The sequence below is a fragment of the Salvia miltiorrhiza genome, chromosome 3, assembly GCF_028751815.1.
Source record: "Salvia miltiorrhiza cultivar Shanhuang (shh) chromosome 3, IMPLAD_Smil_shh, whole genome shotgun sequence".
NCBI classification, from domain to species: domain Eukaryota; kingdom Viridiplantae; phylum Streptophyta; class Magnoliopsida; order Lamiales; family Lamiaceae; genus Salvia; species Salvia miltiorrhiza.
This window is the reverse complement of record NC_080389.1, coordinates 8,682,702-8,754,790: the sequence shown is the minus strand read 5'-3', so window position 1 is coordinate 8,754,790 and position 72,089 is coordinate 8,682,702. Positions and strand designations below refer to the sequence as shown.

General features: G+C 34.5%; 1 protein-coding gene and 5 long non-coding RNA genes across 8 annotated transcripts; 2 read left to right on the top strand and 4 right to left on the bottom strand.

Annotated features, from left to right (window-relative positions):
- Positions 1 to 2,693: 2,693 nt before the first annotated feature.
- LOC131017384 (uncharacterized) lies at positions 2,694 to 5,985 on the bottom strand. 2 transcript variants are annotated; one of them, XR_009099583.1, is made up of 3 exons: positions 5,656 to 5,985; positions 3,464 to 3,526; positions 2,694 to 2,955 (listed from the first exon to the last, which is right to left on the bottom strand). It is a non-coding gene; the product is annotated as an uncharacterized LOC131017384 (long non-coding RNA). The 2 variants fall into 2 exon arrangements; XR_009099582.1 differs by having other exon boundaries at positions 3,464 to 5,985.
- A 7,535-nt stretch (positions 5,986 to 13,520) lies between these two features.
- Positions 13,521 to 16,767, bottom strand: LOC131017383 (uncharacterized). Its single transcript, XR_009099581.1, has 3 exons — positions 16,479 to 16,767; positions 14,291 to 14,353; positions 13,521 to 13,782 (listed from the first exon to the last, which is right to left on the bottom strand). It is a non-coding gene; the product is annotated as an uncharacterized LOC131017383 (long non-coding RNA).
- Positions 16,768 to 31,175: 14,408 nt separating this feature from the next.
- Positions 31,176 to 32,429, top strand: LOC131017382 (uncharacterized). Its single transcript, XR_009099580.1, has 2 exons — positions 31,176 to 32,038; positions 32,145 to 32,429. It is a non-coding gene; the product is annotated as an uncharacterized LOC131017382 (long non-coding RNA).
- Positions 32,430 to 38,737: 6,308 nt separating this feature from the next.
- On the top strand, positions 38,738 to 40,090 carry LOC131017381 (uncharacterized). Its single transcript, XR_009099579.1, has 2 exons — positions 38,738 to 39,658; positions 39,765 to 40,090. It is a non-coding gene; the product is annotated as an uncharacterized LOC131017381 (long non-coding RNA).
- Positions 40,091 to 41,740: 1,650 nt separating this feature from the next.
- LOC131017374 (protein ROOT HAIR DEFECTIVE 3 homolog 2-like) lies at positions 41,741 to 65,983 on the bottom strand. Its single transcript, XM_057946104.1, has 23 exons — positions 65,869 to 65,983; positions 65,677 to 65,743; positions 65,494 to 65,596; positions 63,407 to 63,477; positions 62,980 to 63,043; positions 62,610 to 62,690; positions 62,396 to 62,443; positions 62,246 to 62,308; positions 61,512 to 61,568; positions 61,202 to 61,304; positions 56,966 to 57,009; positions 55,547 to 55,615; positions 55,327 to 55,418; positions 54,982 to 55,060; positions 54,625 to 54,784; positions 51,316 to 51,416; positions 49,671 to 49,927; positions 49,267 to 49,333; positions 46,911 to 47,048; positions 45,945 to 46,052; positions 44,212 to 44,345; positions 43,587 to 43,707; positions 41,741 to 42,110 (listed from the first exon to the last, which is right to left on the bottom strand). Exons 1-23 carry the CDS (start codon positions 65,972 to 65,974, stop codon positions 42,027 to 42,029), a joined length of 2,217 nt encoding a protein of 738 aa, XP_057802087.1. The 5' UTR covers positions 65,975 to 65,983; the 3' UTR covers positions 41,741 to 42,026.
- On the bottom strand, positions 57,178 to 61,061 carry LOC131017379 (uncharacterized). Of its 2 annotated transcripts, none has more exons than XR_009099576.1 (3): positions 60,271 to 61,061; positions 58,105 to 58,169; positions 57,178 to 57,409 (listed from the first exon to the last, which is right to left on the bottom strand). It is a non-coding gene; the product is annotated as an uncharacterized LOC131017379 (long non-coding RNA). The 2 variants fall into 2 exon arrangements; XR_009099577.1 differs by lacking the exon at positions 60,271 to 61,061 and adding an exon at positions 59,980 to 60,239.
- Positions 65,984 to 72,089: the final 6,106 nt, after the last annotated feature.

The following is a 72,089-nucleotide window of genomic DNA, read 5'->3' as shown; positions in this document are numbered from 1 at the left end:
TTAAGGCCCCCGAGGAGGAGAAAAAGCCCGACCCGAAAATCGAGTCGGTTTGCTCCACCCCCGAGAGCAAGTACACGTCTCGGGCTGCGTCAGAGCCCGAGATGAGAACCGACGCCTCCGGCGGCTCGGTTTTCTCTACCATGCGGCCGTTGCCGTCTGAGGTGGCGGCCGGCCTGAAGAGGGGGATTTACGACCCGGAGGTGGCCGAATACGGCAGCTCGATTTTCGAGAACTGGACGGAGGGAGGGGATAGGAGCGACGTCGGTGTTCCGGTAAACAGGGATGAATGGGTGCCGGAGGCGGAGGAGAAGGAATTGATTCCGTTGACGAGTGAAATTGAGATTGATTCTTGGAAAAATAAGAGTAATGGGCTTTTTAAGTGTTTTTCAAATATTCATGCATTTGAATTCACTTTCGTTTGCGGAGCTAATGAATTCAGATTGAAGAAGAAGATGAAAAGTCTCAACAAACTTCATCACCGATCGCATTCAGATGGGAATCTAGGAAGGTTTTATAGATCATGAATTTTAATGGTGTCTGAAGCCAGATTTTGGGATTCAATGCAGATTTTTTGAATTTTTGTTTTATTTTTATCATTTCAATATAAAAATCTTGTTCTGGGATTGCATTGTTTTAGCATTCAAGTTTTTGCTGTCAATTATTATTATTATTATTATTATTATTATTATTATTATTATTATTATTATTATTCCTCCGTCCGCGATATCGTTTCCACATTTGTTATTTCGGTTCGTCCGCGATATCGTTTTCATATTTGACATTTCAGTCCGTCCGCGATATCGTTTTTATTTCTATTTATAGAAGTATGGTCCACAAACTTCCACTTACAACAATAGTGAGACTCAAACTCCACTCACTACAATATTCACTACTAGTATTATTCGCCACTTTTCTTAAAACTTGCGTCGTCCACAATGTGGAAACGATATAGCGGCCAGAGGGAGTATTATTTAGACCTTTAAATATAGAAATTCGTTATATTGAGAGGCATTTTTTAAATAACTTTCAGAAATAAAATTATAAACCTTTTGTGTTATATTATAAACTACATTTACATCTTATAACTCGTTTGCTTTGATGTATGAAAAAATTTGGACAAGTTGTATAATTTTTCAGGCAGCTTCTTATCCCTTGGGAAATGGATAATTTTATACCTAAAAAGAGGTGGTATAATTTTATGGATAAATCCTTTCGCATCAAATTGATCCGGATCAATGAGGATAAAATAGTCATAATATTTTAGTTGAAATTGTATTTTACCTTAAATGCCCCTAATAAAAATTTAGAACTATAAAAATACTAAATTTCATATTGTTGGATTCCGAAAGGTGTATGGAGGTATGTTGCTGAATTGATGAGTGTGGATAAGGAACCACCTGATGGATATGTAGTGCAACCACTTGTCATTAGAAAGCTTCCTGGGACGCCCAAGAAACTGTATTTTACTCGAATAGGTGTATGGAGGTATGTTGCTGAATTGATGAGTGTGGATAAGGAACCACCTGATGGATATGTAGTGCAACCACTTGTCATTAGAAAGCTTCCTGGGACGCCCAAGAAACTGAGGAGAAGGGATCCTGAAGAAGATCCCAAAAACAAACACAAATTGAAGAGGTTTGGATTGGTAATATATGTGTAACAACCCGCTCTTTTATTATTATTTAATTCCAGTATTGCGTGTTTATTATCTATCTTAGTAAATAAAGCACTTTATGAATTCAACTATGTTTCTGAATTACGTATTTCGGTGACAGAGTCACTACACTAGCAGTATGCATTTTTATCTTCGCGTGTTTAAGACCGCAACGTGAATCATTGAGTCGATGAATAATTATTATTCAAAGTTATAACCAACTTAGCGAAGTTGTGTTATTTAGTAATCAAGATGGAGTTTATTTATTTTTCATATTGATACTTTAGTCGTGGATTACTTCCGACTTTGAAGCTAGTTAAATCTACGGAATTAATTTAAATATTAGCGATGAAGGAATTAAATCTATGGATTTAATTTAGCAATTTATCGATTAGCAAAACACGAAACCAGTATTTCTAATACAGAGCAACCAACACTGAAGGATTTTATTTAGATCATATTTATTTAGATCACATCACAACTTTACAACTCTACAGCCACTCTTCCATCACCTCAAGGCCATGCCTTGGCATACAAGGGGTCCAATCCAGCCGCCACTCTCTACAGCCACCGTCCCATCCCTCCTTCTTCCCACGCCATGTAGCAGCCATACCAAGTACAGCTAGGCTGTCTTTCAGCCACCCTACCATTACACCTTTCCATAGTACTCAAGTAGCAACTACTTCTTCCTCCACTACTGTTAACTTCAAACCCAAATCTCACTCTCACATTTTCTCCTAGAACTACCGAGGAATAACACTTGAAATTCTTCCAATACTCTGCCCATTTTTCAAGCTTCATCTCTCTCGACGCACCATAAACGAAGGGGAGTAGAGCGAGAATCTTGCTGCCGACTTGAACAAGGTAAGACTCGGCTTACATTTCCACCCTTCGCCATGTTTCCTTCCACCTGTTTCGACTAAAGAACAGCAGCCATATCCTTCTCCAGTTTTCTGTCACGACCGGTCCTAATTAAGGATAATTAAGCCGGGAAATCGTGGCTAATGGAGGGAGATTAGAAGCGGGGTAGAAAGGGGAATAATCAAACAAGAAAGGATCGTATTTCATCATTGTTAACAACATAGATATCTATAATATAACAGAGTTTTTGTCGTATAGACTCAAATAACTAACAAGTTCGGATAACTCCGACTTATCCAAAATAACATAAAACTTCTGAGTACGCAGCGGAATAAGGTTCTGATTACATGTATGAAGACATGTAACCCTAGAGTTCATTAATACATAATAAGACAAAAGAGTCCCGCTCGTCACTTCATCACCATCGGCAGCTGCTCAACCTGCACATTTAGAAATATATGCAGGGCTGAGTACAAAAGTACTCAGTGGGCATATATGCCTACTATGAAATATAACATGCTTCGTAAAGTTGTAAATTGTCATGCCATCATAAACAGTACAGCAAGGGAGTTTTTCGCTAAAAAGGCCCAAGCTTACTAAATTCATTTGTGATTCTTAAAGTTCGTCTGCAGACTAAGTTCTCTTGTAATCTATCATATCTGGAACTGTGTGCCGGAGAGGTGGCCACCTCTCACGGACACTTGACCGGCCAACCCGCTAGATGACTCACGGTCACTGGTGTACACTAGCCCTGGCAGGATAGCTATCAACTGCTCAAGACCCGAATTCGATTACATGATTAAAGTCACATCAGATAGATATCATACTGAAATTTAAACATTTTATGGCAAGACAATATTTGAAATAACTTCAATTAATTTAGTCATGAAATAACTTGCTTGAACGTAACATTTAAACTCATTTGATATATATGAAAGTAATGCCCACCTGATAGCAAAGCTTTGCTACAGATTAGTGACTCCTTGACGAGCTCTTATTCTTGCGCTCGACCTTTAATCCGAGAAAATAACGTAAGACTTTAAATCGAGGGAAAATTCTCAATTAAATGAGAATGCGTAATTAAACTATGCATGAATCTCGTATGCATGAACTATTATTCTGAGATAATAATCAGGGAATTTCTATTGTTAATCCAGGCTATCGGATTTAAACAAAAGCTAAGTCTCGTCTCATGAAGCCGGATAATTAACAAAAATTAATCCGTTCTCTTCGGGGTGTTCTAATCCGTTAATTAAATAAACCCCGCTCCTCGTAGTCAATAGAAAATAAATACTTCAACTTATTCGCTTTATAATCTCATAATTAATCGGGCTTAATAAATAAGAACAAGTAATGTTATAAAATTAAAAAAAAAAAAAAATAAAATAAAAAAGGCTCAACATAAGGCACATAAGAATCACAATCAAACATCATCAAAACATGCTCTGCTTTTACACTGACTCAACTTCAAAATTTAATCTGTTCTGACTCCGACATCTCCTGGACTCGAGACTCATACCGAAAGAAAGATCTTCGAGTCTAGTTTCATATAAAAAAAATAGAGTCGAAAACTCCAAGTGGTTTGAGAGATATGACGTTTTTACCACGATCTACCATGTTCGGCAGTTTTGAACAATCGAAAACTTGTATTTTTGAAAAATAGTAAACGTTGTCAAACTGGGCTCAACTTTAGTGGATATCTAAATAACACAATAAGGTTAATAACATAAAAATTTGGAAAGCTAGATCACCCAGGAAGCTACTGAAATAAATGACTCTTTTCTCTGTTCTCTGAAATTCTCAGTAGTAATGTGCAGTTTAGGTTTTACATTTTAAAGAAGTATCATACGAAGTTGGAATGGCTTGAAATTTTACCAGAGTACTCAAGACTCATGTAGGGACTTGATATAAAATTTTCAAAGCTGTTAGACATCGACAAACCGTCGATCACAGTAGGTCAGTAGGCCTACGAAATTCATATTTATAAGTCCTTAAAAATAATTTATATAAATCAAGAAATAATAGTTTAATCCCAAAAATATTCATTAAAAGTCCATCCTAATTTAAATAAAGAACGGACCTCATTTAAAATAAATAGTCCCAAACTTGTTACGCACATATACTAAATCTTTCACGAAATATCCTTTAAAATAAACTTTGATACATAGAAAATAATTCAACAACTTGAGCTCTTAAGGGGTTGTTTTACAACAGACACCAAATCTACCTCGGATCTCCAAATGAGGCTCCAAAAGACATTCTGGAAACTAGACATTTCAAGGATCATTCTCCAATTTGAATCGAATGAAAAACAATTCAAACGAGCAAGATATGCCCTCTCAAAGATGGGTATTTAACAAGCAAAAATCTGTAAATTTCATATTTCCAGATTACAACCAAGTCAGTGGGCTTTCTTTAAAAATTCATATCTCCCTTTACAAAACTCCACTGGGAACCCCAAAGGTCAATCTGGAAACTAGGGAGAGATCATAACACTCTCCAGTTGGATTTACTCTAAGAACCTTCATGGTTTAGAAGATATGACTATCTAAAGTTCAGTGCACAAAAAGAGTTCAAGTTTGGCAGATTCAGAACATAAATCGGAAAAACCACTTTAAGCTTCACCAAAAATTCTAAAACTGAACAAGTAAGTTCCCAACATGTCAGTGAATATTCAGTAGAAAGATAGGCTTGAGAATCAAATATTTAAGTCGGCCTTTTCCACCTCAAAGTCGTAGGTTTGTAAAATCTACTGGATGGTACATGGAATAAGAACTAGATTTCAAGAATTTATACCGGTTGTTTCCCTTACTCAAAAATGGTGAGGCCGATGTCAAAAGAAAGATACGGGAGTCTAGAGTGACATATTCAAGTTTCAAAGGTTTTCACCGAGTGAAACTTTACTTATGATCTCCCAAAGATTGTTTACCAAAAATGTATTCCAGATGGGCAGTGATGTTTACAAATTCATAAATAAATCATGCGAGCTCTAAATATTCTAAAATTTTACCAAAATATAGAAAATGTATGAAAGATGATACACAATTAATTTGGGAATTTTTGGGAACCGTTTGGATGGCTGGAATCGCCTTGCAAAACACTGCCGGAGCAGTGTGCTTATGGCAGATTCGCTGCCTTACCTCATGCACGGTTTTTCACCCAATAAACTCTTGCTTCGAGTGTTGGGGTACTACTGGACTGGAGCAGCTTGAAATCTTGGCAAAGTAGTTAAGCCAAGTCTTCCTTCTCTTTGTGATTGCTGGTGCGAAATGGAAGGAATGGGTGAAGTGTTGGAGTTGATGGGGAGCAAAGGTAGTGGAGATGGTGGGGAGCATAGGGTAGTGGAGTTGATGGAGTGGGGAACAAAATTAATGGAAAGAAAAAGAGAAGAAAAAGAAAGGAAAAAAAAATGTAGAGGAGAATTATTGATGTATTTTCTCTGTCTCGGTGATTCTGTAACTGTAAGATGGATCGTGTGCTCGTATGTGCTTGATACTGTTTATTTAAATAAATCTCGTATTTCGACATGTGATTTCTCACTAAAACCGATAAATTATAAAATGAATCTAAATTAAATCCGTAGATTTAATTCGTTCGTTGTTTTGATATCTAAATTAAATCCGCAGATTTAATTAACTTCCTGAGTCGGAAATTATTCACGATCTGAGTAAAAATAAAATCAAATTTCATCTCGCTTAAATAAATAACGTGACTTTGCTAAGTCAGTTATAACTCTGAAATAATATCATTAACTGCTTTAACAATATAAATTCAGGATCATAAGCTGAATTCATATTAGGATAAAAACCGTTTTCATTCACTGATGAACAAAAATAAACACTCATTACTGGATTTAAAATATATAAAAGAGCGGGTCACTACATACTACCCCTCTTAACAAAAATTTCGTCCCGAAATTTGCATATTTCTTCTAAAACAGTTCGGGGTATTTCTCCTTCATTTTGTCTTCAAGCTCCCACGTGGCTTCCTCTTGTCCGTGGTGTCTCCATAAGACTTTCACTGATGTGATTGCCTTATTCCTGAGTTGTTGTACTTTTTGATCTAGAATGACCTCTGGTCTCTCTTCATAGCTCAAGTCTGGGCAAATGATGATCTCTTCTTGGTGGATTATGTGCTTTGGATCGAAAACGTATTTTCTGAGTTGTGATACGTGGAAAACATTGTGAACGTTTCCAAAGCTTGGCGGTAACGCCAACCTATAGGCTACTGGGCCTATTCTCTCCAAAATCTCATAAGGTCCTACGAATCGGGGCCTAAGTTTTCCCTTGACACCAACCTAGTTATCCCCTTGGTAGGAGATACCTTTAGGAAGACCTTGTCTCCTATTTCAAAACATAACTCAGTTCGACGTGCATCAGCGTAAGATTTCTGTCTATCTTGTGCCTCTTTTATTCGCCCTCTGATCTGGCGGACTATCTCAACCATCTCATTGACCATGTCTGGTCCTAAAACTTTTCTCTCACCCACTTCATCCCAATAAAGCGGTGATCTACATTTTCTTCCATATAATGCCTCATATGGTGCCATATCGATAGTTGCCTGGTAACTGTTATTATAGGCAAATTCAATCAACGGCAGCACTGCTTCCCAACTTCCACCTCTGTCTAACACCACTGTTCTCAACATATCTTCAAGGGTCTGAATTGTCCTTTCAGACTGCCCATCTGTCTGCGGGTGGAAGGCGGTGCTGAAATTTAGCCTCGTGCCTAACTCCTTCTGTAAGCTCATCCAAAATCTAGATGTGAACTTCGAGTCTCGATCTGATGTGATTGACACGGGTACACCGTGTAAGCGTACAATCTCTCGAACATACAACTGAGCTAGCTTGTCTGACCCGTGTGTGATCGGTATTGGTATAAAATGAGCACATTTTGTGAGTCGATCCACTATTACCCAAATGGCAGTGTTTCCTCTCTTTGTTTTGGGCAAACTGGTCACAAAATCCATTGCGATGTGCTCCCACTTCCATTCTGGAATTTCCAACGATTGTAGTTTTCCATATGGCCTTTGGTGTAAGGCCTTCACCTGTTGGCATGCCAGGCATTTCTCCACAAATGACGCTATGTCTCTCTTCATGCCTTCCCACTAAAAGTGTTTCTTTAGGTCCTGATACATCTTAGTACTCCCTGGGTGGGCAGTATAAGGGTATCGTGAGCCTCACTCATGATTTTATCCTTAAGCTCATCATCGTGGGGGATGCATATCCTTCCCTCAAAGAGGATAGCATTATCTGATGCTTCTTGATAATTCTTGACGCCTCCTTTCCTTACTGTTTCCCGTAGTTTTTCCATCTTCCCGTCTTTTCTTTGTGCTTCTACGATCGTCTTCCTCAAGTTAGGTACCGTTGCCACAACGCTTGCTATCGTCCCTGGTGGTTTAACCACTTCTATGCTCATTTTGCTAAATTTCCTTATGAGCACCGTCTCTCGAGTGATGAGAGCTCCCAATTTAGATTGAGTCTTACGACTCAATGCATCAGCCACTACGTTGGCCTTGCCTGGGTGGTAGTTAATACCACAGTCATAATCTTTCACTAGTTCGAGCCATCTCCTTTGTCTCATATTAAGGTCCTTTTACTCGAAAAAATATTTCAGACTTTTGTGGTCTGTGAATATTTCACACCTAACTCCATATAGGTGGTGTCTCCAAATCTTCAGCGCATGCACCACTGCAGCTAACTCCAGATCATGAGTCGGGTAATTCAGTTCATGTGGCCTAAGCTATCGTGACGCATATGCTATCACTCTTCCTTCTTGCATCAGCACGCAACCAAGTCCATTTTTGGACTCGTCTGTGTAGATCACGTATTCCTTATCAGTTGTTGGGACGGCTAACACTGGTGCCGTAGTCAACTTTTCCTTGAGTTCTTGGAAGCTCTTCTCGCACTCCTCTGTCCAAGAAAATTTTATTCCCTTCCTGAGTAGTTGCGTCATTGGCCTTGCAATTTTGGAAAATCCTTCCATAAACCTCCGATAGTAACCTGCCAATCCTAAGAAACTTCTTATCTCAATAGGGTTAGTAGGCGATCTCCATTCACGCACCGCTTGCACTTTTTCAGGGTCCACTTTAATCCCTTCTGATGATACAATATGTCCTAAAAACGTGACTTCGCTGAGCCAAAACTCACACTTGCTGAATTTGGCATAAAGGCGCTCCGTCCTCAACGTTTCTAGGACAATTCTCAGATGTTCCTCATGGTCTTTCTCGTTCTTCGAGTAGATCAGGATGTCATCTATAAACACCAAGATAAATTTGTCTAAGTACGGATGAAACACTCGATTCATGAGGTCCATGAACACAGCTGGCGCCTTGGTTAGTCCGAATGGCACAACTACAAATTCGTAGTGGCCATACCTAGTTCGAAATGCCGTCTTAGGTACGTCTTCTGGTCAAATCTTCAGCTGGTGATAACCAGATCGCAAATCAATCTTCGAGAACACGCTTGCTCCCTTGAGCTGGTCGAAGAGGTCATCTATCCTTGGTAAAGGATATTTGTTCTTCAGTGTCACTTTGTTCAGTTCTCTATAGTCTATACACATTCGCAATGTGCCATCCTTTTTCTTCACAAAAAGTACGGGTGCACCCCAAGGTGATACACTTGGCCTAATGAATCCAAGTTCTAAAAGTTCTTGCAGTTGTATCTTGAGTTCTTCCAACTCTTTAGGAGCCATTCGGTATGGTGCCTTCGAAATGGGAGCTGCCCCGGGCTCCAAATCAATGGTAAACTCAATTGGTCTGTCCGGTGGTGGCCCTGGCAGAATCTCTGGAAATACATCTGAAAAGTCCCGTACAATTGCTACATCTTCTATACTCTTTTCAGTACCCAGTTCTCCGTGCAAGTATACGAGGTAAGCTGAGTATCCCTTCTTCATCATTTTCGTTGCTTGCAGGGCGGAGATGATCATCTTTCTTCTTCCCATACTAATTCCGTGGAAATGTGACAGCTCCCTTCCTGGGGGTCGAAACGATATCCGTCTTTCGTTACAAAGGACGGTGGCATAGTTCTCGGCTAGCCAGTCCATTCCTAGGATTATGTCCACATCTCCCATCGGTATAACATAGGAGTTGTTCACTACAATCTTGTGTGACCCTATGTTCAGTTCTAGGTTCAAGCACACATGATCTACTGTCGTCATCCCTCCTATAGGTGATGATATACTCAACTCCTGGTCAGCTCTTTCCATTTTAAGTTTTAATGTATCAACACATGTACTTGAAATGAAAGTATGCGATGCGCCCGTATCAAATAGAAGTACAACAGGAGTATTGAGTAGCATGCCCATACCTGCCAGGTTTCCCTGGTTGTTCTCGGGCTGCTTCTGCCTCATAGCATAGGCTCTAGCATGACGAGGTTTTTCATGTTGTTTCTGTTGTCGCTGCTGTTGTTGGCGGGCCTGTTGCTGATACGGTTGTTGAGGTTGTGGTTGGTACAGTAGCTGTTGGTGCTGTTGTGGCTGCTGATACTGTGGTTGTTGCCTTGGGTATGGTTGGGGCAAAGCTTGGATTGCTCGCAGATGCGGAGCCTGGATAGGTGGGTTCGGCCTTGAACTCGTTCCGTTTTGCTTATTCGGGCACCGGTTTGCATAGTGCCCCTTCTGGTTACAGATATAGCAACTATCATTGCCGGCCTTACAGATTCCCACATGATTTTTGTTACATTTGGGGCAATGTGGGGCCCTCTGTTGGTTATTTCCCATCTGTTTCGGTGCACTCTGGCCTCCATAGCCCTGTGACTGGAAGACCCGTCCCTGCCATGGCCTATTCTCGCCTTGGTTCGGGTTACTGTTGTCCCATCTCCTTTTTCCTTTGAAATTCGGATTATAACTTTGATCATGTGGAGGTGCTGGCGCAGGTACAGTTGCAGGTCTTTCTCCAGGCATGGCTGCCTCAATGTCTAACGCTCGGCTGAGCGACTCAGTGTAAGACAATCCTCCGTGGCTTGCCAAAGCCATCCTAATCTCGTGCCTCAGACCGGCACAAAACTTTTCAGCCATCTTCTCATCTGTGTCAACTTGTTCCGGCGCATATCTAGACATATCGCAGAACATCCTGTCGTATTGAGTTACCGACATCTTCCCTTGTTTCAGATTGTAAAATTCAGCCTCCTTTTTCTTGCGGTAGCTCTTGGGTATATACTTGTTATATATACCGGCTTTGAATTGTTCCCAAGTCAGGTTTTCTAACTGCTCTGCTGTCATCGTTTTCATCCGTGCTTCCCACCAGAAATCAGCTGACCCAGTCAGCTGAAAGGACATACAAGTCAGGCGCTCTTGGTTGGTGCAACGCAGGAAGTTGAAAATGCGCTCAATAGCGCGAACCCAAGTTTCAGCTTCTGCCGGGTTTCCTGTCCCGTTGAAGGTAGGTGGGTTCTGTCGCAAGAATAATTCTTCAATCCGTCGTTCTGGCTGAACAGGTGATTGAACTATTTCTGGTTCTGGCCCTGTTTCTGGGCCTCTTCCTTCATTTCGGGGAATCCCGCCCCCTCCTCTTGGTCGTCCTCGTTTTGACGGCATTCTATTAGGTCCAAACACAAGTTGTTGATGCAACATCACAAGGCATACTATTGTTCTATCCAACTTCTCTCGGACGCCTTTGCTTTGTTGGCATTCCGATGAGTCGACATATAGTCACCAATGTAATACACAGATGCATATCATCGATTCTGTAAATTATTTTCTTGATTCTCAAATCTCGCTCATACTCTTCCTCATGAAAGTATATAAATAACATAGCGGAAGTAACTTGCCGCAAAAGACTGATAGGGTCGCTACATAGACATGGGAAATTAGTATCAATGAGGACTATTTCATCAACAATTGAATATAGATCTGGTGATCTATCCAAGCATTATACGATGAACTAGCTATCTAGCAAGGTCATCATGAAAGAGCTCAGTTCCGAAATGCTCTATGAACCAGCATTTTCGTACTAATACTAGTCAAAATAACTAAGCCAACATAGGGGCATACAAAAGCATCGAAATGATCATCGTTTTTGAAATACACAAATAAGGTCCTACTAAATGCACAAGAGATTGTCTGTATGCATTACGTGCTTGACCCTTGGGTTGAAGCATATGTGTTTGACTGATTTAATCAGATAAGTATCTGTTTGTCCTTGGGTCACAGAAAATCTACCAACAACTAGTAGATCGCAGTGATTCAAATAACAAATGGCAATTAGGCAAAGTGTTTCAATAATTTGCCAAACAATTGAAAATGAGTAACCATAGGGTAGAAATGAATTGACTGAAAGGTCGAAACGAAATGACCTAATAGTCTGAACCCGTTTGGCTTTTCAGATGAAGGTTTAAAATATATAGGTTTAAAGACCCATATATGACGACTACTGAGATTTTGGCCATGTGGACTGGCCAGGTCCGACACAACTACTTCTCAGTCATTCAGAAATACTTTTCCGAACTTGGCAATTCTTGTTCCTTGGCTGCAAAAGGTATATTTGGTCTAAAATCACCACTTTCTTCTTAATATCTTGAACATGTCCTTGAGAATATTCTAGAGCTTCTCAAACTTGGAGTCTGCCTCCTAGTTTAATGCAATCCTTAAACATTTTCTATAGGCGAAATAAGGTAGGCTCGACCTTACTCAATAATGTTCCTCTATATGATCTTAATGTAGTACTTCTAGTACTTAGTGTTCCTTCACATAGCGCTTGAAATGCAACCATATAATTTGAAGCACTCTTCCGTGTTATTGCAAAAGACCTTCTGAATCATCACGCATTCAATAAGGAAATAGCTTTTGCTCATCTGAGCACCTTTATAGGGTATGTGTCCCCATGTGTAATTCTAAGTCATGGAATGACCTTAGTCAATGCTTGCATTCTGGCTACTAAAGTGAATGTTTGGTCTAAAATGTTCTAACTGGGGAATGTCTCTGATCGACTAAGGTATGCATACTTAACCTGCTTAGTCTCTCATCATAATCTCAATCTCTTAACTTTAACATCGAACCATTGTCGATATTTCTAGCTCTTGTTAAACTCCAAACCATCTTCAGGAACTCCTCCCGTCTTACGCACTTGTATAGATTTTTCTAGTCAATCATAATGGTTGGTAACTTCTAGTTACCCATGGCACCTATCCTCCTTTCGATTTGTAGCAGGTGATCGTAATCAATAGGGATTCTAAATCATGCTCACGTGTAATATAATAGGTAATTGTAATCATAAAGGTTCTGAATATCTGAAACTGTAAGCTGGCAGTTCTAATCGCGATGCTATAACATCATACACAAAGTGTTATAACTGCATATGAGTCCGACTCTGAAGTTCAAACATAAATCATGAAGGTTCTCTTCATGCCATAACTGGTGATAATCGAGAGTTAGTAATGAGTCTTAGCTCATTATGCGATAGCTAGCTGATTACATAAGTCACACTCGTCGCTACGAGCAATGACTCACGTGATCTATCATCAAATAAGGCAATAGTCGATTCGGTGTTCTGTCACTCGTGAACAACCTGAATGAAGAACTATGCCTGCTTCAGTGATTCGTGCGTGGCTCTCCGCTTGCACTGCTTTCATGGGATTCTCTTTTTCTTTCTTAGCTCTTCACCATGGCTATAGTGAAATATAACTGAGTTTCTAGCTTCTATCGTTCTTCTCGTAACAGTGATCATGCATTCTTAACGCATCTAAGTTCATTGAGATATCTAATCAATCAATAAAGCATAAAACTTGAATGTAAGCATCAGTACATTCATATAAAACGTGAACTTCTCAATGTTTTAAAATCATTACCACCTTCTTTCTTGCTGAGCATGACGATGTGATGAAGTGATGAGCTTTGGCTGACTGACTCCTATATACTAGTGATCATACTAGAAAAATGGGCTAACTCTAGGGTTCAGAGCAAATCATTTGCTCTGATACCACTCTGTCACGACCGGTCCTAATTAAGGATAATTAAGCCGGGAAATCGTGGCTAATGGAGGGAGATTAGAAGCGGGGTAGAAAGGGGAATAATCAAACAAGAAAGGATCGTATTTCATCATTGTTAACAACATAGATATCTATAATATAACAGAGTTTTTGTCGTATAGACTCAAATAACTAACAAGTTCGGATAACTCCGACTTATCCAAAATAACATAAAACTTCTGAGTACGCAGCGGAATAAGGTTCTGATTACATGTATGAAGACATGTAACCCTAGAGTTCATTAATACATAATAAGACAAAAGAGTCCCGCTCGTCACTTCATCACCATCGGCAGCTGCTCAACCTGCACATTTAGAAATATATGCAGGGCTGAGTACAAAAGTACTCAGTGGGCACATATGCCTACTATGAAATATAACATGCTTCGTAAAGTTGTAAATTGTCATGCCATCATAAACAGTACAGCAAGGGAGTTTTTCGCTAAAAAGGCCCAAGCTTACTAAATTCATTTGTGATTCTTAAAGTTCGTCTGCAGACTAAGTTCTCTTGTAATCTATCATATCTGGAACTGTGTGCCGGAGAGGTGGCCACCTCTCACGGACACTTGACCGGCCAACCCGCTAGATGACTCACGGTCACTGGTGTACACTAGCCCTGGCAGGATAGCTATCAACTGCTCAAGACCCGAATTCGATTACATGATTAAAGTCACATCAGATAGATATCATACTGAAATTTAAACATTTTATGGCAAGACAATATTTGAAATAACTTCAATTAATTTAGTCATGAAATAACTTGCTTGAACGTAACATTTAAACTCATTTGATATATATGAAAGTAATGCCCACCTGATAGCAAAGCTTTGCTACAGATTAGTGACTCCTTGACGAGCTCTTATTCTTGCGCTCGACCTTTAATCCGAGAAAATAACGTAAGACTTTAAATCGAGGGAAAATTCTCAATTAAATGAGAATGCGTAATTAAACTATGCATGAATCTCGTATGCATGAACTATTATTCTGAGATAATAATCAGGGAATTTCTATTGTTAATCCAGGCTATCGGATTTAAACAAAAGCTAAGTCTCGTCTCATGAAGCCGGATAATTAACAAAAATTAATCCGTTCTCTTCGGGGTGTTCTAATCCGTTAATTAAATAAACCCCGCTCCTCGTAGTCAATAGAAAATAAATACTTCAACTTATTCGCTTTATAATCTCATAATTAATCGGGCTTAATAAATAAGAACAAGTAATGTTATAAAATTAAAAAAAAAAATAAAATAAAATAAAAAAGGCTCAACATAAGGCACATAAGAATCACAATCAAACATCATCAAAACATGCTCTGCTTTTACACTGACTCAACTTCAAAATTTAATATGTTCTGACTCCGACATCTCCTGGACTCGAGACTCATACCGAAAGAAAGATCTTCGAGTCTAGTTTCATATAAAAAAAATAGAGTCGAAAACTCCAAGTGGTTTGAGAGATATGACGTTTTTACCACGATCTACCATGTTCGGCAGTTTTGAACAATCGAAAACTTGTATTTTTGAAAAATAGTAAACGTTGTCAAACTGGGCTCAACTTTGGTGGATATCTAAATACCACAATAAGGTTAATAACATAAAAATTTGGAAAGCTAGATCACCCAGGAAGCTACTGAAATAAATGACTCTTTTCTCTGTTCTCTGAAATTCTCAGTAGTAATGTGCAGTTTAGGTTTTACATTTTAAAGAAGTATCATACGAAGTTGGAATGGCTTGAAATTTTACCAGAGTACTCAAGACTCATGTAGGGACTTGCTATAAAATTTTCAAAGCTGTTAGACATCGACAAACCGTCGATCACAGTAGGTCAGTAGGCCTACGAAATTCATATTTATAAGTCCTTAAAAATAATTTATATAAATCAAGAAATAATAGTTTAATCCCAAAAATATTCATTAAAAGTCCATCCTAATTTAAATAAAGAACGGACCTCATTTAAAATAAATAGTCCCAAACTTGTTACGCACATATACTAAATCTTTCACGAAATATCCTTTAAAATAAACTTTGATACATAGAAAATAATTCAACAACTTGAGCTCTTAAGGGGTTGTTTTACAACAGACACCAAATCTACCTCGGATCTCCAAATGAGGCTCCAAAAGACATTCTGGAAACTAGACATTTCAAGGATCATTCTCCAATTTGAATCGAATGAAAAACAATTCAAACGAGCAAGATATGCCCTCTCAAAGATGGGTATTTAACAAGCAAAAATCTGTAAATTTCATATTTCCAGATTACAACCAAGTCAGTGGGCTTTCTTTACAAATTCATATCTCCCTTTACAAAACTCCACTGGGAACCCCAAAGGTCAATCTGGAAACTAGGGAGAGATCATAACACTCTCCAGTTGGATTTACTCTAAGAACCTTCATGGTTTAGAAGATATGACTATCTAAAGTTCAGTGCACAAAAAGAGTTCAAGTTTGGCAGATTCAGAACATAAATCGGAAAAACCACTTTAAGCTTCACCAAAAATTCTAAAACTGAACAAGTAAGTTCCCAACATGTCAGTGAATATTCAGTAGAAAGATAGGCTTGAGAATCAAATATTTAAGTCGGCCTTTTCCACCTCAAAGTCGTAGGTTTGTAAAATCTACTGGATGGTACATGGAATAAGAACTAGATTTCAAGAATTTATACCGGTTGTTTCCCTTACTCAAAAATGGTGAGGCCGATGTCAAAAGAAAGATACGGGAGTCTAGAGTGACATATTCAAGTTTCAAAGGTTTTCACCGAGTGAAACTTTACTTATGATCTCCCAAAGATTGTTTACCAAAAATGTATTCCAGATGGGCAGTGATGTTTACAAATTCATAAATAAATCATGCCTAAATATTCTGAAATTTTACCAAAATATAGAAAATGTATGAAAGATGATACACAATTAATTTGGGAATTTTTGGGAACCGTTTGGATGGCTGGAATCGCCTTGCAAAACACTGCCGGAGCAGTGTGCTTATGGCAGATTCGCTGCCTTACCTCATGCACGGTTTTTCACCCAATAAACTCTAGCTTCGAGTGTTGGGGTACTACTGGACTGGAGCAGCTTGAAATCTTGGCAAAGTAGTTAAGCCAAGTCTTCCTTCTCTTTGTGATTGCTGGTGCGAAATGGAAGGAATGGGTGAAGTGTTGGAGTTGATGGGGAGCAAAGGTAGTGGAGATGGTGGGGAGCATAGGGTAGTGGAGTTGATGGAGTGGGGAACAAAATTAATGGAAAGAAAAAGAGAAGAAAAAGAAAGGAAAAAAAATGTAGAGGAGAATTATTGATGTATTTTCTCTGTCTCGGTGATTCTGTAACTGTAAGATGGATCGTGTGCTCGTATGTGCTTGATACTGTTTATTTAAATAAATCTCGTATTTCGACATGTGATTTCTCACTAAAACCGATAAATTATAAAATGAATCTAAATTAAATCCGTAGATTTAATTCGTTCGTTGTTCTGATATCTAAATTAAATCCGCAGATTTAATTAACTTCCTGAGTCGGAAATTATTCACGATCTGAGTAAAAATAAAATCAAATTTCATCTCGCTTAAATAAATAACGTGACTTTGCTAAGTCAGTTATAACTCTGAAATAATATCATTAACTGCTTTAACAATATAAATTCAGGATCATAAGCTGAATTCATATTAGGATAAAAACCGTTTTCATTCACTGATGAACAAAAATAAACACTCATTACTGGATTTAAAATATATAAAAGAGCGGGTCACTACATTTTCACCTCGACGCTCGAAGAAGCGAGAGAGAGACCATCGTTCTTTACCCGACCAAAGCACGCTATATACTAAGGTAACTTTCGACCTCAGTTGCTACTCTTGTCGACATGAATCACGCTCGCAGAAATCATGTTTTATGTGCTGTACACGAGTGAACAAAAGCATGGTTAGTCACGTTCTTGTAGAACCAACAGCATGTAACCTTCGTAAACTACGAGAACCTTAAACTCATAACATAGACGAACGTGAATAACCACAGCATGCTCACATAGGTAGAGTAGTAAGGTCTGTGTTTTACACGAAGAGGAGATAAGGACGGAGAGTTTTGGTTTTGGAAACTGGAATTCTCGTCATCTTCCCAGACCAGTCCAGAGCAGAGATGAAAATGCCAGAGCAGAGCCGAAAATGCCAGAGCAGAGTGAACAGCCAGAGCTAACTCGCCAGAGCTGACTTTTGGAAGCCAGAGCTGACTTTCCAGAGCTAACTCGCCAGAGCTGACTTTTGGAAGCCAGAGCTGACTTTCCAGAGCTAACTCGCCAGAGCTGACTTTTGGAAGCCAGAGCTGACTTTCCAGAGCTAACTCGCCAGATCTGACTTTTGGAAGCCAGAGCTGACTTTCCAGAGCTAACTCGCCAGAGCTGACTTTGGAAGCCAGAGCTAACTCGCCAGAGCTGACTTTCCAGAGCTAACTCGCCAGAGCTGACTTTGGCAGCCAGAGTTGACTTTCCAGAGCTAACTCACCTGAGCTGATTTTCCAGAGCAGAGAGCGAAGATGCAGAGCAGATCGCGAGAGAGAGAAAAGAACATAGGGTGAATGAATCGTTTAATTATTTCTTTTCCCTTTGCCTACATGAAGAGGGATTTATATTTTAAATTGGCAGTTTAGAACACTCTAATCAGAGCGAATCATTATAGTTAATTACTTAACCTTTTGGAACGAAACCTATGGTTTAAATCTGATAGCCGGACTAATAATAGAAGTTTCCCTAGTTATTTTCTAAGCATGATTTATTAGAGGGAATATGAGTCATGCATGATTTCTTCAGACATCCCTTTTCTTGGAGACTTTCCTCGAATTAAAACCTTACGTTATTCTTTTTCGAATCAAGGTTGAACGCAAGAGTTAAAGCTTAGCCACGAGCCTTACTACCAGGTGGGCTTTCTTACGTATAAACTAAAACCATATATTAGAATTGCTAAGACTTTATGCTTATGAATTTAAATGATATTGTCAATGCCTAAATGCTTTATGTTTTATTATTAATTGCCTATCTGATGTTAATCAAATTCGGATTCTGGATGGGACCGCAAATCCCTTCGGAATTAGTGTACACCTTGTGATCGTGAGTCATCTAGCGGGTTGGCCGATCATAGTGTCCGTAGAGGGAGGCCTCCCTCTCGGTACGAGTTACTGATATGGTGATTAATGATATAAAATACCTGCGCGGGTTATTGATGAAAGAAATGATATTATTTTGGTAAATACGAGTTTTTAAAGGAAAACCCTCGTATCTTACTACTGTTGAAAGGCTTGACAATAAAATATTATGCATGTATGTAAATTTCGGCAAGTGTCCACTAAGTACTCTCGTACTTAGCCCTGTATGTATTTATAAATGTGCAGGTTGAGCCGTGATTGGGGATGTGGTGTGCAAGCGGAGCTTTTATCAATCTAGGATGAGAACCTCAGAGTGGAGTATATGTCTTCATACATATACTCAAATTATTGTTTTTCCGCTGCGAACACTGATTATGCTCAAAGATATTATGTCTTTTTGTCAAGCCATTATGTATTATTAACAATGTACTCAAACTTGTCGAGTACCTCTTTTGGATATTATTATGTACGGTCCCCTTGTGGCCTTCTTTGATATCTAGTTAAGTTCAATTGTTTCCCTTATACAAAGTCGAGTCATCAAGAAACTAAGCATGCCCCTTTTCTAATCCCGCTCCTAAATCCCCTCCCCTAGTCGCGGTTTCCCCGAATTTGCTATCCTTCGCAAATGCGGTCGTGATATAATGACTTGTCAAAATTGCAACCAAAAGGGACATGACATCAAGACACGTAAGAATGAGAAGGCACCTCCTAAACCAAAGGTATTTGCTTATCCTAATGCTTTGTTTACTGATTTCCGATGGCAATAGATGCACAAATGTGACACTATTTCTTTGTATTGCTGCAGGGCAAAAGGGGCAGGCCGAGGATTCATCATGTCCAACCTCCAAGACCAAAGAAAAGTGGGGTTGAGTAGGGATCAACATCCACTCAAGAAGTTCAAATAAGACAGAGTAGGAGGATAAGAGTGCAACAACAAACCCAAGATGCTTCACAAAGTAATGTCACAGGTGGCCATGAAGGGCCCTCAACACAAGAAAGCAGAAATCTAGTTGGGAATTAGACAATATGTGGATATTTTGATGTAATAGATTAGGCGTTTTTGTGTCTACAAAAATTTGTTTTTTGGTTAGCTTTGAATTGTAAAACAGATTGCACTCTTTGTTGGCCCTTTCTATATTAAGTTATGTCACCAAGATTGCTCATTCTATATTAAGTTTGCTTATCTTTCCAAGCTTATAACAGAGGTGCAACAACCAAATTAATTTGTCATCAACAACCATACCAACTACATTCATTTGCCACAAAATGTTCAACAACAACACCAAGTACAATATTTTGCCACAAAATGTTCGACAGGTACACCAATCCTAAACCCAACGAAAAAAATACCATTAGAGCAACTCCTAAAATCCCCATACACAGTAACTTCATCCTTTTCATTACCGGGAAAAACATGCCACCTAAGCTTTACAGAGGTCCACCTCAGCACGGATTACGCCGGAAATTCACCCCAGACGGAGATTGCAAAAAATTGAATTGTGGCTTAATTTATTGTAACAAATAAAAGGTTTGTCAAAAAACCAAATTTTGTAAAAAGGTCAGGTATTTTGATGCAATTAACCCAACATTTTAAATAGCTAATAATGATCGTTGATAGAAATATGTTGTTAATTAAGAAATTGGTCATTGATTTGACTCACATACAACTATAAAAATTCACATATATTTCAAAAATGATAGTATTAGAGAAATCTATCTTATATAAGTAAAAAAAATTATATATGTGATCTTATATATAACTAATTTTATTATAGTTCTATAATATAAAAAAATGTGCAACTTTAAAAAGTATAAATTACATATGCTTTTAAATAATTTAGTTAAATAACTATTATCGTGCATCGCACGGGAGCAAAACTAGATGAGAGACTCATTTGCCAGCTAGTTACGCACAAGATGAGACACTTGGCGCTTTAACTCAACATCATCATCATCCATGGCCTTCACAATAACCAATCCATCGAATTGATATTGTTGTATGATAATTTCGAGTGCAGCAAAGTTGGAATGGAACCAGGGGGCTTAGCCCACTGGCCACCAGGTCCTCACTTAAGTGAAGTGACCCGGGTTCGATCCCTCTTGGGAGCGAATTGGAGATTGGAGATATAAGGTAGATTTGGTGAATGGAGAGATAAGGTGGTTCTTGGAGTGGAAGGGGAACTAACTACTAACATCTAACATGACTTTGCCCGATCAAAAAAAAAAAAAAAAAAAAAAAAGTTGGAATGGTCCGTGACAACAAGACAGTAACCAAAGTGCTTGAACGTATCTAGCCTCTCACCGAACGACCTCCCCACAATTTGCTTATACCTTTCGAAGTCTGCACGTTTTTTTGCAATAAAGTCGGCCATTTTTTAATATAAAAATCAAAGACTGAATCTTATATAGTAGTATTGGAATTTAGCGCTGAAAAACTTCGATCCGTGTGAATTAGGATATCGGCCGTTGATATACATGGGAATCAACGGTATAAAGAGAGGATCCGCGTGAAATAATGTGGAATTGGCGCAGTAATACTATGATAGTGATTTAGGATATTTGTCGTTGATATACATGAGAATCCACTGTATAAAGGCAGTAATACTTTGATCTGCGTGAATTAGGATATTTGCCGTTGATATACATGCAGAGACGGACGCACCCTCTCCGGTATGGGGGCACGTGCCCCCACAACTTCTATTTCTATTTTTATTAATTATATAGTATTACATTCCAATCCCAAAAATATATTATATATATCCCCTATTTTCCAATTCAGCATAAGGCTAAATTCCCAATCCAACGACTAACGTAGAGCCTGAGCCAAATTCTCATTTTCAGTTAATAAAGATAAAAAGATTCCTAATTAAATAATCAATATGTATGTAAGTGATTGTTAGGAGATTTTTATTTATTTATAAATTAATAGTATTAAATATAGATTTTTAAAAGCAGCGTCACATGGGACTCGAACCCAAGATCTTTGGCCTTTTAGACACACGCACACATTGTTATGAGGGTTTTATTTGTTAGCGAGGTAAATAAAGGTGTAGTCCGATAAAATCGAAACTCTCCTCCTTTTAATATTGAAAGGTATTTTTGCAATGAATATCATAAAGACTCGTCTACGCGGTCGAATGGAAGATTAATACATGAATGATATATATTTTCATTGTATATATTGATAAAGAGGTTTTTGATAGTGTTGATAACGAGTCAATTATATAAATATTTTAGTCAATGAAAACTCGTTGGTTTCAATTATAATAGACTTGGATTATTATTTAGTAATTTTTTTAATGTATTTTATATTTATAGTTATTTTGTGCCCCCATACAAAAGATTTCTAGATCCGTCCCTGTATACATGGGAATCAACGGTATAAAGAGAGGATTTGCGTGAATTAATGTGGAATTGGCGCAACCGTTGATATACAAGAATCAACGATATTTCGAATTCAAAAATTATACCTCAAGGTTATCAATTATTAATTATATCATGTATAATTAAGTAACTAATTATAATCTCACGTATATACCTCAAAAATGGTTCTCAGAAGAGGCCTATTCGGAGCATGCTCCAGCCCAATATCTTTGCTCCACCTATATATATATCTATATAGGGTCAAGTTAAACAGAGAATTATTATATATTTCATTTTGAACAAGTCTATACATTTTACGAACAGATCAACATAACTAACGAACAGACGTATTTAGTAAAAAAAGAGAAAAACTCGCCACTAGCAGGATTCGAACCCGGGGCAAATTGTTGTTCATGCGGTACATTGATCTGTTCGTAAAAATTGTACATCTGTTCGTTTTTATTTCACGAATTCTCTATTCTCTAAATATTTAGCATTCTCTGTTTAACTTTTCTCTCTCTCTCTCTCTATATATATATATATATATATATATATATATATATGGGTGGGCTACCATGAGAGCACATCTTAAAATAAGAAATAAGAGCAATTTTTAATGTATGAATTTTATGTAGAACACGTATGAATTTGCTGTATAAATGTGTGAATTGTGAAAAATAAATTTTTGCTACCTTTGGGATTCGAACTTAGGACCATAAATCCATCCAACGGGATTACGAATCAACCGTAGATCTTGATGATCTAAAGGCTTAAAATCATTCTTATTTTATATCTTAAGAAATGCTCTTATTTTAGCCCTGCCCTATATATATATATATATATAGGGGGAGGATCCATAGAGAATTATATTTTCCGAGAGAATGAAGAATAATGAATAAATCCATAAATTTTACGAACAAATCAGCAAAATTAATGAACAGATGTATTCAGTAAATATAGTGAAAATCTCGCCCCTCTCAGGATTCGAACCCAGGCCAAAATCTTATTCACACGCTACATTGATTTATTCATCGAAAATATAGACTTATTCGTTATTTTTTCACACATTCTCTATTTCTCAAAATATTTAGCATTCTCTATGGATCTTCTCCCTATATATATATATATATATATATATAGGCAAAGGTTCAATTGAGAAGCTTAAATGTAGTGAGAATTGAGAAGTAATCTCAACCACCCAATCAACTTAATCTAACGGTAATTGATCATTCTTAAAATCAGCGTCCAATTTTCATTAAAGGTTACTTTAGTCATTTTCATATTAATTGTATCGTTTATATGCCCTACAATATCTCAATCATATCTGTTTATTTTAGGAAGATATTAGGCTTTGGTCTCTAATATGATAAATCAACGCATTTTATTTTTTTTTATTTTTTTTTATCTCTAATTGAGTTCGTTATTTATTAAAACATTGTTAATTATACTAAATTGACTTTTATAAAGTAAATGGGAAATCATTGTTTGTCTCATAATATATGTTTTTCACATTGGAGTTTTTAATATATCGATATCAGTTTTGTCGAGCATGAATTCATATTTTGTTGAATTTTGACACTACTATAATGAACCTGGATTGTTTAAATGCAGAAGTCCATCATATTATATTATAAATTCGACTTATTGTTAAAGAAAAACGATGAGAATACCTCCCTTCCTTTTTCTGAAAATCAAACAAGAGCTTAAGTGTGCTCCCTTCGCCGACTCGTTTCTGCACCGACCGGCCACTAGGCCGTGAGCTGTCAACATGTAGCCGTTCCTTCATCTTCAGACTACCACTATCACGAATCAAAAGGCCGAAATACTCTCTCCATCTCCCCAACCAACGGCCGCAACATCCTTCGGCAACCGGTCGATTTACGGCCTCTGTTTCTCTCTCTCCCTACTGTAACGGAGAGCCGAGAAACCACCATCGTGTAGTCCATTCTTCCACGCACACAGACGGCTAAGCCGAGAGTCTCCATGGCCGAACACCATTGCAAAACGACGACCGGAAAATCACTCGGCGAGCAACATAACAATCTGCAACAAATTTATTGATTCAGTTTATTGAACGTTGTATTATAAAACAATAATCTTAATAGACTAATAAGAATTATGGTTCTACCCGACTTGTTCCAAGGTACAAAATTCTTTTTGATCTACAATTCCAGAATTATCATTTTGTATGGCATGTTCATGCTTAATGCTTTGAACCATCAATATAATTTAATGAACTTTCATTGAAAATTCATACCCACATCTGCAGATTTCTCAGTTTCCAACCCTGTATCCTTCAAGCCACCGTGTTTATTGAACATTGTATTTAATATTCTTTATAGATTGTTGTTACTTAAATTCACACCAAACAACTAATAGCATTATTATAATATTTTCATTAGCATTATTTTTCATGGTCCGGTCAAAGTAATTGAAGTGTTTGCTTTCTTTCTTATTTTAATTTTCATTAGCATTTTTTAAATACGTTTCTTAGAATTATGTAATGAATGTCATTTGATTTTTATTGAATACGATTGTATATTGTTTCGAACATAATAGATAAGTCTATGAACATAACATTTCCACGCATTGGAATATCACAATTTGGATGAACATATTATATATTTTCATGAACTTACAGTCAAATTGTTATGCACAAACAATATAAATTCAATAACCGATTTGCCCTATTTAGTGATTATAAGATTCAATTTATTTAAGAAATATATTATTCACTTCCTAAATTAACGTGAATAATTTATTTAGAAGATTTTTACGTCTACATGTACATATTATTGGGAGTGAATATTATTGTTTAACTTCATATTGAAATCTATCATTTAAGTTCGAAAGTTATTATACGTCTATCTTGTAATTTAATCTGGTTTATCAGCAAATATTTGATATTTGGGTTCATATAGTACAATATATATTGTACGTTCGACAAATCCAATAAATTAGTTCAACATAAATATTAGATATTTGGGTTCATATAGTTCAGTATATATCTTCTTTTATGTTTTCTTCACATCATTCTTATTCTACAACAATAATTACACACCATAGCAACACATGTAAACTTCAAACATCAGGGTTAATTCATCGAACAATTAATTTGTATCGATCGAATTTATATTGAATCGATTTTGAAAAAATTATATCCATCTTTATGTTTCATCTTAAATCCATTGAACTTATATTGAATCGATTTAGAATAAATAGTTATATCCTTTGAACTTTTTATATTATTCAATGAACGAACGTGTTTTATATTATGAACTTTTTAAGCAAATCGAACAGGAGCTTAAGTGGGCTCCCTTCGCCGGCTCGTTTCTTCGTCGACCGGCCTCTAGGCCGTGAGCCGTCAACATGTAGTTTTTCCTTCATCTTCAGGCTGCCACTATCACGAATCGAAAAACCGAAATACTCTCTCCATCTCCCCAACCAACGGCCGCAACATCCTTCGGCAACCATGGAAAATGACATAATCGTTAGTAATTCTCAAATTTTTGCAATAAACCATTAAACAAATCAACAAAATCCTTCCGAACCAAAGCATGGTCCTATATAGAGCTATTACCAGGGAATTTCTATATTCATTCATCCAACAAAGAACTGCGAAAAAGGCACAAAATGTAAAATGTTTACATGGTTATAATCTAAACAAAATAATTAGTGATTAGTTGTGAGATTAATATCATTTCTTGGTATATCAAGAACATATGAATTGTAGTATCCCAAATACCCAAGAAAAAAATTAAGCCAAAAAATTTATCTTCATCGTTCCACCGATCCATGTGTGTATTCGCCGAACAGCAGATGGTGTTGAAACAAGAATGATTCTGCAAAAAACTCTGACGAATGGAATTATACAAATTCGTCGAAATCTTGAAATGATCTCCATAGACAAATTAGTTACGAGAACTTTGGGATTTTACAAATCTTTCCTTATTCTTATCAAGCTAAAATGACCTATTTATCCTTTTTCAGCATAATACTATTGAAACGCACAATAGCAAAAAATGAAATTGCTTTCGTCCATTTATTTTGGACCGTAGGATTTGATTAAATCAATGGTACAAATTTCTTCTTAATTCTTAATCTAAGGGGTTATTTTCTATTGAAGCTAACCCTATATATATATATATATATGGTGCGGTTATAGTGAGAACCACAATTATCGTGAGAACATAAGAATCAATAAAATTACTGCATCTGCTATACAAATTAATGCATCCGCTATTAAATTTAATGCATCCGAAAAAAATAAATTTTTTTGCTCCCTTCAGGATTCGAACCCAGCACCTGCATCCATCCACCAAGATGATGCATCCACCGTAGATCTTGATGATCGAATGGCTTAAAATGGTTCTCCGTTCTTATTTTATTAGTGGTTCTTATTTGAACCTCTCCCTATATATATAGGGGCGCGCTCCAGTGAGACCACCTATTTTTCGTGTAACGTGAGTACAATGAATAAGACATATAATACTAATGAACAAAATATATATCTAATGAACAAGATGTATATACTGATGAAAAATAAAATTTAAAAAATTCGTAATGATTAAGACATATATACTGATGAACAGGGCCATATATACTGATGAACAATGCAGTATATACTAATGAATAACAAAATTTAAAATATTCTGCTCCATCCAGGATTCGAACCCTGCGAAAAAAAATCACCCTCTAGATACAATATCAGCCATAGGATTGATAAAATAAATGCATCAGATCGTACTTTAGATCTCACTAAAATTAGGGGGTCTCATTGGAGCGGCCCCCTATATCTATATATATATAGGGGAGGGCTACGGTAAAAACACTTTTTAAAATATAAATATAAACGTTTTTTAATGTACGAATTTTATCCAACAAGGTTACGAATTCATCAAACATAGTTACGAATTATGAAAAATAATTTTTTGCTACCTTTGGGATTCGAACCCTGGACCACGAATTCATCCAATAGGGTTATGAATCAACCGTAGATCTTGATGATCTAAGGGCTGAAAATCATTTATATTTTATACACTTAAGAGTGTTTTTATTCTAGCCCTCCCATATATATATATATATATATATATATATATATATATATATATATATATATATATATATATAGGGTTAGGTTCAATGAAAAATGCCTAAATATAAGAAAGAAGAGAGAAGTAATCTCATCAGTTGATCTTATCTAATCTAACGGATTGATTTATTCACGCCATGTTCAACGGATTTTTTCGTTGAACATTCGTGAACATATACAATATTTTTGGGGGTTCTGGGTTTCGACCCCCCATATGTTCAACGAAAAAATCCGTTGAACATGACGTGAATAAATCATGTCCGTTAGATTAGATAAGATCAACGGATGAGATTACTTCTCTCTTCTTTCTTACATTTAGGCCTTCTTCATTGAACTTTAGCCTATATATATATATATATATATAACCATCTCAAGCTAATTAGTCACCAATTAGCATAGATACCTTTGATGATTTCCCAACGAGTTTGAAGCATGTTGAAAGCTCGTTCAATGTCCTTACGAGTCACTTCCAGCATCAACTTGAATCTCCTATTCTTCTCGTCCGATGGAAATGAAGGACTCTTCAATTCAGAAACAACAATTCATGGAAAAATATTATTTCCAAACATCGCAAAATTTAGGGGGTGTACACACTTTACATTCTATAAGGAATTTGAAAAAATGACATCAACTTACATTTCCCATAGGTTGTTTTTTTTATTTCCTTTTCTTTAATAAAATTCCATTTTAGCACTAGATTTTAAAAATCTATTAGTATTTGATTCAGATAAATCATCAAAACTTCGAGTAGCTATTTACTAATCAACCCCATTTACAAATAGAATCATCTTGAAAAATAAAACATAATATTTGGTCAATAATTAAAAAAATATAAACTTTGACGGACGTCCGATATAATAATTGTACTCCATTTTTGGCGGATAGAGGGAGTATAATGTATAAGGAAAATATAAAAAATTAAAATAAAAAGTTGCTTCATTCAATTAATATGCCAAAGATTTTAACCATTATAAAATTCAATTTGTATATATCATATATCAATTTAAACGTCGTTTGATAAATTTTAATCTAATAAACATATTGCATGGTTTATTTAAAACTCATTTACATGCGAAGAATAAAATTATATATGCAAATAAAAAAGAGAAGAAAACGATAAGTTAAAGTTATTTCGTTTTTAGTTGGATCAGTGAATTATTTTCCTTTTTTTAGAAAAAATAAATTTGAATTTAGTTTGAGGATAGTTTCTATTATGGATTCACCTTATTGGAACATGTCCGTAGACGTAGCAGGATAAACTTCGAACTCCGTTAAAGTCTGTGTACTTTACTTTGAATATTTATTTAATCATTGTATTATTGAACTGACATCATCAACATACAAACACATCAGTTAAGCACATTACTCTTCAACAAATGATTCATTCGGCTAACTGTAGTAGCCCGCTCTTTTATTTATGATTTAGACCGGTAAATGCGATATTTATTTATTGCATCTTTCAATTTTATTAATCTGGTGATTAATATTAGGTTAATTCAGCTCAGATTCTGAGTTAGATGTTCTCGAGTGAGACGGACGCGATTCAATTATTGGACAATTGATGATTTATTTTTCAGATTTATAACTGACTTAGCAAAGTTATATTATTTATTTATTTTGATAGAAATAATATTTCTATCTATTATTGTTGTTACTTAAGCCGTTGATTATTCCAACTTGTTAAGCAAATTAAATCTAAGAATTTAATTTATATAGTAGACAACATGTAAAGCAAAGTAAATCTACAGAGTTAATTTAAATTTTTACATAGTTATTAGAGTAATGAGTATTTGTAGATTCATTATATGACACAAGATTATATCTGCAGATGTAGAAAGGGTTTTATTCATCACTATCCCACTTTTACAACCTATCTATTACAATCATCACATATTACTACTTCTACTATCTAGCTGGTACAAGCAGCTACAAGGCAAAAAAAAAGAAAAGGGAAGGGACGTGTGAGTGTAAGCAGCTGTAGCAACAGCTCCCAACCTTCCCTCTGCAGCTGCACTCCCCCATCTTTTCAGCCAGGCCAAGGTACACCTAGGGCTCTTTCAGCCACATCCCCTACGGCTGCCCCACCTAGCCAACCAACCACACCTCCAATCCTTTAACCTTCAGCCAACAAAAACAATGCCTTCTCTCCATTATACTCTTAGGGTGCGTTAAATTTATCATGGGAAAAAAAAGGATAAACAAAATTTCACCCTTTAAATCTGTAATACCCGTTTCCCCGAGCAAAATTTAGAATTTATTTTAAACTTAGATTTAAGATGATTCACGCCGGATTGAGAAAAAGAGTTTATTTTAATTCCAACAAAAGTGTTTAAAAAAAAACATTTATAAATTTAGTTATTAAATTTGTGTGTGTCGCATATTTATTTAATTTAGCATTCAAAGCATTTTTACGAGCTTTTATTTAAGCAAACACTGAACGATTATTACAATTTTCATAGTACAATCTGAAAGACTTTTTATTTTATTTTATCCTATTTTATTTTATTTTTTATTCCTACACCTACTCCCACCACTAACTCCTCTACTGCAGCACACCACCAACTCCACTACTGCAATACATCCACTACACCTACTCCTACACAGCAATCCATTCGTCCACTCTTCTCTGTCTGCCATATCTCAATCTCTGCCATATCTCTATTATATTAAACCAAGGAGACTTTACTCATTCTAAAAAACATGTTACATTCAAGAACTCTCATCTGCATTCAAGAAGGCAAGAACGCTCAAAAGAAGCCACCAAGCACCAACCACCATTAACCCTCAAGGTTTTCATCTACGAACTAACTCCCTAGTGCACATAGCCAAATGCCCCACATAATAATTCAGATTTCACATATCACGAATGATCAAAGTGACATATACAAAAAAGAAAAATACATATGCATACACTCTGTTTATATATATATAATTATTTACAGAAGAAGCATGTCTGTTTTTTTTAAAAGAAAATGAAGAAAGGAGGAGTCTTGAGTGTTGTTTATGTTTGTCAAGTCTAGATTTTTGGTGTGTCGAGTCGGGTAGACGAGTGTGGTGGCTGTGTGAACTGAGTCGGGAGGTGGACGGAGGCATGGCACGGCAGCGGCGCTGCTGTCGCCCGGCCACGGTGAGAGAGAGGGGTGGACCGGCTGGGTTTCCATAGACGGAGGCCACGGCGGCGGCAGTTTGCTCCATCTACTGCTGTAGGCCGGAGGGAGAGAAGGGAGGAGGCTACGGGCGGCTCCGGCTGCTGCTCGTCGGCGGGAGTCACAGAGGGAGGCCAGGGCGCGGCAGCCCTGCCGCTGTCGCTCGGCCACGGCCGGAGGCGGAGAAGAGGGATGGCTGGGGTTCAGGCGCTGCGGCAGCTCGACGCTGTTGTCGTCGCCGGTGATGGGAACTCCAGCGGCCGTGAGAGCAGAATAAAGAGAGATCGAGAGACGGGGGCGAGAGAAGGGAGAACTGAAGAGTTAGTGGTTGTGGCCGCTTGCTCGGATGAGTTCCGGCAGCGGCGGATTTCTAGTGTCTGTAACACAGAGAGAGCGAGCGGATTTCATGGGTGTGTGTGTGTGAGAGCCGAGGATGGCGTGGCTTCTCGCCGCTGCTCCTCCGGCGAGCTTACTTCTGGAAGAGGGAGAGAGAGACCGAGTTCTTGGCGTGCGTGTGTGTGTGTTCTTCCATCTGAGTGTGTGCGTGTTAGTGTGCGTGTGTTTGTGTTAGAGTGTGTGCGGCTGAAGGGGGGAAGGGGGGAAGAAGGGAAGGGTTTGGGCTTGGGAGTGTTGGGCTAGGTAGGGCTTGAGGTTGGGCCTGATGGGCCGATTTTTAAATTAAATTGACTTGGGCCGTTTTTAATGCTGTGGTTGGGCCGGTTTTTATTTTATTAAACAGTTGGGCCTTTATTTTATTTATCAGTTGGGCTGATTAGTTTAATTCAACTGGGCCTTATTTTAAATCCTAATTGGGTCAGTTTTATTTTAAAACTTTGGGCTGTTTTGATTAATTAATTAATTGGACTGCTCTATTTTAATTAATTGAACTATTAATTAGTTTAATTAATTATTTTCAAAGAGAAAATTTTCATAATAATATCATATTATTATTATGTGCATATTTTAAGTAAATTACTTATTATATGCTAAGCATGACATGAAATTGCATTATATTTTGTAAAAAAAATATTTATGATTTAATTGGTTTTATTTATAATTCCAATTATTAAAGAAAGATGAGTAAGAATATTGTTGGTGTTCTTAACTCAAGAGAAATGTTTTCAATTATTTATTTATTAAATTTTGAAAACCCGGCTAAGTGAATCATAGAATATTAAGCACTACACCATGACTTAAGATTAGATTCATGAGACCTATTAAGAATAGAATTTCTTGTAGGCTTTGTGACCAGGGGGATTAGCGCTGCTTTCCCAAGACAGGTTTATATGTGATTATGATCTTCAGGCTTTGCCTAACCAGGTGGGCTTACTTTCCAAATGTACAAAGTATGATTGAGTTATTAAGCTCTAAATGTTTCAATGAAATGCAAATTGTTTATTTAATGTAATGAAAACTGTTTATCCAATAAAATGTTTATGTGCACTCTGCTCTGTTTAAGGCTCGCACAGTTAATCAATTGAGGTTCTCTTATGACCTAATACGTTGTTTGAGGATTGTGTACACTTGTTAGTTGACTCGGTGGGTTGATCTCCATCGGGCTCTAACCAGAGGCGTTATAAGGGTGCTCGGCTGGATGTGTTCCGGAGCATGAGAAATATCAGGCCTGCCTGGGTAGCGTCCCGAGGTCAAAGTAAACTTGTCTGGGTTACGCCCTCAGTTCAAGTAAGCAGGAGACAGAGATCCGTCGGTGGCTAAAAGGTCCGGGATCACAGCGAGTAACAGAAAGGGAGTGTGACATGTGCGCACAAATGAAAGAAAATGTTTTAACATGCTTAGAAGTACTTCTTTCATTTTAAAACCTTCTAAGTTATGTCAGGTATAATTGGATAAACTGTCTTTATTAAAATATGAGATGTTTCAGAAAATGCATGCCCACTAAGTACATTAGTACTTAGCCCAAAAATACTTTCAAATGTTTTCAGGTTGGCTGGCCGGTGCTGACGGGACGGAGCTGAGGCTAGCGATAAATTCCTATGTTAGACTTCCGTTGTAGCAATTACTCATATCAGTCTTTTTGTTTTCCCAACTTAAGATCTTCATGTTAAATTTCAAATAATATATTTGACCGAGCTTAGACTTTTCACTACTAAATTTATGCCAATGAATGTCGGTTGTCAGGAGCATGAAACAAAACTTGTGATCCAAAGGGGCATAGCCCGACTTTCTATCCTATTTCGGGTTTTTACAAGGTTGTTCCTTGTTTATTTCTATGAATTAGTTGCACCTCCATTATATTTATTCATTCAAGAATTGGGGTGTGACAGAATGGTATCAGAGCATGAGTTTTCTTTCATGTTTCTGATAACCATAAGCTTTTGATGTCGAGTCTAGAATAGTACCTCTAGACTTCTGAGAATGTCAGTAAACCTCAGCTCGCCGTCACACTGCCGCAACTAAGGTACGATAATAGTTTCAAAAAAAAAAATATACGTATATGTATTTCAGATGTTATGAATGTTTCCAAGAAAAAGTGTGCGCTTCAATGAATGATGCTATGTGAATTGCTTATCACTTTCCATATGTTATAAGTTATGAATTGCTAATCGCTTTCATATTGTTATCTTGGGTCTCCGACTCATATAACCAAGCTCAGTATCGTGTTTGGGACAACCCGAGCCCTTAACGATAAGATAAGTAAGTATCGTGTTTGGGACTACCCGAGCCCTTAACGATAAGATGAGTTAAAGTCGTGTTCAGGACTATTGAGCCTTTCACGAATACCAAATGTATGGTCGAGTTAGATTCTTTGAATCTTCCCGGCAATAGAAAAGTTTCATGTGGCATTTAATGTCAACATGTTTCAAGTTTCAAAGAGAATGAACGAATGAGAAAGCTTTATGTTGTCGTTTTAGGCTAGCTGCCTATACGATTAGAATGGTGGATCCTCTTACAAACTGTTTGAGTACCACCCAAGAATGATTTGAGAATATTAGTCGTGATAGCACCGCTTGATCGATTTAAGTAAAGACTGGTAAGATAGAAATGTTTAACATAGATATGTTACAACATAGAGGCAATGCCTTAAGACTAAGGATTCATTTGAGCTATTTCAATAGCAGTGAGATTAAGTTTTTCACATAAGAACTTATGTTGCTTATGATTATGATGTTAGTCGTGATAGCTTTGCTAGAACGGCATAGAATGGACTTTCATGGTATCAATGACTTATGATGAAGTACTTGTTAGTAAGTGTTTTAAGTTAGAAGTTTGACTAGAGCCTTACATGAATAAGACGTTGACATGATTAGGGGCGAAGCTCCCATTTGACTGAGTGATTCGTTTTGTTGGGTCTGGCCAGCCCACATGACTAAGATCTCGGTGATTGTCAATTAAGATTTTTGATCTCGAGGTAGAGCATCATCACAATATATAGAGACTCGCACTATATAGTTGTCACAATAGAATATCATTTTATCACGATAAGTATATTAGCGATTAGAATTACTCAGTTTATCATTAGTTTTCAACCAGCTGTCAATATGTGGTCCACATGGTGGACAATAATAAGAAATGCGTAAAGGAGTTCGTAAATGAATCGCGTCATGAGATATTCAATTTTCCTAGTGAACCAGGGAGACATTACGAAGGAACAAGCAATGAACGAGACTCTCACCACGAGTCACTACAACAAATGGAGAAGTAAAAAGTTCACGCACAAACAAGATATGTACACCACCTCAAGATGGAGGTAAAGAAAAAGGAAATGGAATGAAAGAAATAAAGGAAACCCTTAAATAGAAGGAAAGCACTATAACTACACTTAAGGTATAACCCAACCCCAAGGCTAGTAGGCTCAAGCTAAGAGAGTGAATGCTTTGGCTAAAGTGCCAGAAGCTACAGCAAGAATAAAGTTGGAACGCCACCACAATGGAAACTTAGAAAACCCCATTAAATAACCATTTGGAAATGGGAAAATGAGTTTACATGGCAGAAGGAGTGTCATTAATCCTCGAAGTGAAAGTTACGAAGACGATGAGAAAAGTTTGATGTTAGAATTCCCTAGTCAATTTGAGAAGGTGACTTAGGACGAAGGAAATAATTAAGGAAGTTCAACAGATTTGAGAGTACAAAGATATTTTTTCCCAATGAATTACCAAATTTTCACCAGACCTAGTTTCATGCAACATAGTATGTCACTATGGGGAGCACTAATTGAAGATGTCAAAGAAAAGATGATACACTAAGGATGTGTATTGATTATAAGAAGTTGAAGCAAGCTCATAAGAATAGATATCCTCTTCCGAGGATAGACGACCTGTTAAATCAGTTGAGATGAGCCAGTGTGTTTTCCAAGATTGACCTAAGATCTGATTACCACCAACTCAGGATTAAAAGAGAAGACATTCCAAAGACAGCATTTCGAACGCGTTATGGACTTTATGAGTTCACAGTGATGCCCTTAGATTTAACGAATGCCCAGCAGTTTTCATAGACCTAATGAACAGAGTTTTCCATCAGTATCTCGATAGTTTTGTCTTAGTATTTATCGACGATATCCTCGTATACTTTAAGACCGAAGAACAACATGAAGAGCACTTACGCATCGTACTCAAAACCCTGCGCAATGAGAAATGGTTTACCAAATTCAACAAGTGTGAATTTTGGTTAAAGGAAGTTATGTTTCTCGGTCACATAGTGTCGACTGAAGGAATCAAAGTAGACCCCGCCAAGGTCGAAACAGTCAAGGAATAGAAGGCACCATCAAATGTCAATGAGATTATAAGTTTTATCGGTGTAGCAGGTTACTACAGAAGATTTATCGAAGAATTCTCGAAATTGGCTAGGCCAATGACTCAACTTTTGAGAAAAGGGACTAAATACGTTTGGTCTGAAGCGTGCGAACAAAGTTTTAAGTAGCTCAAGACTAGGCTGACTACTGCACCAGTGTTAGCAATACCAGGAGAGAATGAAGAATTTGAGGTGTACACTGATGCCTCGAAACTAGGAATGGGTTGCGTGTTGATGCAAAATCAGAAAGTGATAGCATATACGTCTCGTCAATTGAAGCCCCATGAGCTGAACTACCCGACTTATGATTAGAATTAGCAGCCGTTGTGCACGCGCTGAAGATTTGGAGACACTACCTCTATGGAGTTAAGTGTAAGATCTTTACAGATCATAAGAGTTTAAAGCACTTCTTCGAGCAAAAGGATTTGAACATGAGACAATAAAGATGGCTCGAATTAGTAAAGAATTACAATTGCACCATCAGTTACTATCCAGGAAAAGCGAATGTAGTAGCTGACGCACTGAGTCGAAAGACGAAGGCTAAGCTAGGGTATTTCATTACCCAACAGAAGGAGCTGATTCGTGAGTTCGCCTCACTCAGTTTAGAGATTATTTATTCCCCAGATTCAGTATCGGGTTGTGTAGCTGCGCTGACAGCTAAACCTAATTTGAGAGAAAGAATTGTGCAAGCACAAAAAGAAGATTGGTTCTTGGAGAAGATGCGTCTCGCTGCAAGAACGAATAAAACGAAAGGATTCACTGAAGCAAATGATAATGCACTTATGGTTGGTGAAAGATTGTGTGTCCCACAATAAGAAGAATTAATGAACGAGATTATGAGCGAGGCTCATGATACTCCTTACACTGCACATCCAGGCAGCACAAAGATGCACCAGAATTTAAAGAAAATTTTCTGGTGAACAGGAATGAAAAGAGATATAGCGTCATAGTAGACCGATTATCAAAGTCAGCGCACTTTCTGCCAATTCAAATGACTTTTTGGATTGGAGAAACTTGCAAGGTTATATGTCAAAGAGATAGTACGCCTTCACAGTGTACCTGTATCTATCACGTCAGATCATGACACTAGATTCACCTCACGTTTCTGGAAAAGTTTACAAGAAGCAATAGGCACTCAGCTGAACTTCAGCACAACGTACCATCCTCAGACTGACGGACAGTCAGAAAGAACGATTCAAATTCTAAAATTTTCGTTGCGAACAATTATCGCAGACAAAGGTAGAAGTTAAGAAGATTTGTTACCTCTCGTAGAATTTGCTTATAACAACAGTTATCAAGCAACATTTGGAATAATCCAGATGAGGTCTTGTATGGCCGAAAATGTAGTTCACCACTTTACTAAGATGAAGTGGGTGAAAGAAAGTTGTTAGGTCCTGAACTGGTCCAACAGATGGTTGAGAAGGTCGACCACATCAAACAAAGAATCAAAGAAGCTCAAGATAGACAAAAGTCTTACGCCGATAAACGCCGATCGGAGTTAGAATTCAATGTTGGGGATCGAGTTTTCCTCAAAGTTTCTCCCTCAAAGGGAGTTATACGTTTCAGAAAGTTATATAGGACCTTTTGAGATCCTAGATAAGATAGGCCCTGTAGCCTATAGGTTGGCATTGCCACCCAGTATTGGAGACATACACAATGTGTTTCATGTCTCTCAATTAAGAAAGTATGTGTTTAATCCAAAGCATTTGATTAAGCAAGATAAAGAAGTCCTAGCCAGGACCTAAGTTATGAAGAGAAATCAGTCCAGATACTTGATCGCAAGGTTCAAGTTTTACGAGGCAATAATATTGTTCTCGTCATGTAGTGGAACCATCAAAGGATGGAAAAGGCCACGAAAGAGATGAATGAAATAAAAGACTAATATCCCCAGCTAGATTATCAGATATGCAATTCCGAGGACGGAATTTTTTTTAAGGAGGGAGGGATGTAATACCCGTTTCCCCGAGCAAAATTTAGAATTTATTTTAAACTTAGATTTAAGATGATTCACGCCGGATTGAGAAAAAGAGTTTATTTTAATTCCAACAAAAGTGTTTAAAAAAAACATTTATAAATTTAGTTATTAAATTTGTGTGTGTCGCATATTTATTTAATTTAGCATTCAAAGCATTTTTACGAGCTTTTATTTAAGCAAACACTGAACGATTATTACAATTTTCATAGTACAATCTGAAAGACTTTTTATTTTATTTTATCCTATTTTATTTTATTTTTTATTCCTACACCTACTCCCACCACTAACTCCTCTACTGCAGCACACCACCAACTCCACTACTGCAATACATCCACTACACCTACTCCTACACAGCAATCCATTCGTCCACTCTTCTCTGTCTGCCATATCTCAATCTCTGCCATATCTCTATTATATTAAACCAAGGAGACTTTACTCATTCTAAAAAACATGTTACATTCAAGAACTCTCATCTGCATTCAAGAAGGCAAGAACGCTCAAAAGAAGCCACCAAGCACCAACCACCATTAACCCTCAAGGTTTTCATCTACGAACTAACTCCCTAGTGCACATAGCCAAATGCCCCACATAATAATTCAGATTTCACATATCACGAATGATCAAAGTGACATATACAAAAAAGAAAAATACATATGCATACACTCTGTTTATATATATATAATTATTTACAGAAGAAGCATGTCTGTTTTTTTTAAAAGAAAATGAAGAAAGGAGGAGTCTTGAGTGTTGTTTATGTTTGTCAAGTCTAGATTTTTGGTGTGTCGAGTCGGGTAGACGAGTGTGGTGGCTGTGTGAACTGAGTCGGGAGGTGGACGGAGGCATGGCACGGCAGCGGCGCTGCTGTCGCCCGGCCACGGTGAGAGAGAGGGGTGGACCGGCTGGGTTTCCATAGACGGAGGCCACGGCGGCGGCAGTTTGCTCCATCTACTGCTGTAGGCCGGAGGGAGAGAAGGGAGGAGGCTACGGGCGGCTCCGGCTGCTGCTCGTCGGCGGGAGTCACAGAGGGAGGCCAGGGCGCGGCAGCCCTGCCGCTGTCGCTCGGCCACGGCCGGAGGCGGAGAAGAGGGATGGCTGGGGTTCAGGCGCTGCGGCAGCTCGACGCTGTTGTCGTCGCCGGTGATGGGAACTCCAGCGGCCGTGAGAGCAGAATAAAGAGAGATCGAGAGACGGGGGCGAGAGAAGGGAGAACTGAAGAGTTAGTGGTTGTGGCCGCTTGCTCGGATGAGTTCCGGCAGCGGCGGATTTCTAGTGTCTGTAACACAGAGAGAGCGAGCGGATTTCATGGGTGTGTGTGTGTGAGAGCCGAGGATGGCGTGGCTTCTCGCCGCTGCTCCTCCGGCGAGCTTACTTCTGGAAGAGGGAGAGAGAGACCGAGTTCTTGGCGTGCGTGTGTGTGTGTTCTTCCATCTGAGTGTGTGCGTGTTAGTGTGCGTGTGTTTGTGTTAGAGTGTGTGCGGCTGAAGGGGGGAAGGGGGGAAGAAGGGAAGGGTTTGGGCTTGGGAGTGTTGGGCTAGGTAGGGCTTGAGGTTGGGCCTGATGGGCCGATTTTTAAATTAAATTGACTTGGGCCGTTTTTAATGCTGTGGTTGGGCCGGTTTTTATTTTATTAAACAGTTGGGCCTTTATTTTATTTATCAGTTGGGCTGATTAGTTTAATTCAACTGGGCCTTATTTTAAATCCTAATTGGGTCAGTTTTATTTTAAAACTTTGGGCTGTCTTGATTAATTAATTAATTGGACTGCTCTATTTTAATTAATTGAACTATTAATTAGTTTAATTAATTATTTTCAAAGAGAAAATTTTCATAATAATATCATATTATTATTATGTGCATATTTTAAGTAAATTACTTATTATATGCTAAGCATGACATGAAATTGCATTATATTTTGTAAAAAAAATATTTATGATTTAATTGGTTTTATTTATAATTCCAATTATTAAAGAAAGATGAGTAAGAATATTGTTGGTGTTCTTAACTCAAGAGAAATGTTTTCAATTATTTATTTATTAAATTTTGAAAACCCGGCTAAGTGAATCATAGAATATTAAGCACTACACCATGACTTAAGATTAGATTCATGAGACCTATTAAGAATAGAATTTCTTGTAGGCTTTGTGACCAGGGGGATTAGCGCTGCTTTCCCAAGACAGGTTTATATGTGATTATGATCTTCAGGCTTTGCCTAACCAGGTGGGCTTACTTTCCAAATGTACAAAGTATGATTGAGTTATTAAGCTCTAAATGTTTCAATGAAATGCAAATTGTTTATTTAATGTAATGAAAACTGTTTATCCAATAAAATGTTTATGTGCACTCTGCTCTGTTTAAGGCTCGCACAGTTAATCAATTGAGGTTCTCTTATGACCTAATACGTTGTTTGAGGATTGTGTACACTTGTTAGTTGACTCGGTGGGTTGATCTCCATCGGGCTCTAACCAGAGGCGTTATAAGGGTGCTCGGCTGGATGTGTTCCGGAGCATGAGAAATATCAGGCCTGCCTGGGTAGCGTCCCGAGGTCAAAGTAAACTTGTCTGGGTTACGCCCTCAGTTCAAGTAAGCAGGAGACAGAGATCCGTCGGTGGCTAAAAGGTCCGGGATCACAGCGAGTAACAGAAAGGGAGTGTGACATGTGCGCACAAATGAAAGAAAATGTTTTAACATGCTTAGAAGTACTTCTTTCATTTTAAAACCTTCTAAGTTATGTCAGGTATAATTGGATAAACTGTCTTTATTAAAATATGAGATGTTTCAGAAAATGCATGCCCACTAAGTACATTAGTACTTAGCCCAAAAATACTTTCAAATGTTTTCAGGTTGGCTGGCCGGTGCTGACGGGACGGAGCTGAGGCTAGCGATAAATTCCTATGTTAGACTTCCGCTGTAGCAATTACTCATATCAGTCTTTTTGTTTTCCCAACTTAAGATCTTCATGTTAAATTTCAAATAATATATTTGACCGAGCTTAGACTTTTCACTACTAAATTTATGCCAATGAATGTCGGTTGTCAGGAGCATGAAACAAAACTTGTGATCCAAAGGGGCATAGCCCGACTTTCTATCCTATTTCGGGTTTTTACAAGGTTGTTCCTTGTTTATTTCTATGAATTAGTTGCACCTCCATTATATTTATTCATTCAAGAATTGGGGTGTGACAAAATCCTTCTTTTCTTTTTTCATATTTTCTACTTGATCCTTACTCAATCCTCATTTACACTACAAAGGAGGGATAATATTATCACACCATTTTTGGAGAGATAATATTATCCCTCCTTTGTAGTGTAAATGAGGATTGAGTAAGGGTCAAGTAGGAAATATGGGAAAAGAAAGGAAGGATTTAAAGGGTGAAATTTTATTTATCCTTCTTTTTCTCATAATAAATTTATAACCAAAGAGAACGCACCCTTAAGAAATTTCAGGAAGAGCATAGAGCCCTCATCCAATATGCTGCCAACATTCAAGTTATTCCTTCATTTAAACCAACCACAGCAACTAACCAACACAAATATTCAAGGTCAAGTACAAGAGTAAGAACTAGTTAATTGAGTCATGTGATTAAACATCTATTATATTATAAGTTTTCCCTTGTTAACAACGATTAAGTATGATCCTTCATTATTTATTTATCCCCTTTCTATCCCCTATTCTAATATCCCTCCATTAGTCACGTTTTCCTGATTTAATTATCCTTAATTAAGTCCGGTCGTGACACTAACTTAATTACACTCAAACCATCTAATGCGTCTAACTTAATTATTCAACGATTTTCTTAAATTATTTATCCAACTAATAAGTTTTTAGCTGTCGGTTAACTAATTGATCTTTACACTTTATAAGATTTCTAGGGGTGTTTATTTTGCATGATTGATAAGAGGAATAATTGAGTATTTCCTAGGTATTTTATATCTATTAAATTCTGACCTATTATATATATATGTATGTATTGATTTCAAACAGGCTCAAATTTGAAGTCATGAAAGAAATATCCACAATATCAACTAAGACCGCTTCACATATCCATAGAGCTAGTGTTCATTAATGATCATATATTGGATAATAGGAGATTGACCAATCTGGAATCTTGTTCAACGTTGATTTGGATAGGGATAATTGCGTGAAAATACACAAACTTTGCCAAAAATCCATATTTGACGCGAAGTTAGGATTTTACATTTTAATACACCAACTTTCGTTGTTGTCCAAATTTGACACAACTTAATTCTTAAAAATTCAAAAAACAATCCTTTTTTGTAAATAATTATACAAAGACTCACTTATGTTATTATTTGGGACATTTAAACCAAAACAAGATATTTCCTTATGATGTTTTCTTTTAATCTTTTATCCGCCCCTAAAATGGTTTAAAAGAAAACATCATAAGGAAATATCTTGTTTTCGTTTAAATGTCCCAAATAATAACATAAGTGGGTCTTTGTATAATTATTTACAAAAAGGGTTGTTTTTTGAATTTTTAAGAATTAAGTCGTGTCAAATTTGGACAACAACGAAAGTTGGTGTATTAAAATGTAAAATCCTAACTTCGAGTCAAATATGAATTTTTGGCAAACTTTGTGTATTTAGATGCAATTTTCCCATTTGGATACATTAAACCACATTTTTGGATAAAGAAAAGAATTCAATAGATAAAACTCCCATTAGATCAATGTTCTTTTGTATTGATCAAAAGTGATACTTGATGGTATATATTTCAAATGAGATGAAAGGTAAATAACCTAAAATTTAAATGAAAATCACAAACATAAAACTTCTTAAGAAGACTTGACCATGAAGAAAAATAAGACATTCGTCGTATTAAAGTCGTAGACAAAAGAAGACACACTCATCAAAACGTTAACAGAGTTATACACACAAAAGAACAAAAAGACAACAAAGATCCACGAGTTATTACAGGTCAGGCCTCGTTAAAACCTCCTGAGGTCAGGTAGGAAAAAGAGTACCCGATACTTCTTATTTGAACAACTAGGAAAAATAGCAGACTCCATATAAAATACTCAAAAACTCTAACAAACATTTCCACGATTTCTAAATTTAAGTTGCGATCTTAACAGCTGAATCTGTTACATTTTATAGAGGGACGCATATACCCCATTCAGATTATTCTGTAAAGCTTCCATTATCTTGGGATCTTTCAAGATCTCACTCTGCAAAAAAGAAGTTAATTAGAAATCACCTTAAAAATAGAATAATTTTTTTCGGACTTGCAAAATTAGGCCAAGTATTTTAAATTTTGGTATTTTTGAGCCACTTTCGGCCCCAATTCGACATCTATAGGCCACAATTAGAGCCATATTCGGGCATAAATGTGGTCCAAAATAGCCCGATTAGACTCAAATATGGCTTACAGATGCCGAAATTTAAAATAATTGACCTATTTTTGCTAGTCCGAAATGATAGAGCTTTGTGATGAGGAAAGAGATGGTGAAAAATGTGTGAATTGAAGAAGGAGAAGTTAAGCATGTGCAGGGTTGATGAAGATGAGGGTTGCAAATTGGGGAAGAAGGTTCCGCAATTCAGAGAAAGAGAAAAATTTATTTATTATTATTTTTTTTTTGGTCAGTGAGAGGGGGGGTTTGATCCCTAGACCTCATTGTTCTCATAAAAGAGTTCACACTGCTTGGTGTCCCCTTAGAGATTTTTTTTTTTTTAATAATCTATCTATTGGGTCCCCGGAAGGTTTTCAATGGGTGTATTGGGGGGGGGGAGAATACACCTATTTGCGATTTTTGCTTGGAAAGACATTTGTGAAAACAATCTATTCACACAGTTAGGGTTTCAAAACAGTTTCCCAAATAACTGATTCAGTGTAAGTAAAAATTGAAAGGGTTTTACTAAAATCAGTTATGACACCTTCGAGTGAATCAAAGACTTGACTGATACTGAAGATAGCTTCAGTAAATGTATCAGTCACAGCAGATGAAAAATCACTTAAAAAGAAGTGATATTCCTATCTCCTTGTCTAGTCAAATTATCGGAGGGATTTCTGAGAGTATGATCATAGAATTTGTTCAGAGAAAGAACCAATTTAGAAGGAATTTTCTTCAAAAACATCAGTCTGTATAAATAGCAAGACTGATGCCAGATAAATCGGAAGGCAATTATAAAAATTAAGAACAGCTGTTAAGCATAAAGCATTTTGGGCGATAACGTCTCTTTCCGGCTCAGGTAAAGGACATTCTTTTGTCAGGTACATTAAATGCTGTTGCAGGAGCATTTAATGTACGCAAGTTAAGCTTCCGTCCTTTGCTTGACTAGTCGTTGACTAGTGCTTCAGTTGACCAATACTGATTTCAGTATTTGTCTTCAGTTGTGGTCAACTGAACTCAGCATCTTAGTTTGTTGTTCAGTCTTCAGTTTGAGCTTACTTCAGTTGATTCTTTCTCCTGTGAATCTTCAGTTGAGATATTTAGTAACACGAGTTTTGGTATCATCAAAATTGAGGTGAATAAATCTTCAGTATCCAACACTATCTATGCATCAAAATGACTTCTTCTTTTTTATGCATGGAAACGATATGTTGTCGGATTCTCTCAAGCGGAACATAACATAACATAAATATAAAAAAAAACTCGAAATTGGAGAGTTTTAGATTAATTAAATAAAAAAGTAAAGAAAAATACCTTTTCAACATTCTCGTTAGTGTCAATTCGTTTATATGTCTCTTGACAGACAATTAAAGTCCCTGCTGTCGTTGCTAATGTGGCAGCTAAAGCAATTAAGGGTGCGGTGGCCGGCGGGTGACTGTTGCAGTAACAAAAGGTATATATATAGAATTAAAAAGGGGTATTGGTCTATAAATATCCGAGCTTTGTGTATTTTTTGATTTTGCACCTCAACTTTAAAATCTGCCTATAAATACTCAAATTTTGTATTCTTTTTTATTTTGTACCCAACGAATTTTTACCACTAAATCGTTGCTAACATATCAGCCGAATTTACATCAAAAATTTACAATTAAATGTTCTAAATCACACATTGACAACAAACTTTTATGCTTTGTTATGAACTTCAAACTTCCCTCTCAATTTGACTATCATCTTATTAACGATTTGGGGGTAAAAATTTGTCGGGTGCAAAATCAGAAATAATTCAAAGTTCGGGTATTTATAGACAAATTATAAAGTTGATGTGCAAAACCAAAAAATACACAAAGTTCAAGTATTTATAGGTCAATACCCCAATTAAAAAAGTATTAATTACTATGGTTTAAATACTAAATACTAGTAGTATTAATTAATTCAATACCTGATAGCAAGAGCAACAAGTGTAGCGGTGCCGAGAGACAACAATCCCACAGTTATCCAAGTAGGCAGTGACGACCACCCGTCTAATTTCTTCTTCTCTTTTTTCGAAAGGCCCTTCTCCTTCTCACGTTGCTCCTGTACAACCGGATCTTATGATTAATACTCCGAGGATGTTTGGCTAAGCTTATTTGAAAGAGCTTATAAGCTCTTGGAATTTATAAGATATTTCAAGAACTTATAAGATATAGTGTCTTAGTAGCTTATAAGTTGTTAAAGTATTGAGATAATCGAGCTTATAAGCTAAAGAGGGAATCTTTAGTTAGTGGGAAAAAAATTGTTAGAGAGAAAAAATAGAATAAAAATGAAATTAGAATGATATATGATGAAAGTAAAATATTATAATTGAATTATTTTTATAAAATGAGTGTTGATTATAAGATAAAAAGAAATATTTTTGCTTTGAGAGTTTCTACAAATACCAAAGAGGCACTCTCCCATATGAAAATAGCGTTATTTACATATATTAGATGTATCATTTATATATATATACAAATATACTTCTTTCATTCCGCTTCAAATGATCCAAAAAAAATTAGACACAGAGATTAAAAAATGTGTGATAAAGGTGTAAAGTGGTGGTGGGACAATACAAAAAGTAGTGTGAAATGCCCAATTTTATTTCTAAATGTCGGTTGGATCATTTGAAGTGGGACAATCCAAAATAGAAATTGGGTCATTTGAAATGGAACGAAGGGAGTACTAAATTATATTCATCTCATATATCTAACATACTTCAATTATTACACACACACATAGAGAGAGAGAGTTAATCAGGTAAGATTTGGATGAGCCTGATCTAGTTGGACTCAAAAGAAGAGATTAATAGAGGTGGTTAATGGTTCGGTTACGGGTTAATTGAGCCGAAATGATGAAAAATAGTACTCCCTCCGTCCACGAAATGAGTACTCATATTTCCTTTTTCGTCTGTCCACGAAATGAGTACCCATTTCCCTTTTTGGCAAGTGTGCCCCACACATCTCTTTAATTAATACACTCAAAAGATGGGACCCTTAAACTATTCACACTACACTCCATATATTTCTTAAAACCCGTGCCGTCCACAAATGGATACTCATTTCGTGGACGGATGGAGTATCATTTACTTGTAAGCATAATATCATTTGTCATGATCGAAGCATAATATCATTTACAAACATTAAAAGTGTCATTGGCTAAAAACACCTTGATTTTTTTTAATAACAAGAGGTAAACTAAATTAGAAAATTAATTTGGACCTACCACAATATTCAAGCTCCTGACCTCTAGGTCAAAGAAGAGCCTCTCATCCAACTAAGCTACCGACTCAATTGACATAAAAGTCATTGCTCATATATAGGGAATGATTCCAATGATAATAGACAATTGTGGGTGAGAAATAAAAATGAATTTATAATGTTAAAATTTTCAAATCCTATGTTATATTTATCTGGAGGGGAAAACTTTTACCTAAAATTTTGTCAATTAACTTAATATTGTTATTCAATATTATATGCTGACTTATTCAGTATTCTTATTTTCTATTAAAATATAATATTTTTACTAGAATCTAACCTTACAAATATGTATGTATACACACACAATGAAATGGAGCGTACATGCGCATAGAATTTTTTGTGAATACCAAAAAGATAAAAAGAAATTCAAGCGCCAACAAATTTGAAAATCGTGTAATACCTCTCGATACAATTTATCGTTGGCGAGAAAAAGCTCCATGTCTAGTTTAAACTTTCCCCAGATATCTCTGCATTTAGTTGGAGTGATCAAAGTCTTTTCTGAAGGGACCTATACATCAATCACAATCAGATTCAATTATGGAAGACTAATAAATCAATTTAAGTTATTGATTCTAAAAGCTAAATACATGGCACGATTTATGGTGATTCTCCATTCAGCCACAAAAAATAGTCTACTTTTACCATTTTAGTACGTTTACAAAAATTAGTCTATTTTTATTTTTGGAAATTTTCTATCACGTGATGAGCCATTTTTTCTATTGACAATACAATTAGTTATTATTATTAACACTACTTTTTAAATGAAACATTTTTTTACATTCACAATACATTAATCATTTTTATTAACTATTTTTTGTGGAGAAAATTAAGGAGTACTCCCTCCGTCCCACGAATCTTGACACATTTGGTTTCGGCACAGGAATTAAGGAGTTGTAGATTAATGTGTAATTAATAAAGTATAAAAGTGATAAAGTAGGAGGGAAAAGGTAATAAAAGTGATAAAGTAGGAGAGAGAAGGTAATAAAGGTGATAAAGTAGGAGAGAGAATGTAATAATTATTACCCAAAATGGAAACATGTCAAGATTCGTGGGACGATCCAAAAAAGAAAATGTGTCAAGATTCGTGAGACGGATGGAGTATATTGGAGACATGATTATTACCAGATCTGTGTGGGACAAAATAGGTTGATTTAACAATACATAAAAACTTCTGTGAAACAGGTTTTATGCCGCCTTCATAATGGTACTATTTCAATATACAAATGATACTTTAAAATATTAAAGTATCATTTGTATATTGAAGTAGTATAATTGTGAATACGATTTCACCATATAACCGATTTTAGAGGGGATTATCTCTTAATAATATACTAATTATGAGGAAGCTAGGATTGGTCACATTAACCTTTTCCCATGTGGTTGAAGAAAGAGAATATGTTGAAATCTGATCGCCATCTATGAGGCCAGAATGTAGCAGTCTTTCAACGTCGTCGTATTTCTCATCTAGACGTATTACAGCCATTGTGGACAAGATATCCAAACACTGCACAACCCATACATGCATATAACATAACAGATAGTTAATTTATTGCTTCAGCATATTATACAGCAGCAAGCCCAAAAAAGCACTAGTAAATTAAAATGGTAGTGTGTGTGTATATATATATATAGGGGTGGGCTACCGTGAGAGCACATCTTAAAATAAGAAATAAGAGTAATTTTTAATGTATGAATTTTATGTAAAACACGTATGAATTCGCTGTATAAAGGTATGAATTGTGAAAAATAAATATTTGCTACCTTTGAGATTCGAACTCAGGACTATAAATTCATCCAACATGATTACGAATCAACCGTAGATCTTGATGATCTAAGGGCTGAAAATGATTCTTACTATTTTATATCCTAAAAAATGCTCTTATTTTAGCCCTCCCCTATATATATATATATATATATATAGGGGTGGGCTACCGTGAAAGCACATCTTAAAATATGAAATAAGAACAATTTTTAATGTATGAATTTTATGTAGAACACGTATGAATTCGCTGTAAAAAGGTATGAATTGTGAAAAATAAATTTTTGATACCTTTGAGATTCGAACTCAAGACCATAAATTCATCTAACAGGATTATGAATCAACCGTAGATCTTGATGATCTAAGGGCTGAAAATGATTCTTATTTTATATCTTAATAAATGCTCTTATTTTAGCCCTACCCTATATATATATATATATATATATATATATATATATATATATATATATATATAGGGTGCGGTTATAGTGAAAACCACACTTATCGTGAGAACATAAGAACCATTAAAATCAATGCATCTACTATATAAATTAATGCATTCGCTATTAAATTTAATGCATCCAAAAATAATAAATTTTTTGCTCCCTTCAGGATTCGAACCCAGGATCTGCATTCATCCACCAAGATGATGCATCCACCGTAGATCTTGATGATCGAATGGCTTAAAATGGTTCTCTGTTCTAATTTTATTTAGTGATTCTTATTTGAACCTCTCCCTATATATATATATATATATATATATATATATATATATATAGGGAGAGGTTCAAATAAGAACCACTAATAAAATAAGAACGGAGAACCATTTTAAGCCATTCGATCATCAAGATCTACGGTGGATGCATCATCTTGGGGGATGGATGCAGATGCTGGGTTCGAATCCTGAAGGGAGCAAAAAATTATTTTTTTCGGATGCATTAATTTGTATAGCAGATGCAGTAATTTTATTGGTTCTTATGTTCTCACGATAATTGTGGTTCTCACTATAACCGCACCATATATATATATATATATATATAGGCCAAGGTTCAATGAAGAAGGCCTAAATGTAAGAGAGAAGAGAGAAGTAATCTCATCCGTTGATCTTGTCTAATCTAACGGACATAATTTATTCACGCCATGTTCAACGGATTTTTTCGTTGAACATATGGGGGGTCGAACCTCAGAACCCCCAAAAATATTGTATATGTTCAATATATTTGATGAATGTTCAACTAAAAAATTCGTTGAACATGGCGTGAATAAATCATGTCCGTTAGATTAGATAAGATCAACGGATGAGATTAGTTCTCTCTTCTCTCTTACATTTAGGCCTTCTTCATTGAACCTAACCCTATATATATATATATATATATATATAGGGGAGGGCTACGGTAAAAACACTTCTTAAAATATAAATATAAACGTTTTTTAATGTACGAATTTTATCCAGCATGGTTACGAATTCATCAAACATGGTTACGAATTGTGAAAAATAATTTTTTGCTACCTTTGGGATTCGAACTCAGGACCACGAATTCATCCAACAGGGTTACGAATCAACCGTAGATCTTGATGATCTAAGGGCTGAAAATCATTTATATTTTATACACTTAAGAGTGTTTTTATTCTAGCTCTCCCATATATATATATATATATATATATATATATATATATATAGGATTGGGATCTATGAAGAATTAAATATACTTCGTTCTGGATAAGTCAATAAATTTACCGAATAAATCACATGACCGCACGAATAGTTATATACTGAATAAACACATCATTTTTCGTTCATGCGGTCGCGTGATTTATTCGGTAAATGTTTGAGTTATTCACCTTTCGATGTTTCGTTGCATATTTAGTATTCTTCATTGATCATTTCCCTATATATATATATATATATATATATATATATATATAATCTCGAAAACTAATTAAAATAAAGAAACGATATTACCTGACGGTATGCCTTCTTCTTCTGCTCAGAAGTCGGGGACTCGGGGGCAATTAAATCGATGATGAACCTAAAGTTATGCATATTCTCGGTTAGGGGTTAAAAACATAACGTAAAAACAAAAAATCACTTGCACATAACTTATAAAATAATTGTACTTCACCTATAAAGTATATGCATTGTAGTGGTCTTGGGTTCGAATCCCAAATAAAACATAACTATATATAATGCAATTTATTACTCCAAAAATGCATATACTTTGTACGTTAAGTGCAGTGACTGTATAGGTTATGTACAAAGTTTTTAGTTTTTACACTAAATGGGTTTGTACTGAAACTCAACCCTTTTCGATTAAACATACATATGTATATATTTATAGTTTGCCTCAAATTAATTAATTAACGAACCTTTCTCTAATGAGCGTGGCGACATAGCGAGATTCATCTTTGAAATAGGCCTCCACCCTGTTTGCACCGTGTTGCTTTAAATCAGCTACGATTCGGCCAACTTCTTCCTTATCCGCTCCAAATATATCAACAGCGGTGGATTCAGCACTTTCACACTCTCTCTTTATCACTTTTCTAATACAACCCCATACCTTGTTGGGATGATCCCTAAGTTTTGATTTGTCCATTTCTGCAGTAAGACCCATTGAAAGTTGCTCCTGCGTCCCAATCAATTATATCAACCGATATTTTATGAAATTGTAAAATGTTGAATAAATCAATAATTTTGATGAACATACCAATAATTTTATTAAACAAGCATTTTGGTATGAGGTTTGAATCTGGGAGTGCGAGATTTTTAACAAATACATCATTTCAACAAATACGTCCGTTCATCAAAATTATTATTATTATTATTATTATTATTATTATTATTATTATTATTATTATTATTATTATTATTATTATTATTACACGTCACAATAAATAAATACATCTTTCTATACACAAACATAAATAAAAACTCGTACTATTTAAATTATATTTTAAGATATATGACTAATAATTCATCTGAAGTTATATAAAAATTAATACAAACAAGTATATTTAAAAAAGAGTTATATAATGAACCAATATATTTTCATTCGCCTTTGTTACATTCTAAAATATTGTAATTATAAAAACATGTGAAACACAAAACATGATATTTACTTGTTTTTTCTTAAAAACACAAAATAAGAAATAAATACATACATAGAAAAATAAATAAACATGTTATTAGGGAAGAGCGGATTAAAAAAAACATTAAAGAAAGTATAGAAGAAAGATACAAAAATAATTTAATATTTTAAATTACCATAATTTATTTTAAAAGGTCCTAAAAATATGAAATCATAGCTAAAAAGTTATAATTATATATGTGATCATACTTAAACATTTTATGCACAAGAAAAGAAGAAGATAAAACCGAAAAAAAAAATTAATAATACTATCTAAATGAATTAAAAGAAATAACTGAAGTATGGAGCGAAAATAAAATAGAAACAATCAAATGTAAATAGACCACTTAAGAAAAATAAGTGAAATAAGAGTGAGGAGAGAGAAAATAATTTAATTTGAAACTTTAAATTTTAATATCTTTAATTATTATTTTAAATCTATATTATACCTATATATTATATATCGCTAATTTCATGATCTTTATTTGATATGCATCTTGAGTATTTTATCATTACTCAAATTATACGATTTTCAAAAAAGAAGAAAGAAAAAATTAACAAATAAATAAAAGAAAAATGATGGTAGAAGGGAGTTGAAATGCACTTTATAACTTAAAATTTGAAAATAACCATAACTTTAAATTTAAATTATGACGAAAAAAAATAGCCGTTATGCTGCTCTTTTATATAATATATAGATATATAGATTTACTTATATTCAATTTTTAATTAATAATGTACATTTATTTCATTAAAATATGTGTGCAGCACACAATAAGACTTTTTTTTAGTGAACATGTGAAGTAATTTTTTTAACATATTTTATATTTATGATTATTTTATACCCCTAAATTTAAAAAAAAAATGGATCCATTTCTGATCATTACCCGTTGCTGATATTGTGCATATTCTTTAATTCCACGAAGAAGTTCTTGTTGCACACTTGAAACATCATCCTTCCAATTTGCCTGCTTTATGGCAGCATATTCTGACAATTGATTAATGTATGCAAGATGATCATTAATTTGTCCATATGTATATGAGAGTTAATAGAAAGATGTACAAAAAAAAGAATAAATCAATATAACTTATGTATATGAGAGTTAATAGAAAGATGTACAAAAAAAAGAATAAATCAATATAACTTATGAATAGTCATATTCAGTTAATATGATGCAAATTTTGTCCCCTAAAGAATTCGAATACAAACGAGAATGACTATTTGTGTGCTACACTGATTTATTCGTAGAAATTATTGAATTATTCGGAGGCATTTTGAATACGCTTAACGTTACAACACACATACACACACACATGTATATATATATACATATATATATATAGGGTTAGGTTCAATGAAGAAGGCCTAAATGTAAGAGAGAAGAGAGAAGTAATCTCATCCATTGATCTTATCTAATCTAACGGACATGATTTATTCACGCCATGTTTAACGGATTTTTTCGTTGAACATTCATCAAATATATTGAACATATACAATATTTTTGGGGGTTCTGGGGTTCGACCCCCCATAAGTTCAACGAAAAAATTCGTTGAACATGGCGTGAATAAATCATGCCCGTTAGATTAGACAAGATCAACGTATGAGATTACTTCTCTCTTCTCTCTTACAGTTAGGCCTTCTTCATTGAACCTTGGCCTATATATATATATATATATATATATATATATATATATATAGGAGAAGGCTAAAATAAGAACGCTTCTTACAATATAAATTAGGAACCATTTTCAGCCCTTAGATCATCAAGATCTACGGTTGATTCATCACCTTGTTGGATAAATTCATGGTCCTGAGTTCGAATCCCAAAGGTAGCAAAAAATTATTTTTCGCAATTCATACCTTTATACAGTTTATTCATGTGTGTTATGCATAAAATTCATGCATTTTTACTGGTTCGTAATTCTTAAAATAAGGGTGGTTTATTGAATAACCGCCCCCTATATATATATATATATATATATATATATATATATATATATAGGGGGCGGTTATTCAATAAACCACCCTTATTTTAAGAATTACGAACCAGTAAAAATGCATGAATTTTATGCATAACACACATGATATATATATATATATATATATAGGAGCGCGCTTCAGTGAGACCCCCTATTTTTCGTGAAACACTGAGGACAATGAATAAGACATATAATACTAATGAACAAGATGTATATACTGATGAAAAATAAAATTTAAAAAATTGGTAATGAATAATATATATATATATATATATATATATATATATATTGATGAATAAGACAGTATATACTGATGAACAATGCAATATATACTGATGAATAACAAAATTTAAAATATTCTGCTCCATCCAGGATTCGAACCCTACGAAAAAAATTCTCCCTCCAAATACAATATCAGCTATAGGATTGATAAAATAAACGCACCAGATCGCGCCCTAGATCTCACTAAAATTAGGGGGCTCATTGGAGCGGCCCCCTATATATATATATATATATATATATGGAGAAGATCCATAGAGAATGCTAAATATTTTGAGAATAGAGAATGCGTGAAAAAAATAACGAATAAGTCTATAATTTCGATGAATAAAATAATGTAGCGTATGAATAAGATTTTGGCCTGGGTTCGAATCCTGAGAGGGGCGAGATTTTCACTATATTTATTGAATATATCTGTTAATTAATTATGCTGATTTGTTCGTAAAATTTATAGATTTATTCGTTATTCTTCATTCTCTACGAAAATATAATTCTCTATGGATCATCCCCCTATATATATATATATATATAGGGAGAGGTTCAAATAAGAACCACTAATAAAATAAGAACGGAGAACCATTTTAAGCCATTCGATCATCAAGATCTACGGTGGATGCATCATCTTGGTGGATGGATGCAGGTGCTGGGTTCGAATCCTGAAGGGAGCAAAAAAATTATTTTTTTCGGATGCATTAAATTTAATAGCGGATGCAATAATTTTATTGGTTCTTATGTTCTCACGATAATTGTGGTTCTCACTATAACCGCACCCTATATATATATATATATATATATATATATATATATATATATATAGGGTTGAGTTCTATAGAGAATTATTTTTTTGTTCATAATGAACAAATCTACACATTTTTCGAACAGGTCAACATAAGTAATGAACAGACATATTTGGTAAAAATAAAGAAAAACTCGCCACCAGCAGGATTCGAACTGAGGTAAATCGTTGTTCATGCGGTACATTGATTTGTTCATCAAAATTATAGATCTGTTCATTTTTGTTTCACGAATTTCTATTCTCTAAATATTTAGCAATCTCTACTGAACCTCTCTCTCTCTCTCTCTCTCTATATATATATATATATATATATATATATGGTAGGGTTAACATAGAAACCCCTCTTAAGATGAAAACTAGGAACCAATTTAAAACCATTGATTTAAATAAAATAGAGGGCTGAGATTAAACTACAGATGCACAATTTTAATTGCATAGATGCACAGTTTCAATTGCATAGATGCACAATTTCGATTTGCTTGAGTATTTTGCATTGTTGGTTTCAATTGCATAAATTGCATATTTTTTAATTGCACAGTAAAATATAATAGATGCACAGTTTCTTTTGTTGACTAAATCCTAACCATTAGATCTAATATTTAAAAGGTTAAGATTAGGTTCCTAGTTCTCATTTTAACAGAGGTTTTTATTAGAACCTCTTCCTATATATATATATATATATATATATATATATATATATATAAGAGAGGCTAGCTGGGCTAAAAGAATATAAAATAAGAATAAATCATATCATTAATCGACTCATGATTTAATGATTGAGATTTAATCTTATAAAAATCTAAAAGTATTTGTACTGGGTCTCAAGCCAATTATTTTTGGTAGTCCGTACAATTCGTTTTTTTACCGAAGTAAAGTCTTAATCGGGTTATTATGAAAACTCAAACACTTATAATAACAAGCAAGTATTTTATTTTCATTGATTCAACAACAAATGTATTGAAAGCACGAAATAAGCTAGCTAATTAATTTTTATTATTAATAGTTTATAATATTTTTTTAACTAAAAGATTGACTCAAGCTCAACATTTAAAATTAACTATGAAATGAAAATATAAGATAAAAATAACATAAATTTAACAAACTAAATAAACAAATCACTATAAAATTAGTTACGACGCACCTGAACATTGCTGAGTAAACTGAAGCTCACAAGATTTACGGCATTTCCCAACTGCAGATTTAGAAAAATCTATTCCACTTTTTTTTATTTGAGTCTTGAAGCTTTGCATTGCCTCGGAACGTATATGACCCAACGTATGCATATAAGCAGGATGGACCACCTAGTTAATTAATTAATCACTATTAATATATATGCAGATAGGTCATATATCTCCTTTAACTTTAATTTAGATAATATCGTAGATATATTAACAATGCATAATATTAGTGATTAGTGATATGAAGAGATGGGGGTTGATTATATGGCAAGCACGCCATTTTTAGAGCTCCAGATTGGATATCGCGGCTACGTGCGTACCTTTAGTGCTTCTGACATCAAGAATTGGCGTTTATCTTTTGTCACATTCTCTTCTAAATTCATAGATTCCTCATCATATCTATCAAAGGTTGAAAAGAAACACTTATAAGTCATTATGTCACTGCATGTATTAAAGAATTTCTTTAAAATGTTGAACTTTGAGAATTATTTTCATCCCTCGAATTGTTTAATTAGTGTCATATTTTACTCTAAAAACAATTAGTGTCCTATTTTTACAAGTTCGAAAGTTATTGTCCTAATTTCCAAATCAATCTAAGTTACTGTCCTAAAAAACCCTCGAACTCCGATATGCACAAATAATTATTATTAATCCGAGTAGCTTACTTGGAGAGAGATGCATCCAAGATTAAGCTTGTTCTTTTACCGAAGTCCTTCACGAGTTGGTTTTTTGCATTTTGTTGTAATTCTAACCAAGCCTGCATGCATTAATTAAGTTAATTACGAATTCAGTGCGGTACAAAATTATACCATTAATTAAGTAATTAACGTAATTGTAAGAATATATAGATTATAACTAAATTAAGAAGCAAATATTAATTAAAACCTGGTGAGATTGTAAGAGCCTCAGCTGTCGATAAACAATTTCTTCACACCGCATTGTGGCAAACATAACCTGATCGATATCGATGGCAAAATTAATTACAGTTGCATGGCAAAAATTATACTATCTCTGTTCCACGAGTCTTGAGTCACTTTATTTTTTCGGTCATCCCATGAATATTGAGTTATTTATATGGCATTTTTTTTTCCTTTATTCACTTCACCCAGGGGCGGAGCCAGGGGGGTGCCCGGGGGGGCTGAAGCCCCCCCCCAAATTTTGATTTTTTTTTTTTATTTTTTTATAATATGTCTAAAAATGTTGTTATTATTGTTATTATATTTGTATTTTAGTAAAAAAATGTCTAAAATGTATTGAATGCCCCAAAAAAAAATTTAGTAAATGTTGAACTATATTATCTACTCCCTCCGTCCGCCAAAATTATGTAAAAATTACTATATTTGGCGTCCGCCAAGATTATGTCACTTTCCTTTTACGGCAATGGTCCCACCATCTTCTTTAATATTTTATCCTTACTAACACTCTTTATTTACAAAAAACACACTCAAAATTCAATCTCAACCACACATCTCATAAAGTGGTGGGACCCTTTCTCCACTACATCAAAATCATCACCAATTTTATTAAATCTCGTGCCCAAGCAATTTTACATAATTTTGGCGGACGGAGGGAGTATGAAAATGTTATTATTATTATTATTATATTTGTATTTTAGTAAAAAATGCCTAAATGTATTGAATGCCCCCAAAAAAAAATTTAGTAAATGTTTTGAACTATATTATCTATGAAAATGTTGTTATTATTATTATTATATTTGTATTTTAGTAAAAAATGTCTAAAATGTATTGAATGCCCCCAAAAAAAAATTTAGTAAATGTTTTGAACTATATTATCTATGAAAATGTTGTTATTATTATTATTATATTTATATTTTAGTAAAAAATGTCTAAAATGTATTGAATGTCCCAAAAAAAAAAAAAAAACGGGGGCTACCGCCCCCGAACCCCCGTAACAGTTCAGCCCCCCCCAAAAAAATTCCTGGCTCCACCACTGACTTCACCTACCACATTTAACACATTAAGGGCGTATTTGATATTGGTTAATACACTGTATTAGCTAATTTAGTACAGATCAATCTAGTGTTTGGTATTATTTAGTAATAATGCAGATGACCCGGTTTAATCCCACGACCCAGTATTATTAATCCAGATTTAACTTAAACCAGGATATTATGTATTTAGCCATGATAGCAAACACCAACTCAATATTAATAATCTTTTACTGAAAACCAAACGAGCCCTAAATACTAATTTCTTAATTCTCGTGCCGAAAAGAATTGACTCAAGAATCGCAGGACGGAGGGAATACTTGAAATTCATTATATATTTACTTATTTACACGTACCCCAACAGGTGGAACTTGGAGGTCCTTATTTTTTTTGATCATATTGTCACGACCGGCCTTAATTAAGGATAATTAATCCGGGAAAACCATGACTGGGGAAGGGAAATTAAGAAGCGGGTTTAGAAAGGGGCGCATAAAAGAATACTCAAAGGACTTGAATACGCGTGAAATATTCCTTAAAAAGGAAAAAGGCATAGGTCGCATAAAAAGGGTACTCAAAGAACTTGTATACGCGTTATATTCCTTAAAAGGAAAAAGGCATCATTAGGGGCTTGGCTAAAACATTATCAGAGTTTGCAACGGAAGGCGTAACTGAAATAATCAGTGTTTACAGCGGAAAGCATAACTGTGATACATGTATGAAGACATGTATCCTTTCTGAGCCTACTTTAAGTTCGACAAAAACTCCACTCAGCAACACTTCATCGCCCATCACAGCTCAACCTGCACAATCATAAACATCGAAGGGCTAAGTACAAAAGTACTTAGTGGGCAGTGCCAAGCATATAACATAACATCATTAACAATTTCACAATATCGCATAAGAGGCATGAGTTTCTTTCAAATCCTTTGCTCATTAAACATTTCCATATTCATAAACAGGATGAGCGCATTCTTCATCATTAACAATCATCAACACGCATCGTGTCGTGGAGAAGGCCTTCCCCAACGAACACGGGCATCGCACCGTGAAGGGGAGCCTCCCTCAGCGGTCACGGCATCGTACTATTGAGGGAGGCCTCCCCCAATAGACGCTGTAACACTGGCATACTGGCATACTGGCATCGCGCCGCGAGAGAGGCCTCTCTCAGCGGACACGGGCATCGCGCCGTGAGGAAGGCCCTCCTCAACGGACACGGCATCGTACTGTTGAGGGAGGCCTCCCCCAACAGACGCAAGCATCAAACATAAGCATAAACTTATCAGCGTAAAGCATTCAAGCGTAAATAAGTGTAATCAAGCGTAAATTACATAGGGCGTAAATAGTATAAACAGCATAGCGTAAATCATTTAACGTGCAGCATAATAAAGCTTAACTCATTTAAGCGTAATAAAGCATACCATACTTGAAGATCCAATTTGCATTTTAAAGCATAACACATGCATAGCATTTTATTTACGCGTAAGGAATTGCCCACCTCAATTGTTCTTAAAGCTGGCGTGGAGTCGTTTCTTCTTCGGCTTCACTTTCTGTCGCCCGGACCTTCATTGATGAAGAGTCGATAAGTTCGTGAAGTAATTGTCATAAGACAAAGTCTAATTCTACGTGCCTAGGGTATCTTTTAGTGTTTTAGGGTTCTAGCATCCATAATTCGTTACATCATTACTAGCGTAACCTCAAATAATTAATAGGCTCAAAAGAGAGTAGCCAATTAATTAAATAAACCAGTGGCTTTAAAGAAATAAATGATAATAGTTCGCTTTAAAGTCCGAAGTCCAAAAACATCATTAAAACATGCTCTATTTTTACACTGACTCAACTTCAAAATTTAATCTGTTCTGACTCCGACATCTCCTGGACTCGAGACTCATACCGAAAGAAAGATCTTCGAATCTAGTTTCATATAAAAAAACGTAGAGTCGAAAACTCCAAGTGGTTTGAGAGATATGACGTTTTTACCACGATCTACCATGTTCGGCAGTTTTGAACAATCGAAAACTTGGATTTTTGAAAAATAGTAAACGTTGTCAAACTGGGCTCAACTTTGGTGGATATCTAGCTAACACAATAAGGTTAATACCATAAAAATTTGGAAAGCTAGATCACACAGGAAGCTACTGAAATAAATGACTCTTTCATCTGTTCTCTGAAATTCTCGGTAGTTATGTGCAGTTTAGGTTTTGCATTTTAAAGAAGTATCAAACGAAGTTGGAATGGCTTGAAATTTTACCAGGGTACTCAAGACTCATGTAGGGACTTGCTATAAAGTTTTCAAAGCTATTAGACATCGACAAACCGTCGATCACAGTAGGTCAGTAGGCCTACGAAATTCATATTTATAAGTCCTTAAAAAAATAATTTATATAAATCCAGAAATAAGAGTTTAATCCCAAAAATATTCATTAAAAGTCCATCATAATTTAAATAAAGAACGGACCTCATTTAAAATAAATATTCCCAAACTTGTTACGCACATATACTAAATCTTTCATGAAACATCCTTTAAAATAAACTTTGATACATAGAAAATAATTCAACAACTTGAGCTCTTAAGAGGTTGTTTTGCAACAGACACCAAATCTGCCTCGGATCTCCAAATGAGGCTCCAAAAGACATTCTGGAAACTAGACATTTCAAGGATCATTCTCCAATTTGAATCGAATGAAAAACAATTCAAACGAGCAAGATATGCCCTCTCAAAGATGGGTATTTAACTAGCAAAAATCTGAAAATTTCAGATTTCCAGATTACAACCAAGTCAGTGGGCTTTCTTTAAAAATTCATATCTCCCTTTACAAAACTCCACTGGGAACCCCAAGGGTCAATCTGGAAACTAGGGAGAGATCATAACACTCTCCAGTTGGATTTACTCTAAGAACATTCATGGTTTAGAAGATATGACTATCTAAAGTTCAGTGCACAAAAAGAGTTCAAGTTTGGCAGATTCAGAACATAAATCGGAAAAACCACTTTAGGCTTCACCAAAAATTCTAAAACTGAACAAGTAAGTTCCCAACATGTCAGTGAATATTCAGTAGAAAGATAGGCTTGAGAATCAAAGATTTAAGTCGGTATTTGCCACCTCAAAGTCGTAGGTTTGTAAAATCTACTGGATGGTACAAGGAATAAGAACTAGATTTCAAGAATTTATACCGGTTGTTTCCCTTATTCAAAAATGGTGAGGCCGATGTCAAAAGAAAGATACGGGAGTCTAGAGTGACATATTCAAGTTTCAAAGGTTTTCACCGATTGAAACTTTACTTATGGCCTCCCAAAGATTGTTTACCAAAAATGTATTCCAGATGGGCAGTGATGTTTACAAATTCATAAATAAATCATAAGAGCTTCAAACCTTCTGAAATTTTGCCAAAGTATAGAAAACATATGAAAGATGATACACAATTAATTTGGGAATTTTTGGGAACCTTTTGGATGGCTGGAATCGCCTTGCAAAACACTGTCGGAGCAGTGTGCTTATGGCAGATTCGCTGCCTTACCTCATGCACGGTTTTTCACCCAATAAACTCTACCAAAATAATCATCCAAAATCATAAAACATATCCTCACATAATTTAGCACACATATGTGTAAAAATCCATGGCCATAAAGCATTTTCAGTTGAGAAAAAGCAAAGAAAACTCACCCTCGAAGCACAACCTTCACTCTAACTTTACGCCCTAGTTTTTCCACGCTCTCCCTTGCTTTGCTACTTCTCTTGGGGCATCAAGGGCTTCTATGGAGTGTGATAATGGTGGGAGAATAGTTGTGAGAGTGGAGGAAAGGAGGAGGGACGAAAATGGAGGGAATATGGAGGGGAAGTGAGGCTTTTACTCTTCTTAGTGGGGCTAAAGGTTGTGTGAGGATATGTTTCAGCCAAATGACTTAAGTGGAGGGAGTAGGTGGGTGTGGGAGTGTAGTGGTGGAGTGGAGTTGGTGGAGTGGAGTTGGTGATTGAAGAGCTTTTGCTTTTGCTAATTGATTTGGTTGTCTTCTTGATTGATTATGCTATGTATGAAAGAGGCTTATGATGTTACTCATGTGGTCAACGTATATACATGCTTCATGCTTGAGGTCTAAATTATGCTATGGTATGTTGATAGTGTAGGAGACATTAGGGAGTGGAAAGAATAATGATGATGGTAAAGTAAATAGAATTGAGGTTACTAATAAAAAAAATCATCTAGCTTGATTAATATTAATTAATCAAGTATTTGTAAAACTAATATTGGGTTCTACTAAATAACGACGCTTCGTTATAACTCTCTACGAATTAAATATCTAATTTAACTCGTTCTTATGATTCGGAATTAGATCACGACTTCCAAGTAAATAATAGAAATAATATTTCTATTAATAACTTGACTTTGCTAAGTCAGTTATTAAACTGGATAATAAATTATTGAATGGCTCAATAATCCTCGTCGCGTTTTTCTCATACGTTATAAAAGTATAAAGCTAAAATAATAACTCCGTTTCTGATAAAAAAAAAAATCAGGACCATAAACTGGATTCATTTATAAAAATTGCATTTACTAGTTTTACTCATAATTAAAAGAGCGGGCTACTACACATATCCCATGTTGTCTTGGCACCACTCACAAAAGTTCTTAATGAAGGGCGATAATTATTATACCCTCTCTGATGGGACGAAACTATTCGCTGTTTGAGTTTGTTCACCTGCAACGGGATCAAACGAGTACATTGAATATATTTTTGGGTCAATAATTAAATAATTTGTCAAAATTCAAAACATATATATAAAAAAATAAATTAAAATTGATGCTATACAGACTGAAATTCAATAAAAGATCAAGTTATATAATTAACCGTATATATCTTTTTAATTCGTAATGGAGAAAGGAATAAAATTAGTCGTAATAAAACCTCTTGATCAAACTCAGCTCTCCTGTACTCATAGCTGGGCAACACGGCAACCTCCATCTTCAAGTCCAAACATGAAAACAAATAAGAAAGAGAAATTAATTAATTATAATTAATATATATCAACATATGAGCCAACAATATTGGGAGTTTGGGATAGATGGAGTATTTTAAAAACAATGCATATATAAAGGTTGGTTGGAAATTGTGTGAGTATGTAAAGCTAGAAAAATTAATAAATAAATAAACTTAATAGTATAAAATGAGGATTTGTTGAAAGTTAAGTGAATGTTATATATGCAATTAAGCCTTTGATTTCTTAAATCTATGTGCGTGTGTTTCCTCCTTAATTTCTCACATTAAAAATTTGAGTGAAAGCGGTGGGGATGCGATCTAGTGTCCCACGATTTTTTGTGTGTCATTATGTCTATTCTTATATTTATTATTTTTAAAATATTTTTTATAAAAATAAAATTTATTATAATACTATGAGTATTCATACTTAGTTTTTATTTTGAAACTTAAAATTTTTAAAAAATATATATATATATCATGAATTTGAATTTATCAGTCTATTATTAACTATTAAAAGTGAAACTAAATGATAAAAAATAATTATATACGCTAATTTGATGGAATAAACCCTAATTAATAATCACAGAATTAAACTAAAACATACAAAATTGAAATAGAAGAAAAAATATATAAGAAAATAAATAAAATTAAAAATGTGATACACTGAATCTATTTCCGAAAGGGGTGTGCTCGTGGCCCTTGGGCTTTCGAGCTGCTTCCCAAATCTGTGGAGATGGAGCAAAAAATAGGAATTAGACGCCTTCAGAAAAATGAAAGAAAATAGTAGTATTAAATTTGTGTAATGTATTTACCTTCTTAAGATCATCCTCCAAATGTTGCACCAATAGTTCGCGCGGGGTCTACATGGATGTGAATGCATCATCATAATTAGAAAATTAATTAATAATTATATATATACTATATAGCTAGCACAAAATCTTGGGTATACTCAAATGTAATTTACGGTACACCCGAGTATATCCAAGACCACCTCATATAGCTAGGCTCTTGGAGGGTGGCATATACCTCTTTAGGTTTGTCGCGTACAACAAAGATGAGAGTTGTTTTTCGAGGACTTGTTTCTTCACTTGAGAAGGGCCGTATAGCCTATATATCAAAGCTTACAAGAAGGTTATCAATTATTATATCATATACTTCCTTTGTCACATTCTAATAGGCCCGTTTTTTTTTTTTTTTTTTTTGGAACGTTCCATTAGAATAAACTCAATTTCTTTTAGTAAAATAAATATATTTAATTGATATGGACCACAACATTTTTGTTTTAAAAAATAAGTTTCTTAATCTCGTGTCCAAAAAAATAAATATATTAGAGTGAGACAAATGGAGTACACCTCGCTACTAACTATAATCTCACGTATATAGCAAGTGCGCGCACCTGAAAAATGGTTCTCAAAAGAGGCCTATTTGCAGCTTGCTCCAGCCCAATATCTTTGCCCCACCTATATATATATAACCATCTCAAGCTAATTATTACTCTCTCCGTCCCACGAATCTTGATGCGGTTAATTTCGGCACGAGAATTAAGGAATTGTAGATTAATGTTTTAAGTGTGTAATTAATAAAGTATAAAAGTGATAAATAGAGGAGAGAAGGTAATAAAAGTAATAAAGTAGGAAAGAGAAAATAATAAAGGTGATAAAGTAGGAGAGAGAAGGTAATAATTATTACCTAAAATGGAAACGTGTTAAGATTCGTGGGATGGCCCAAAAAAAAAACGTGTCAAGATTCGTGGGACGGAGGGAGTAGTAGCTTACGAGGAAATTAACATAAAAATTGAGATGGTTATTTCGATTAAAACGTACATGTTTATGAGGACAGTGTCAGCAACTTCTAGAGCGAACAAGGCGCCTTGCTTCTCAAATGTTCTATCATCCTGAATCAAACAATTGACCATAAATTCAATGGGGTTAATTGTTAATTTTCAATGACAACATCGGAATAATGTATGTTCATATAAAATCAATACATTTACTGCTACATTTAATATAACAAATAATTTTTTATTTTATTTATCTATTTCATTTTATTTTTTTAAGATTTGAACTCATGTGCTGCGCGCATTCATTCATCAAAATGATCGAAGAGTTGAGAATGGTTCTCCGTTCTTAGAGATACTCTTTATTAAATACTCCCTCCGTCCCCAAAATAAGTTCCTCTTTGGGGACGGCACGAGTTTTAAGGAAAATGGTAAAGTGTATTGATAGTGGAAAAAAATATGTTATAATTAGTATTGGGAGTGGTGAAAAGGTGAAAAAGTGTTATAATTAGTATTGAGAGTGGTGAAAAAGTGAAAAGTAAGAATAAATAAAGTATTATTAGTGGTGGGGTAGTTGTTCAAAAATAGAAAGAAAGAAAGAGGAACTTATTTGGGGGACGTCCCAAAATAGAAAAAGAGGAACTTATTTCAGGGACGGAGGAAGTAGTATATAGATCCAAACTAGCACCACACAATTTGTACATGTGAACTCTTTAGATTGTGTTTTGTGGTATCATATACTCTCTTTTATGCTTATTTAAAATATTTTATGTCAATAAGAAAAATTCGAATATTTTGTTTAGATGTTCCTAATTTTGTTACTCTTATTCGAAAAGTTCTATATTTAATATTTTTTGTGAGAAAAAAAAATCAGAAATTTTATTTAGATGTTCGTAATTTTTTTGCGTTTGTTGAAAATATTTTATGTTAAATATTTAATGTAAGCAAGTAAAATTCAAACATTTTATTTAGATATTCGTAACATTTTGCACGCTTGTTCGAAATGTTGTATGTTAAGTATTTTTACAATTCTCAATCAGATATTAATAAATTCAAATATTTTATTTAGATGTTCATAATTTTGTTACTCTTATTCGAAAAGTTCTATATTTAATATTTTTTGTGAGAAAAAAAAATTAAAAATTTTATTTAGATGTTCGTAATTTTTTTGCATTTGTTGAAAATATTTTATGTTAAATATTTAATGTAAGCAAGTAAAATTCAAATATTTTATTTAGATATTCGTAACATTTTGTACGCTTGTTCGAAATGTTGTATATTAAGTATTTTTACAATTGTCAATCAGATATTAATAAATTCAAATATTTTATGTAGATGTTCATAATTTTGTTAAGCTTATTCGAAAAGTTTTATATTAAATATAGGAAATTTTCAATCAAATATAATGAACAAAACATTATCATAACTTGTACTTTTGGAACCCAGGTCATTTAACTCGTAAGTAACTATATTATATATTCATCATAGTTTATTTTTTTTTAATTGTATGCATCATAGTTTATTTATTGTAATTTTTTTAGATACAAGAAATAAGTATATTATATCATGAAGTTGAATATATATTGCAATAAAATAAGCAAACCATTTATTGTAAAATTACAATTAACGTAGCCATCCTGCTTTCTACAAATTAACTCAAAACTGATTTCAAAGAATTGCGCAGACGAAACCCCATTTCACTACCATTCCAAAGGTTTTGTGGGAAAAGAGGAAGCGTCAAAGTCGGAGATGAAAGATGTTTTCAGATTTACCGTATTTACTAATGTATGTTAAATCCCCAATTACCCCCTATGATCTGTAAATTCTCGCTCCATTTAATCTTCACGCGTTTTGACAGTTTTATTTTTTAATTGTTCGAATCACTTTGAGCCGTTTGATTTGTTTGATCTAAGAGTAGAGATTAATTCTCTATTCTTTATTAATGTGGGATTCTCTATGGATCCCTCCCCTATATATATATATATATATATATATATATTATTTTAAATAAAGGGTAAATTAATATTTTCAGAATTGTTTCAGCCATATTCTCTCTCTCTTTCAGAATTATTTTATTCATTAAATAAAATTCTCAATAGAATATAGTGAAGAAATTAAAGATTAATTAATGACCTCTCCCTTGTCTCGACCATCTGTACCCTCCAAATCTAGCACCAGCGTTAGCGGTTGCATATGCGGAGCTTTTGCTATCTCTATTCCCTTGGTTGTCTTGCACCTACCAAAATGTAAATACAATAAATATTCAATATGTAGACAAATATTACAATTAATTTAGAACAAGGAGAGCAAACTAACCTTCCAGTCTGTGCATTCATCACCTTAAAGTTTGTATCATATAGATGATTCAGTAAAGTACTTTTTCCTGCGGAAAAAAATGGTTATAAATGTGAATCATTTCAATTGTATATGCATAGTTTAGCATATGTGACAGTACTAGAAATTAATTAAAACCAAAAATAGGAAGAAAAATTAAGATATGATTGATACCACTGCTCTGCGGCCCCATGATGGCAACCACCGCAATAGAGGCACCTCCGCCTTGGGTAAAGTCCAACGCCGATTCATTGAATTCTCCGTCGCCGTTAATCAACATCGTCGGCGTAATACGAGAAATCCCCATGGCCATGGCCATATATATATATGCATATGTGTGTGTGTGTGTGTGAATAGCAAAGATACTCTCCCAACCAATACTATTCCGTTAATTAATAGCTGGTAGCTAAAAGGGATTGTGATCGACTTGTCAACCTTCTAGAAGATTTGACGAAGACGAAGACGAAGACGAAGACGAAGAAATTGCACAACCCATTCATACTTCACAATCCCACCGTCTTCATCTTTGGTAGAATTAGGGATTGTGGATAGTGACTCATAAAGAAAAAGAATGAGATTTACAGCAAGAATTGAGAATTTCTTCAAGGGTTGTAGCCCCACTGTTCCAATAATTTCTCTTGTGCAAAAATTCCAACCGCCATTGTTGAAGAATGAAATGGCAGCATATCACCACTTTCACTCACGTACAAAGTTAATTTTTTTTCCCTTCTGGAGTTTTTTAAAATTCAGAATCTTGATTTCTTTCAAACTTAGATTTAAATTTTCGCATTTTTTTGTTGTTTATGGATAAAATTTCTAGGTTGGACAAGAAGAAGAATAAAAATGCAAAAATTTGAACAGAACACAAAAAGAATAAAATGATAGAAGAAGAAAATCAAAATTAAACCACAAAAAAAAAAAAAAAACAATAAGAAAAGAATTGTACAGAAAAAAAGAAAAAAGAAACGAATAAAGATATGGTATTTTTAATATTTAATTTAAAGGGCAATTGTCTCTTTTCTATAAAATTTGATTAGACTTAATATATTTTCATTTTTATGGATATTACTCCCTCGGTCCCACTGTATCTGAGACTCTTTCTATTTAAGGTGTCCCACTGTAAGTGAGACTCTTTCCTTTTTTGGTAAAGATTTTACCCTTTAAACATATTTTTACTTTTTCACCTACAAACAAAATACACTTTTCTTAATTTCCGTGTCCAAGAAAAAGGTCTCACATACAGTGGGACAGATAGAGTATTAACTTTTTGTTAAGTAAAGTGGTTATTTTAAGGTATTAACACTTTTTTAAAACTATGCGCGCGTGCAATGCATGCAATTCCATTTTATCGCCGAACGTGTGTACATGGAAACGTGCGCGCGTGCAATGTATGCATATTCACGACCACAGAAGAAGTTCATCGTTTACTCTGCCAAAGAAAAAGGAAACTCGGCACTAGATTTCAACAGATCGATAGTTGTAAGTTCGAAATTTGTTTGGTTGCTAATGTCGTTTTCATAATGAATAAGAACCTATTTGTAAATTTTGTTGCTTCTAATGGGTTTTTATTAATTTTACTGTTTTTCACACCTTCAAAACACAGATCTGGTATATCTGATGGTTTTTTACTGTGTTCGATAATTTTTTTCCCAAATCTGACGTGTTTTTAAATAAATAAAAAAATGACAATAGCATATAATGTATCAATTTCTATTTTCTGTTTTCTTGGGATCTAAAAACTAAGATTGTTTACAGATTGGAATTCTTTATTATTGTTGGTACTATTTTAAAATGAATATGTTATTCGAAATCACAAAACATCTCATGTTTTAAAAGAATAACTAGCATTTGCATCCCGTGCAATGCACGGAAAAATATTTTTTAATTTTTTATATATAAAAATTAATACTAATTCAATTATCATACTCATAAATATAATAAAAATTAATTTTAATTAAATATATTTGAATTAAATATTAAAAAAATAAAAATAAAAAAGAATTTACAATTATAAAATTTGATATTATGAAAAGAAAAAAATAAGTTAAATAAATAAAAAATACTAATAAAAAAGAATTAAAATATATTTTTTTCAAAAAGATGAGAGATGAGAGAGAAATTTATAAAATTTTAATATTTAACCTAATTTAATTTCTACAGTTTAAATAAAATATTTATATAAAATATATCAAATTAAAGCTCTTATCGTGATCTTTAATTTGATATGCATATTAAATATTTTATAATTAATCAAATTTCATAATTTTGAAAATAAATAAAACCATAAATAAGAAGTTAAATAAAAAGAAAATTAAAGTTTAAACATAAACCTTCAATTTTATCATAACTACAAAATTGCCATCAATTTTGAAATTAATTTGAAATTGGTTTCAAATTGAAAACTCCCTTTTTAATATAGTATAGATATAGATTTGATGTTGGTAGTTAATGTATACATTTATATTTTTCATAGAATGTATACGAAATTCTCCACTTTCACTCATATTTAAACTGAATTCAACACTTATTCATTATAATTATATTTATATTCGAAAGTTTGATTATAATGCATCTGTCATCTTACCAAACTCCCTATTACTTGTTAAAAAATTGTATTCATTTTTTAATATACACAATTCGAAAGACATGACAAACAATAAAACCAGCTTGTAATTCCTATGTTCAATAAGGTTACTTTCAAAAAAAATTGGAGTGAAATTTGAAGAATTAAGATAAGTGAAATTTAAGGAGGTAATTATGCTGCTTTCGGTCTTCTTTTCCTTTTCAATAGTTTTTCTATATATGTTTGAAAATTAGAGAGGAGTTAATCTACACGCTTGGCAATTGTAAAATAAATATCAAAATATTTCAAGGACATTTTAGACATAAATAGTTTCCATACAATTTCAAGAGCATTAATTATGGCTCCATATAATTTTTATTACAAAATTATCCTTAAACATACACTACAAAAAAATTGGAAATTACCGACGGCGATTTCCCGTCGGTAATGACGACACGGCCGCCGGTAATGTAGTTACCGGCGGCGTTACCGACGGCAATTGACCGCCGGTGATTTGCTCGTCGGTAACGCCATTACCGACGGCGATTGACCGCCGCCGGCAATTAACGGCGGCGCCGCCGCCGGCATTTCCGCCGTTGAACGGCGGAGAGATGCCGGAGAATTACCGACGGCAAACGCCGTCGCTAATTAGCGGCGGCGCCACCGCCGTCGGTAATTTCCACCGGAGCGCCACCGCCGGAGTTGGCCAAGATATTACCGAGGGCAAAATGCCGTCGGTAATTACCGACGGCAATATGCCGTTACCGACGGCATTTTGCCCTAGGTAATATTTTTTTTTATTTTATTTTTTTTATTTTATTTATTTTATTTTTTTTATTTTTTTATTTTATCGTATATCTACAATTTATTTTCGTATTTATACAGTATTGCATAATTTAGACGAACTTCCCAGTCGGTCACCCATCTTAGTTGTGCTCTAAGTCAAGCACGCTTAACCTTGAAGTTCTTTTCGAATGATCACCAGTACAGAACACTCGTATTATTGATATATATAGTATCTATTAATTCATTTAAAGTCTAATTCAATATATAATATCATATATATTCATAACCTTAGTATATGTCGAGATAATATCCAAAAAATGTTGTTAATTACGGATTGGGCTCGTTTCCGTTCTTATTTTTATATCAGAAAAATATTTATTTATTAATTTATTATTAATTTTCATTTTTTTTTTTTTATCAATCTAGTTTATACACCATAAATATTTTATCAATCTAGTAAGAATCTTGAATTCTTACTAGAAATATTATCTTAGATTAGTGATGAGTGAATCACTAATCAAATTAACATTTTTAAGTTATAATTATAAGTTTCTTACTAAGAATCTTCAATTCTTAATAATAATATTAGATTATTATTAGATTAGTAATAATATTAGTAATAATATTATATTAGTGATGAGTGAATCACTAATCAAATTAACATTCTTAAGTTATAATTATAACATTCTCACTAAGAATATTGAATTATTAGTAATAATCTTGGATTAGTGATGATTGATGAGGAAATCACTAAGGTAATTAACATTCTTAAGTTATAATTATAAGATTCTTACTAAGAATCTTGAATTCTTAGTAATAATCTTGGATTAGTGATGATTGATGAGTAAATCACTAAGGTAATTAACATTCTTAAGTTATAATTATAAGATTCTTACTAAGAATCTTGAATTCTTAGTAATAATCTTGGATTAGTGATGATTGATGAGTAAATCACTAAGGTAATTAACATTTTTAAGTTATAATTGTAAGATTCTTACTAAGAATCTTGAATTCTTAGTAATAATAATAGATTAGTGATGAGTGATGAGTGAATCACTAAGGTAATTAACATTCTTAAGTTATAATTGTAAGATTCTCACTAAGAATATTGAATTATTAGTAATAATCTTGGATTAGTGATGATTGATGAGGAAATCACTAAGGTAATTAACATTCTTAAGTTATAATTATAAGATTCTTACTAAGAATCTTGAATTCTTAGTAATAATCTTGGATTAGTGATGATTGATGAGGAAATCACTAAGGTAATTAACATTCTTAAGTTATAATTATAAGATTCTTACTAAGAATCTTGAATTCTTAGTAATAATCTTGGATTAGTGATGATTGATGAGTGAATCACTAAGGTAATTAACATTCTTAAGTTATAATTGTAAGATTCTTACTAAGAATCTTGAATTCTTAGTAATAATCTTGGATTAGTGATGATTGATGAGGAAATCACTAAGGTAATTAACATTCTTAAGTTATAATTATAAGATTCTTACTACGAATCTTGAATTCTTAGTAATAATCTTGGATTAGTGATGATTGATGAGGAAATCACTAAGGTAATTAACATTCTTAAGTTATAATTATAAGATTCTTACTAAGAATCTTGAATTCTTAGTAATAATCTTGGATTAGTGATGATTGATGAGTAAATCACTAAGGTAATTAACATTCTTAAGTTATAATTGTAAGATTCTTAATAAGAATCTTGAATTCTTAGTAATAATCTTGGATTAGTGATGATTGATGAGTGAATCACTAATCTAATTAACATTCTTAAGTTATAATTATAAGATTCTTACTAAGAATCTTGAATTCTTAGTAATAATCTTAGATTAATAATAATCAATGTTTAAATTTTCACTTGTATTTCAATATATATTTAATTTTAATGTTTTCGTATTATTATCTTTGATCAATTTATTAGATGATAAATGAAAAAAAAATAAAAAAAAATAAAAAAAAATAAAAATAAAATAAAAAAATAATTACCGAGGGCATTTGCCGTCGGTAATTGGAATTTGCCGTCGGTAATTAGAGGCGGCAAAATGCCGTCGGTAATTTTGGCCGGACGGCGGTGGTGCTATCGCCGGATGGCACCGGCGGTGGTGATTAGCGGCGGCATTTTGCCCTCGGTAATTACCGACGGCAAAATGCCGTCGGTAATAAAATAATATATATTTATTTATTTTTATTTAAATTAGCGGCGGCGTAACCGCCGCTAATTAGCGGCGGCCGTTTTGCCGTCGGTAATTCGCCGGTAATAGTCAAAAGACGGGTCGCCGTTTTTACCGCCGCCGTGCCGCCGTTACCGACGGCAAAATAGCCGCCGGTAATTTTCGCCGGTAAATACGCGTTTTTTTGTAGTGATAATTAACCACATCATTCATATAACTAGTATTTACACTCGTGCAACGCACGGAAAATATTTTTATATTTTATTATATAAAAAATTGATCATCATTTGATTATTATATATAAATTCTAAATATAATTAAAAATACTATAATTTAAGATAAATATATTTTAGTTTAATATAAAAACAATAGAGAATAATTCATATTAATAAAAAATAATATTTTGAAAAAAGAAAACAATATAAGTTAAAAGATAATTGAAAAAAAAAAGGAAAGAGGAGAGAGAATTTTCTTAAGTCTTAATCTTTAAATAAATATAATTTTTATATTTTAAATTCAATATTTGCGTAACATATATCAAGTTAAAGCTCTTGTCACGATCTTTAATTTGATATGCATATCAAATATTTTATAATTAGTCGAATTTCACAATTTTAAAAAAGAAATAAAATAGAAAAATAAGAAGTTAAAGGAAAAGAAAAAAAAATATATAGCTTATAAATAAACCTTCAATTTTATTCTAAGTACAAAATTGTCACTCAATTTTGAAATTGATTTGAAATCAATTTGAAATTGAAAACTCCCTTTTTAATATAGTATAGATTATTCACATCATTAACGGTAAAGATATAAACCGTCCGATCTTGTAAATCTAAAGGCTAAGATTAATTCTTCAT

Excerpts from the sequence above, each read along its gene's own strand:
- LOC131017374 (XM_057946104.1), bottom strand. The coding sequence starts at position 65,974 with ATGTTGATTAACGGCGACGGAGAATTCAATGAATCGGCGTTGGACTTT. Across the intron at positions 62,309-62,395 it reads TGGAGGATGATCTTAAGAAG|ATTTGGGAAGCAGCTCGAAA; the intron begins GTAAATACATTA and ends CCATCTCCACAG. Across the intron at positions 49,928-51,315 it reads ATGCACAATATCAGCAACGG|GAGCAACTTTCAATGGGTCT; the intron begins GTAATGATCAGA and ends ATTGGGACGCAG.